This window comes from Hirundo rustica, chromosome W (genome assembly GCF_015227805.2).
Source record: "Hirundo rustica isolate bHirRus1 chromosome W, bHirRus1.pri.v3, whole genome shotgun sequence".
Lineage (NCBI taxonomy): Eukaryota > Metazoa > Chordata > Aves > Passeriformes > Hirundinidae > Hirundo > Hirundo rustica.
The window spans coordinates 6648721-6720580 of record NC_053487.1 but is presented as its reverse complement, the minus strand read 5'-3'; the positions used below and the strand labels follow the sequence as shown (position 1 = coordinate 6720580).

The 71860-nt window shown below is 45.5% G+C and overlaps 1 protein-coding gene across 2 annotated transcripts; it reads right to left on the bottom strand.

Annotated features, from left to right (window-relative positions):
* Positions 1–30777: 30777 nt before the first annotated feature.
* Positions 30778–71181, bottom strand: LOC120764925 (hypoxanthine-guanine phosphoribosyltransferase-like). 2 transcript variants are annotated; one of them, XR_009208593.1, is made up of 10 exons: positions 71068–71181; positions 69068–69174; positions 67416–67599; positions 53096–53161; positions 50998–51015; positions 48752–48834; positions 39647–39693; positions 36083–36159; positions 31265–35486; positions 30778–31081 (listed from the first exon to the last, which is right to left on the bottom strand). XR_009208593.1 is itself a non-coding variant. In XM_040089080.2 (9 exons), the coding sequence occupies exons 1-9, from the start codon at positions 71092–71094 to the stop codon at positions 35439–35441; spliced, it is 657 nt and encodes a 218-aa protein (XP_039945014.1). In that variant the 5' UTR covers positions 71095–71181; the 3' UTR covers positions 30778–35438. The 2 variants fall into 2 exon arrangements, 1 of the variants encoding a protein (XP_039945014.1); XM_040089080.2 differs by having other exon boundaries at positions 30778–35486.
* Between the last annotated feature and the right edge of the window lie 679 nt (positions 71182–71860).

Here is a 71860-nt window from a genome sequence, read left to right as displayed (position 1 = left end):
GGTGTCTGCCAGGGAAAGCTGGAGCTTCCCTTGGAATGGAGAGTGTAAACCCCCTCCCTCCAAATTATTATAATTTTGCAATTAGGGGCTTTCAGGCAAAGGTATGGGGATAGGAATACCAATTCTTTACTAGGAATGTTAAAAATACAAATGTAGTAGTAAAAAAAAACAAAACAAAAAAAACCCAAAAAAAAACAACATCAAAAAAACCTACAAAAAACCCCAAGCAAGCAATCAAACAAACAAAATCCTAGAAACCCTGACAGAGTCAGAATATGACCTGACACCTTGTTGGTCAGGGTGTTGGAAGTAGTCCAAATAAGTCCTGGAGTAACAGATGTGGTTCTGTTGGAGTAGAGATGGTCCTGTAGAAGGGTCCAGTGGTGGTGAGATGGGTCCCATCTTCCTCTGGGAAATCCAGTAGAAAAACAGGCTGTCCTGCTGGTCTGAATCTCAGCTTTTATCCAGCTAGGAATGCTTGGCTCCTCCCACTGGGCAGAGCATCTTACAATGGGGTGAGCCTTACTGAGCAGAAGATATCCCCCTAGAGGGAGGATGGGTTGTGAAAGAGATAATGAAACACTGCCCCACCTGGTTTTAACAGCTGGCCCATTAACACAGAAAGAGACCTGCCCACTCCCCCACGGAGTTAAAGAAAAAAACACCTCCCCAACCAGTTTCAACAGACTGGGAATAGAATACACCTTGCATTGCAAACCAAGACATACAGAAATGCCAGATGTCACAGGGAGAGACAGTGTAGCAAAGCCTATAAATATTTGAAATTATTTTTCTAGCATACATTTGTGATTCATAAAATGTGGAGCCATAATGAATGTCAAATGCCACATAAATATCCAAATACAAGATATTCCTCTGTGCTTTCATAATGCTTTAACAATATATGTCTGGGTCATATAAAGTTGGTGTTTAACTTGCAAAGGTGTGAGTAACCCCCAGTCTTTTAACCAAAATTAACAAATAAAAAGTAACAATTGCAGTTTCAACCTTTTTCAAGTGAGGATTTATCTTCCTGCTGTGCACACACAGCTGCTGTGAAAGGCTGCAGTAGATAGAACTATTCTAGCACAAGCAAGGGAAGGAGTAACCTTTTATCTAAACAATTTTCAGGCCAACAAAAGCTTTTGAATAAGGAATCTCCCTGTGGTAATGAACTTGATCTGACAAGTACCTATGTGAAGTGAAAAAACCTCTGTGTCTGTTTGTTGGGTTAGGTTTGGTTTTGGTTTCTTTTCCTGTAGAATTTTTCCCCCATAAGTTGCTAAGAGACTAAGTACTGATGCTTACAGGGTGCTTGACCCACACAAAAGAAGTGGCTGAGGGAGGGGGAAGATCACATAAGTTTAGGGGAGGGAAAAAGACAGTGCTGAAGGAGCTAAAGGTTCTTCCTGCTCTCGGCATCAGAAAGGACAGTCAGGCTGCTGCTTGTTGCGGGAGGAGTCCACTGTCAACAGAAAGTCCGGTCCTAGGAATTCTACCATCATCCATCATCTGCTCTTGTGCCCAAGAATTTGGAGCCCCCTTCACCTGCCCTGCTGGACCTGGGCCAGCCCTGTCCAGCCATCGTGGCTTCTTCAGTTCTGCTCACTTTGCCGGGACACCCCCCTTGCCTGCCAAGACATTCCCCCCGCCTGCTGGGGACACCCCGCTGTTCCAGCCACCAGCCCCAGAGTTTCCACCGTTCCAGCTTGGTGCTCTCGAGGTCCCAAAGGATCAGACTGTCTTGGGCTTTGTGAAACAAAGCCCCTCGAGGTTCCTGGTTCTGTTTATTATTAATGCTGTAGTTGTTGTTTGTTTGCCTTGTTATACTTACTAGTAACGGACTGTTATTCCTTTCTCCATAGCTATGCCTGAAAAACCTCTTTAATCTTCTAAATTATAATAACTTTGAGGGAAGGGATTGGAATTCCCCACTCCTAGAGAGGCCCCGCCCCTCCCTAGAAGATACCTGTCTTTCAAACAAAGACAGATTTTGGTGCCCAACATGGGGCGTTGAGAGAAAAAGGAATAACAGTTCTTGAGTGACCTAATTTCTTGTTTACTAGATACAGAAACCTCATTAAGTAGCATCATGTAGTCTAACTTACCCTAGTTTGGATAGCACGTGTTTGTAGCTGTATTTCTTCCATTTGCAGGCCCTTATCTAAACATGGGCCCTATAACTAAGGCTACTGTGGCTGTTATCAAGTTTGCTTTATAGGTTGATAAGGTGAGGAATTCATGGATCTTTAACTTCCTCTAGAAAGCGGGCACATAGATACATGGCTATCACACACTAAGTGCATGTTTCTGGGGTTACTTTAAGAATGGTACTTTCTGTGAGGAAATGACAGTAGGTAAAGTTTTTTCCCAGCCCTTCAACCAGTTCTTTATGCCTACTCCACCAGCTTTTGTAGAGTTTCAATTTCCTCTAGATACTAACCAAGTGTTACTGATAATCCTAGCCTATTTTGATTTCAGAGATAAGGTTAGGTTGACTTGGATGACTGCACAGACAGCTACCCCAGAGACTGGGAATACTGTCATGGAGCCTGACACTGCCCCAGAGAATAGGGATGCTGGCCTGAAGGTGATTTTTGAAAAGAAAGAAAAACAAAATGAAAACAAAAACAAAAACACGGGGAACAGCCATGGTCAAACACCTTCTTCACAGAAGTAGTGGTGAATGCTCCATTTATTGAGGGTACACAGGGTTCTTTTATACATATATCATTCTTGTGCACAAGCTGTTCACACGGCATTTTACTACTCGCTATTGGCTAGTGTTATCTGCATAAGCATTCCTTTGCAGTTACCTGTTTACATTTTGTTGAGGGAAAAAGCTGGTTCTCAGGCTCAGTGTCCTGGTTCTCAGGCTCATCGTCCTTGACAGTGCTAAAACAACAGAACTTTCCCAGCATTGTCAGGCCTCTCTGTGTCTGTCTCCAAAAATCCTGCTACACTGGCCCACAGCCTGACCCTGCCCTGCAGCCCACCTCAGAAATGAACCACCCAGATTGGGTGGGGGTTCTAGTAAAGGAGATGAGCCAGATGCTGAAGGAGCACATTTTCCCAGTGGTGGCCTCATTAGCCCCAGCTGGTGGGAAACCCTCCCCCTGCCCCTACTAAGGAGAGTCTGATGGTGCAGCAGCAGAACCCACAGACGTTACAACCGTCCAGGTTCCAGCTGAACCACAGGGGCGGCCACAGCCAGCAGCAGTTGCCCCTGTGGAAACAAAGAAATACAAGATGAAATCAGAGCACCCAGGTAACAAGGATAAGAAAGGAGGGCCCTCACTACCTGCAGGGGAGCCAGAGGTTGAGATCATCACTGAGTCCCTGTTGTATGAAAGTCTCTGTAATCTGCAAAACGATCTTGCAAAACGGAGACGTGAGGCTTATACAACCTGGTTACTTCGGGTCTGGGACCTTATAGGTACAGGCGTGCAACTAGATAGTGGTGAGGCAAGGAATTTGGGACCCTTGACCCAGGACTCAGGTGTGAATCAGGTATTCGTAAGGGAGCCAGGGCCCCTTTCTCTCTGGGAGAAGCTTTTAATGAGTGTATGGGAGAGGTTTGTCCACAGAGACAGAATGCAGGAGCACCATCATAGAATGCGCTGGAAGACCCTTGAGGAGGGGATCCAAAAGCTGAGAGAAATGGCAGTATTGGAGGTACTCTTTGGGAGGGGTGGACAGCATGATAATGACCCCAACAAAGTCAGATGCACAGGGCAAATGCTGTGGAATCTGGCAGCTCTAGGACCATCTCAATACGCCACATTCATTGCAACAATTCATCCTGATAACAACCGAGAGACAGTGGGTTGTGTCGCCAACAAGCTCAGAAATTACAAGAGTATGATCAGTGGTCCAATGCAGGCTCAGGTCTCTGCCGTGGTTAAGGAACTCAGAGAAGAGATGAGGGAGATGAAGGAGGAGATGAGGAGGAACAGTTCCCATGTGGCACCAGTGCAAGTTACCGGCCCCAGAGTCAGAGCTCAATGTCCCCCAGCTAGAGAGGGAGGGAACACCCCACCAGCTGACCTGTGGTTCTTTCTGTGTGACCATGGGGAAGACATGGGAAGGTGGGATGGGAAACCCACCTCTGCCCTGGCAGCACGGGTGCGTGGGCTCAAGGAGAGAAACACTAACCGAGGGAGTCCCACTAAGATGAAGGTAGCTTCAGCATCCCATGACCAAGCTGCTAAGTATTATAGAAGTGAGGATATGTCAGATCCCCTTGAAGGAACCTCAACCACGTATGCCCAGAAAGGGAATAATGACCAGTGCTAGAGGGGCCCTGCCTGTAGCCAGGAAGAGGCACGGGAAAACCGAGTCTTTTTGGATGGTGTGGATCCGATGGCCTTGACTTATTAAAGAAATATGTCTATTGATCTAGTATCGATACCCAACTGTGACGGACAAAAACTCTCTAACAGTTTAGAGTTAGAAAGTGTATGTTTATTACGGCCGGGCAGCACGCGGGATAGTTCCCTAATTCGCACTGCGAAATTCACAGGTAATTACAAAGCCTTTTATTTACAAAAGTGTTGAATATCCAAAATACAAATGCATATTCATACCCCTGTCACCTCCCATTCCTCGCTTCATATGCTAATTGACAAAAAGGCTATTAAGCATGCGTACTTTGTTTCTTAAAATGAGTCGGGGGTCTATTTTGGGGAGGGGTCACCTAAAATGAGGAAGTAAGATGAGTCTTCCTCGTCCTGACCTTTCTACCTTTTCAATGCATTCGTGACAAATGATTCCTTGGTAGAACTTACAGTTTCCTGTGTTCAATGGGTCCTTTAAGCAGGAAATCTGCAGCTATCTTACGTCCTATTTACCACATTTTGTTTTTCATTACAAGGACAACTACATAAACATAAACCTGACAAGAAATGAGTTACAAGATCCGGGGTAGCTTATCTAAGATCCGGCTTCTGTTAACTGCGAACAAAGCTTACCTATCTACTTCAGCTAATTCAGCAACTTATTATCTTAACTTTCCTAAAAAATCCTTAGTTCCTCAAAATTAACGTCTCATTCCCCACTTCTTCTTTGAAATGAGTAAATTCTTTTACTCAGTATACAGTCTTCCTCATCTATCCAAGCTGTACAGCTAGTGTCTCTCAAGACCAAGCCATATGCCTTTGACAGTGATGTTAAAGCTGCCACTCGTCGTAGCATCCTCCAATTCCAAACAAGTATTACAATGGATAACACTAAACTTATGCTGACCAAAATAAGCAACACAACTATAGGGTGGATTAAGGTATTCAATATTCTGGTTGCTGTTGGTGACTACTCAAAAAGCACATCCCACCAATGATGAGACAAATGTTCCTCAAGCCTTTTAAAAACGCCTTTGATGGTCTCTGTGTCATGGTGTATAGTCACAGCCTTTCTTGGCACTGGTGGAGTAATCTTGGTCTGGTTCTTATGGTCCTCAGTACATACCTGAGTGATGTTAAAGTCAATGTCATACCCACTTATCGCACACCCTTCTGTTTTGAGCCTAAACTCTAGACATTTACTCAAGCATTTATCACAGCATTCAGGACTAACCCTGATGAGTTTCATGGGTGGATGGTAAGCCTCGTGGAACCCATCCTGTACAAATGCATACTTACATCCCCAAACATTTCTTCCCTCCCACAAGCTTGCATTTGTGACTTTTAGTATCTTGTTTAAAGCCTTACGAGAGTAAGGATCATAGGCTCTTCCTTGGCACTGGTATATCCCAGTCACATTATACCTTTGTGGTATTGCATTGACTCCTGTTATGGATAAGGTAATTACTACAATAGTTACAACTTTCCACATAATGTCCAAAATAACTCTTAGTCCATTTATTCGTTGTTCCGAGTGGGCTTCAGCTTCAGTTCGTTATCGCCTGGTGTGGCTTTCTAAATTCCTTCTGGGGCTTTCTTCACTCGGGAGTGATGGATCCAGGCCTTCTGTTCTTTGATCTTGATTGCAGTGAAGGTAGTGAGGAGCACCTGGAATGGTCCTTCCCACTGTGGTTCTAAGATTTTTTCTGCAAAAGACTTAACATACACCTAATCCCCAGGTTGTACAATTATGTACTGGCCCATCCAGTTCTCTGTTTTGAGTTCCAGCCACATATTTCTCAATTTCTCTAAGTTGTTTATTTAGGGCCACCATATATCCATGTAGGGTTTCTTCCCCTACTTGAATGGATGCTGTTCCCTCTTGAACTGCATATGGCCTTCCATACAATATTTCAAAAGGGCTTAGTTTCTCTTTTGCTCTTGGTTTTGTCCGAATTCGCAACAAGGCCAATGGGAGAGCCTGAGGCCAGGGCAAATTTGCTTCTTGCCCCAATCTTACAATTTGTTGTTTAATCAAATGGTTCATCTTTTCCACCTGGCCGCTAGATTGAAGGTGGTATGGGGTGTGCAATTCCCAGTCTATTCCCAGGTGGTGACTTATTTACTGCACAATTTTCGAAATAAAGTGTGGTCCCCTATCTGAGGATATGGTGGCTGGAACTCCAAATCGTGGTATTATTTCTTGCAACAGCGCTTTGGTCACCTCTCGGACCTTAGCTGTCCTGGCAGGAAAGGCTTCTGGCCATCCTGAAAAGGTATCAGTTAACACCAATAGGTAACAGTATCCTCCCTTCCTGGGCAGTTCTGTAAAATCAATTTGCCATTGTTGCCCAGGTTCACAACCTTTCTTAATTTGTCCCACTTTAGGCTTTGGGGTATTTTTAGGGTTAGTTCGGAGGCAAAGACTACACTGATGAGTTACTTGTATCACTGTGCCCTGCAATTTCCTGGCCATGATTCTTTCTTTCAAATGGTTATACAGGGCATCTATTCCCCAGTGTGTTTTCTCATGTTCCCTCCGTACTAATGACCACAACAAATAGGAGGGTACTACAAGTTTCCCTTCTTCTGTTACAGCCCATCCCTCCTGATTATAACTTGCCTTTTCTACCTTGATAAGTTTTTTATCTTTCTTATTGTACACTGGCTTACCTTCAATAGAAACTTTTCCATCTGGAATCAATGCTGCCTCAACAGCCTTATCAGGTACCTCACCTTTTGCTGCTTCTTTTGCCTCTCTGTCCGCCAGCATATTCCCTTCTTCCAATTCAGAGCTCACTTTTTGGTGTGCCTTTATGTGCATTATGGCTACTCTCTCAGGTAGCTGTACGGCATCTAATAGCCTCAGTATCTCTTGTGCATGTTTGATACTCTTGCCTTGTGAATTCAGCAGTCCTCTTTCCTTCCAGATGGCTCCGTGAGCAAGAACCACTCCGAATGCATACCTTGAGTCCGTGTAGATGTTGATCTCTTTTCTTTTTGCCAGCTCTAGGGCTCGGATTAAGGCAATTATTTCAGCCTTCTGTGCAGATGTATTAGTTGGTAATGGCCCAGACTCTATTACCTCTCTGCTTGTGGTAACTGCATACCCAGCATGCCTTCTTCCACTGACGACATAGCTGCTTCCATCAGTAAACCAGGTGTCAGCATCCTCAAGCGGGGTGTCCTTCAGATCTGGGCGTCTGGAGTATGTGGCTTCAATGGTCTCCAGGCAGTCATGGATCACTGGTTCTCCTGTACTCCCGCTGAGGAAGGAAGCTGGATTCACAATGTTAGTTACCACAATTTCAACATCATCTTGTTCTACCAGTATGGCTTGGTACTTCAGAAATCTTTGTGGGGAGAGCCAATGTCCCCCTTTTGCCTCAAGGACTGCAGACATTGTGTGAGATACTAGCACAGTCATCTTCTGGCCTAGGGTGAATTTGCGTGCCTCTTGGATGTTTATTGCTACTGCTGCAACTGCTCTGAGGCACCCTGGCCATCCTTTAGCTGCTGTGTCCAGTTGCTTGGAAAGATAGGCCACTGCCCTCCGGTACGGGCCTAAGTTCTGTGCTAATATTCCCAAGGCAATCCCCTGCTTCTCATGAGAAAACAGGAAAAATGGTTTACTCACGTTTGGAAGTCCTAGGGCTGGAGCTGACATAAGGGCTTTCTTTAGTTGGTCAAAGGCTCGGGTTGCATCTTTTCTCCACTGAAGATCTCTGCTCCCTTCCGTGATCAAGGCATACAGAGGTTTAACAAGCAACCCATAGTTAGAAATCCACAGTCTGCACCACCCTGTCATGCCTAAAAAGGTTCTTAGTTCTTTCACTGTCTGAGGTTTTGGGGTCTGGCATATTGCTTCCTTGCGATCCTGCCCCAGAGTCCTTTGTCCAGCACTTACTTCGTAACCCAGGTAAATAACTGTTTGCCTCACCATTTGGGCTTTCTTCTGGGATACTCGATACCCTTGCAGGCGTAGAAAGTTTAGGAGGCTTACCGTCCAGTCCACGCATGTCTCCTGGGTCCGGGTAGCTATTAAGAGATCATCCACATACTGGAGTAACTGTCCTTCTCCTGGTGGAGGTTACCAGGACTCTAAATCCTTGGCAAGCTGTTCCCCAAATATAGTGGGGGAGTTCTTGTACCCCTGCGGTAACACACACCATGCGAGCTGAGTTTTTCTTCCAGTTTTAGGGCTTTCCCACTCAAATGCAAAAATTTTCTGTCTGGCTTCATGGAGAGGGAGGCAAAAGAAAGCATCCTTTAGATCTAGAACAGTAAACCAAGTTAGTTCAGGTGTTAAACGGGTTAACAAGGTGTAGGGATTGGCAACCACTGGATACAAGTCTTCAGTTACCTTGTTAACAGCCCTTAAATCTTGTACTAATCTGTATGACCCATCAGGTTTCTTTACTGGCAGAACAGGAGTATTAAAATCAGATTGACACTCTCTCAGTAGTCCTAGCTGCAGAAAGTTCTCAATAACTGGGCTAACCCCTTCTATATCTTCTTTCTTTAGGGGGTATCGTTTAACCCTTACTGGCTGTCCTCCTTCTTTAAGCCTGATTTGCACTGGGAGTGCATTCTTTGCTCTTCCTGGTATATTGGAGGCCCACACTCCTGGAAATACTTGATCCATTATTTTCCTAAAATTTTCCTTTTCACTTGCCACTTCAATTTCTTTGGTTATTAGCATTAAGCTTAACAGTTCTAAATATTGTTGATCCTTTACCTCCAAACTAATTTCCCCATTTTTGAATATTATTCTTGCTTCCAGCTGCTCTAGCAAATCTCTGCCCAAAAGTGCAGATGGAGCATTAGGCATGTATAAAAATCGATGGATGCCCCACTGTTTTCCCAATTTATACTTCAATGGTTTACAAAAATAAGCTCTTTCAGATTGGCCAGTTGCCCCCTTTACCATAACATAGTCATTGGTTACAGGTATTAGGGCCTTATTCAACACTGAAAATGTTGCCCCTGTGTCTATCAAAAATTTCACTTCTTTTTCTTTGTTCCCCAGTTTAACTATAACCAGAGGGTCCCCTAGGGTAGGGTCCCCTAGGGTAGGGCCCTCCGGTCCCCTTCAGTCTTCTTTTACATGAGCAACTACTTTTTCTCTTTTCTGATCACCTTTTCTATGTTCATTACCCTTTCTTAATTCTGGGCACTGGTTTTTCCAGTGACCAAATTTCTTACAAAATGCACATTGATCTTTTCCTAGTCGGAGTGGTCCTTGTTTTGGTGGACCTTGCCCATGTTTCCCTTTTTCTCCTTCTTTTACTACTGCTGCTAGTTTCTTCACCCCTTGTTTATACCCTTCTTCCCGGTTACTAAAAACTCTCCAGGCCTCATCTAATAAAGTTTCTAAATTCCAGCTGTTTGGGCCCCGGATCTTCTGGAGTTTCCGCCTGATATCTCCTGTGGATTGTCCTAAAAATAAATTTATTAATTGCTGCATTCCTTCATCAGATCCAGGATCCGGGCTGGTGTGTCGGCACATTGCGTCTCGCAGGTGATCTAGAAATTCAGAAGGTGTTTGAGAGGGGCCCTGTTTGATAGCATAATAAGGCTGACCAGTTTATGGTTTTGGGGATTGGTCTTTCTAGCCCTTTTACTATTAGTTCTTGGTATCTCTTTAACCGTCCTAACTCCTCATCATCATTAGGATCCCAACTTCGGTCTTGAAGGGGAAATACATCTTTAACATCCTCCTGTGTTGTCCTACAATCATCCTCAGCCAGATCTCCAGCCACTTTCAAAACTAATTGCTTCTCAGTTTCTGTTAAAGCATCAAGTCGCAGTTGCAGATCTGCCCAATCAGGTGAATGCTGCTTAATCATAAACTTCATTTTCTTAGCAACCCCTATAGAATCACTTCGATAGCCCTTAGCAATCCTTTCCCAAATTTCTAAATCAATTGCGGAAAAGGGAACCTTAATCAGTTTTGTTTCCCCATCAGAGGTTATTGCTTGTCTTAGAGGTGCTTGTACGACCTCTCTGGTTTGTTTTTGGGTCCTTGATGCTATAGGTCCTCGTGAGGGAATCTTAGGACCTGGTGGGAGGGGTTCAGGTTCATCCCACTCACTGTCACTGCTAGGCAGTGGTGGATCCCGGGGTTTAGGAGTGGGTGGAGAACCCCCTACCTCAATTGCTGTCCTCCCAAAGGAAGATGAAGCTAAAGATGAAGTGAGGGGGGTTGGAGTCAATGATGGTTCTGAATTTGCGTCCCCCACCACCCTCCTCCTTTCCTGCCTCCTAGGGGCTGGCTTAAGTATGTCTTCTGTCTCTTGTTCCAAAGCCTCTGCTTGGTATACTTTGTCAGGATGGGTGCACCTCTGATTTATCGAGCAGGTACTACAACAGCGTTTGGGCTTCCCTTTAGTAGCTTTATTATCCTTTTCAAGGGCTAATACTAAAGGATCAGATGGTGACCTCATTCCACAATCCCTTTGCCACTCGGGATGATTCCTGAGAGTGAAAAACGTATCAGCATAAGCTACTTCTTGCCACTTTTGTTCATGCCGAAGGAAAAGCATCAATTGTAATAATGTCTCATAGTCCAGTGTACCGTTTACTGGCCACTTCACACCTTCATCAAGTTTATATAATGGCCACCATTGTGTACAAAGCTTAGCAAGCTCCCTCTTAGTTTCGGTACCACCACAGCCCACCAGTTCTTTCCAGTGTGTTAAGATACATCCTAAAGGGCTTCCTCTGGGAATCTCTTTGCTCTCATTTGCCCCCATGTTTAGAATCCCTTTTGGTCCAAGATGTTACAAAACACAAAGTAGACTACTTCAATTGCGCTTCTCAGCACCAAAAATTTCTCCGCTATTTCTGCTAGCTCTGGGCATAAGTTCTGGGCTCTCTGCTTTCTGCACACAATCAAAGCCTTTTCTTAGAGAGACCCAACCCCAAACACCAACCGATTTAGGCTCACAAAGAAAATAGCCAGGGGTCCCTCACAACCCCAAACACACTCCACCAGAAGTTTCAACAAGGTCCCGCCGAAAAATCCTACGGATTTCGGCCGGGACACCACACACAAATCCCTCCGTGAGAAGGAGGTGGGGGGGTAACCCTGATCCCACGCTGCCTCTCCACTCCTCTGTGGTTAAGGACTACACTACCAGGACTTTAGAATATTGCCACACACACTCTAGCAACTGCAAGCCTCACAAACAAGCAAAACCTTTTTCCCTTTAACTAAAACACTCACTCGCCAAAAGAACTTCTTAGGGTTTTACAGGGAGTTTAGAGACGCGGCTCGAGGCTGCAGAGCCTGGATTCCCCCGCGGTTACCTGGTGTGGTGGTTTCAGGCAGATTTTGGGAGAAACCCTCCCACAGGGCCCCCCTCCCCTCCTCCAACTGGTTCGGGAAAAAAGATTTCCTCAGAGAGAAGTGGAAAAAACCTGTTTATTAAACAGGCAAAGCACTCCCAGCACAATACCCGATGACAAGAGCTTCGTGCCGCTTACGGAGGGATAACAAACTTAAAGAAAGTCTCCTCTGAGGGTCGTCACTGTGCTCCACCGCTCCGTCTCCTGCTGACGCTGGGAGAAAAGGAGATGTGCAGGGCTGGATCTTGGTGGGGTGGGTCCCCTGTGGAGGCCCCCGGTGCTTCCCCAGGTCCTTAGTCCGGAGAGGTTGGAACAGTTCCGAGGAGAGGACAAAAAAAAGCAAAAAGGAAGGAAAAAAGGACAAAAAAAGAAAAAGAAAAAAAAGCAAAAAAGCTTCAGCTATTCTACAGCGTCTAACTACGCTAGCACTAAACTAACTAACTGCCAGGGAAAAAACAACAGAGCTTCTTTCGTCTTGCCGTGTTCCAGCTCCCCCGCTTCAAGGTCACTCCGATGAGCAGAGTTTTCCTGGGGAAAAACAAACCGCGCTTGCCCTCCCCCCTGCACCCAACAGACGATTGGGGATACACAGTCACCCCAGGACATTTTCCACCCCTTATCCCCATATCGTCAACTTACAGACAGAACCAATACATATTCCACATAAAACTTCCATCCATTCTCCCCACAGAAAAAAAAAAAAAGAAAAAGAAAAATACAAGCAATACCCATCATGCTCCTGTCACGTTCCACACTGAGCCACTGAATCCAGGCCCCAGGCTGCAGGGCAGCAGGATTCCTCTCTAACTTACTCATACTTTCTATTTCATTCTGCGTGGTTTAATGTACAGACAATGGCAATTACATTCAGCAGACAGTGATGTTTGTAAATGATTCTCACCCAACAATCAGATCTCCCTGAGGTACACATCGTGTTGTTCCATCTTTCTGCATTATCCACCATGTGCAACCTGGTCCCTGAGCAAAGACAACCCCACAAATAGGTTTGTCTGTACTTGAGGCAGACTTGATCCACACTGTCTTCCCTAACAGACCTCTGGCATGCACCACTGGGACTTTATCTCCATCTATTGTATGCAGAGGCTCAGCCTGCGCAGGGCCTGCTCGGTTGGTGGAGCCTCGGGTGTTGACCAACCAGGTGGCCTTTGCTAAATGCTGCTCCCAATTCTTGAAAGATCCCCCACCCAATGCTTTCAACTGGGTTTTTAACAATGCATTGTGCCTCTCCACTTTGCCTGCAGCAGGTGCATGGTAGGGAATATGGTACACCCACTCAATGCCATGTTCCCTAGCCCAGGTGTTAATAAGGCTGTTCTTGAAATGAGTCCCGTTGTCTGACTCAATTCTCTCGGGGGTACCATGCCTCCACAGGACTTGCTTTTCAAGGCCCAGGATGGTGTTTCGGGCAGTAGCATGGGGTACAGGGTAGGTCTCCAGCCACCCCGTGGTGGCTTCCACCATTGTGAGCACGTAGCGCTTGCCTTGGCGGGTTTGGGGAAGGGTGATGTAGTCAACCTGCCAGGCTTCCCCATACTATACTTGGACCATCGCCCGCCATACCACAGGGGCTTCACCCTCTTGGCCTGCTTGATGGCAGCACACGTCTCACAGTCATGTATAACCTGAGAAATACTGTCCATGGTTAGATCCACCCCTCGGTCTCGGGCCCACTTATAGGTGGCATCTCTGCCCTGATGGCCTGAGGCATCATGGGCCCATCGAGCTAGAAACAACTCTCCCTTGTGTTCCCAATCTAAATCAATCTTTGAGACTTCTATTTTTGCTGCCCGATCTACCTGCTCGTTGTTTCGATGCTCCTCATTAGCTCTACTCTTGGGGATGTGGGCATCTACGTGGCGAACTTTCACAGGTAGTCTCTCTACCCTGGTAGCAATGTCTTTCCACTCCTTAGCAGCCCAAATTGGTTTCCCTCCACGCTGCCAATTAGCCTCTTTCCACCTCTTCAGCCATCCCCACAGAGCATTGGCTACCATCCATGAATCGGTATAGAGGTAGAGCCTCGGCCACCCCTCTCTTTCAGCAATATCCAAAGCCAATTGAACAGCCTTGAGTTCTGCAAGTTGACTTGATCCATCCTCGCCTTCAGTGGCCTCAGCAACCTGTCGTGTGGGGCTCCACACGGCTGCTTTCCACTTCCGGTTCATCCCTACAATACGACAGGAACCGTCAGTGAAAAGGGCATAATGCGTCTCCTCTGCTGGCAATTGGTTGTATGGTGGAGCCTCTTCAGCCCGTGTCACTTGCTCTTGTTCTTCATCTGTGAGGCCAAAGTTCTCACCCTCAGGCCAATTGGTAATTATTTCCAAAATCCCAGGGCGATTCAGTTTACCCATACGGGCGCGCTGTGTAATAAGAGCAATCCACTTGCTCCATGTGGCATCAGTGGCATGATGGGTGGAGGGAACCTCTGCTTTGAACATCCATCCCAGCACTGGTAGTCGAGGTGCCAGCAGGAGTTGTGTTTCAGTGCCTACTACTTCTGAGGCAGCTTGAACTCCTTCATAGGCGGCCAAGATTTCCTTTTCTGTTGGAGTGTAGTTGGCTTCGGACCCTCTGTAGCTTCGGCTCCAGAATCCCAGTGGTCGGCCCCGAGTCTCCCCAGGCACCTTCTGCCAAAGGCTCCAGGACAGGCCATTGTTCCCAGCTGCAGAGTAGAGCACGTTCTTCACATCTGGTCCCGTCCTGACTGGGCCAAGGGCTACTGCATGAGCGATCTCCTGCTTGATCTGGGCAAAGGCTTGTTGCTGTTCAGGGCCCCAGTGGAAATTGTTCTTCTTGCGGGTGACCAGGTAGAGAGGGCTCACAATCTGGCTGTACTCAGGAATGTGCATCCTCCAGAAACCTATGGCGCCTAGGAAAGCTTGTGTTTCCCTTTTGTTGGTTGGTGGACACATTGCTGTGATCTTGTTGATGACTTCAGTGGGAATCTGACGCCTTCCATCGTGCCACTTTACTTCCCTAGGAAACTGGATCTCATCGAGCATGGTCCCTTAACTTTGCTCTTCTTGATAGCGAAAGCCAGCCTTCCAGGAGGAATCTGGATGATCTTCTCTCCCTTCTCAAACACTTCCATTGCTGTGTTCCCCCACACAATGATATCATCGATGTACTGTAGATGTTCCGGAGCCTCACCCTTTTCCAGTGCAGCCTGGATCAGTCCATGGCAGATGGTGGGGCTGTGTTTCCACCCCTGCGGCAGTCGGTTCCAGGTGTACTGCACGCCCCTCCAGGTGAAAGCAAACTGAGGCCTGCATTCTGCAGCCAGAGGAATGGAGAAAAAGGCATTAGCAATGTCAATTGTGGCGTACCACTTTGTTGCCTTGGACTCCAACTCGTACTGGAGTTCCAGCATGTCCGGCACAGCAGCGCTCAACGGTGGAGTCACTTCGTTCAAGGCACGGTAGTCCACAGTCAATCTCCATTCTCCATCAGACTTGCGCACAGGCCAGATGGAGCTGTTGAAGGGTGAGTGGGTTTTGCTGACCACACCTTGGCTCTCCAGCTCACGGATCATCTTGTGGATGGGGATCACAGCATCTCGAGTTGTTCTGTACTGTCGGCGATGCACTATTGAAGTGGCAATTGGCACTTGTTGCTCTTCCACCTTCAGAAGACCTACAGCAGATGGGTTCTCTGATAGTCCAGGCAAGGTATTCAACTGCTTAACACCCCCTGTCTCTACAGCTGCTATCCTGAATGCCCACCTAAATCCCTTTGGGTCTTTGAAATACCCATTTCGGAGGAAGTCTATGCCCAAAATGCATGGAGCTTCTGGGCCAGTCACAATAGGGTGTCTCTTCCACTCATTTCCAGTCAGGCTCACATCAGCTTCCACCAAAGTAAAATCTTGTGAACCCCCTGTCACCCCAGCAATGGAAACAGATTCTTCCCCCACATGTCTTGATGGGAGTAATGTGCACTGTGCACCAGTGTCAACTAAGGCCTCGTATTTTTGTGGTTCTGATGTGCCAGGCCAACGAATCCACACAGTCCAAAATACACAGTTTTCCCTAGCCTCTACCTGGCTAGAGGCAGGGCCCCTCTAAGCCTGGTTATCCTTCTTTCCTTGAGCATATGTCTTAGAGGTTCCTTCAAGGGGGTCGGACATGTCATCGTCATACCTGGCAGTTCGGCTACGGGCAACTGGAGCCGCTTCCCTTTTGGTGGAGCTCCCTCTTTGAGTCTTGACTTCCTTCAATTCACGCACCCGTTGTGCCAGGGCAGCCGTAGATTTTCCATCCCATCTGTTCATATTTTCTCCGCAATCCCGCAGGAAGAACCACAGCTCAGCACGTGGAGTGTATCCTCTCTCCCTAGCCGGGGAGCGTCTACGTTGGGTACCAGAACCTCTGATCTGCACTGCTGAGATTTGGAGAAGGTCCTCTCTAATCTCCTCCCTGAGTTTCTTATGGTTCTCATCTATCTTATCCTCCAGTTTCTGTAGACGTGTTTCTACAGCTGCGATCCTGGCATGTGTTGGGCCATGCACAGCATCTGCATATGCTCGGAGCTTCTTTGCCGTATCAAGCACTGTTTCCTCCATGTCCTCCCGCTTCATTACTGCTAAAGCAGAAGCATATTCTAATGGCCCGAGTCGTATAAGTTTTCACCACATCACAGGTGTACATGATACCAAGTCTGGGTTCCTAGTGTTTATATCATCTGAGAAAACCATCTCTGCCACTGCCATTTCTCTCAAGCGTTGAATCCCTTGTTCTATGGTCTTCCATGGGGTTTGCTGCATATAGAGATCATCTGCACACAAGTATCTTTCTGCCACACTTCCTAGGACCCGTATCCAGAGACTGCAAGGACTAGCCTCTCTCATCATCTCCTGGTCGATGACTGGATCATGTGACAGGGATCCCAGATGCCTCGCTTCAGTGCCGTCCAGAATTGTAGCCTCACCTGCAGCATCCCAAAGACGGACTAACCAACTAATTATAGATTCATCAGGTTGTCGCCGGTAATCTTTTCTTAGGCCCCGAAGGTCCTTCAGGGAAAAGGAATCAATATTTGCTTCTGATCCTGTGCTAGAAGCTTTGGCTTCTGATTTTGGTGAAGGTCCTTCTCCTGGGTCATCATCGTCCACTGGTCGATCGGTTTTGACTGTGTGCTTCTTTGCTGGAGCAACTGCCAGGGGCTTAGGCTTACTGTCTGGTTTAGCTGCCAACTCAGGCTCAGGTTCTAGTTTAGCTGCTGGCTTCATAACTGGGGTGTTGACTGTAGCCTGAGTGACTGGGGTGGCTGTTGATTTGTATCCCTTCCCCCCTGCCTCTGTCTGCTGCCCTACAGTCTCTAGCAACGTGCGATAAGCATTTGCCAGGGCCCAGCTTACTGCAGCCATCTTTTCCCCCTCAGAGCCATCATGGTACCTCTCTTTCAGGTATTTCCCCAGCTCCACTGGATTCTGAATTTGTTCCCGTGGAAAATCCCAGACTACAGGGTCAGAGAATTCCTTGAGGAGTTGGCCCATATCCTCCCATTCTCCACACCACTCAGTATTTCCTCTGCCTGGGTCAGGGGTTTTATCAGCCTCTCTAGAAATCTCAGCCCATATTCCAGAGAAGCTGCAGACTTTATAGAGGAGGCTTACCAGATGACATACCAGAAAGATGGTCTCTTTAACACTCAGGGGAAACTCAACATTCTCCAGCAATGATTTAACCGATTCAGAGGAGAAGAAGGAAACGAAAGACTGCAACGCTTCATCCTCTGCTCCTCCTCCCACAAACAGGGTGAATAACCGTAACCATGACCCATACATAGTAGGAAAAGATCTCAGCACCTTTATAAACTTCCTACAAATTAATATGATTAAACCAAGGCCAATAGCTACTCTAATCCGTGTCCCTCTACTGTAAAAACTGCGTATTAGTGACAATATTGGGGCTATCTCTGGATATGCAAATAAACCTAAGGACCACAAAGGTATTAAGACCTCAAAGAAGCCTGAGGATCCAAAACACAGCAAGGCCCCCACCCCAAGAGACATGAGGTCAAACAGCATAATTACTGACTGCTAAATACTAATCAGTACAGGGTTTTTTCCACTCTCTCGAGCCCCACGTTGGGCACCAATAAGTTTGTGGTGGTTTCAGGCAGATTTTGGGAGAAACCCTCCCACAGGCCCCCCTCCCCTCCTCCAACCGGTTCGGGAAAAAAGATTTCCTCAGAGAGAAGTGGAAAAAACCTGTTTATTAAACAGGCAAAGCACTCCCAGCACAATACCCGATGACAAGAGCTTCGTGCCGCTTACGGAGGGATAACAAACTTAAAGAAAGTCTCCTCTTGAGGGTCGTCACTGTGCTCCACCGCTCCGTCTCCGCTGACGTTGGGAGAAAAGGAGATGTGCAGGGCTGGTCTTGGTGGGGTGGGTCCCCTGTGGAGGCCCCCCCGGTGCTTCCCCAGGTCCTTAGTCCGGAGAGGTTGGAACAGTTCCGAGGAGAGGACAAAAAAAGCAAAAAGGAAGGAAAAAAACCGGACAAAAAAAGAAAAAGAAAAAAAAGCAAAAAAGCTTCAGCTATTCTACAGCGTCTAACTACGCTAGCACTAAACTAACTAACTGCCAGGGAAAAAACAACAGAGCTTCTTTCGTCTTGCCGTGTTCCAGCTCCCCCGCTTCAAGGTCACTCCGATGAGCAGAGTTTTCCTGGGGAAAAACAAACCGCGCTTGCCCTCCCCCCTGCACCCAACAGACGATTGGGGATACACAGTCACCCCAGGACACCACGGCAGAGACCTGAGCCTGCATTGGGCCATTGATGATACTCTCATAATTTCTAAGCTTGTTGGCTACAGAACCCACTGTCTCTTGGTTGTTATCAGGATGAATTGTTGCAATGTATGTGGCGTATTGAGATGGTCCTAGAGTTGCCAGATTCCACAGCATTTGCCCTGTGCACCTGACTTTGTCGGGGTCATTATCATGCTGTCCACCCCTCCCAAAGAGTACCTCCAATACTGCCACTTCTCTCAGCTGTTGGATCCCTTCCTCAAGGGTCTTCCAGCGCATTCTATGATGGTGCTCCTGCATTCTGTCTCTGTGGACAAACCTCTCCCGTACACTCATTAAAAGCCGCTCCCAAAGGGAAAGGGGCCCTGGCTCCCTTACGAATACCTGATTCACACCTGAGTCCTGGGTCAAGGGTCCCAAATTCCTTGCCTCACTACTATCTAGTTGCACGCCTGTACCTATAAGGTCCCAGACCCGAAGTAACCAGGCTGTATAAGCCTCACGTCCCCGCCGTGCAAGATCTTTTTGCAGATTACGGAGACTTTCATATGTCAGGGACTCAGCGATGATCTCAACCTCTGACTCCTCCCCGGGTTGTGAGGGCCCTCCTTTCTTATCCTTGTTGCCTGGGTTCTCTGATTTCACCTTATACTTCTTTGTTTCCACAGGGGCCACTGCTGCTGGCTGTGGCTGCCCCTGTGGTTCAGCTGGAACCTGGACGGTTGTAACATCTGTGGGTTCTGCTGCTGCACCATCAGACTCTCCTTTGTTGGGGCAGGGGGAGGGTTTCCCAAGGTACTCCCTCAGCATCTGGCCCATCTCACGGATCTCCTTCACCCAATCTGGGTGGTTTATTCCTGAGGCAGGCTGTGGGACAGTGTCAGGTTGTGGGACAGGCTCAGGCTGTGGGGCAGGGTCAGGCTGTGGGGCAGGGTCAGGCTGTGGGACGGGCTCAGGCTGTGGGGCAGGGTCAGGCTGTGGGGCAGGGTCAGGCTGTGGGACGGGCTCAGGCTGTGGGGCAGTATCCTTATTCCCTAGGGTAGGTATCAGGGTGGTTATCCAGGTCAGTCTCCCCTTATCTCTAAATGCTAAACAGAACAGGCATACCAGCAACACCAGCCACTGTATGATGTCATTAACATTCAGAGATTTGAACCCTTCAAAGACTGGTGGGGTAGGCCCAAAGAGCTGGGTGAAGGGTTGTGAAAAAATTTCCCCCGGTGTCATTTCTTCACAGTAGGTACCGTTGTTAAAGTAACTCCAGAAACACACCGTTAGTGTATGATAGCCCTGAATCCATGTGCCTGCCTTCCAGAGGAAATTAAAAATCCATGATTTCCTCACTTCGTTAACCCATATAGCAAACTGGATGACAGCCACAGTAACCTTAGTTACAGGGCCCATGTTTAGAAAAGGGCCTGCAAATGGGAGAAATACGGCCACCACCACATGCCACCCAAACCAGGTTAAGCCAGACCACATGATATCCAGTGCACAGCAATGTAGGCACTTAAGAACTGTTATTCCTTTTTCTCTCAATGCCCCACGATATGGGTGCCAAATTCTGTCTTGGGTTTGAAAAGACAGGTGTCTGCTAAGGAGAGGCAGGCCTCTCTAGGAAATGAGGAATTTGAATCCTTCCCTCTGTGTTATTATAATTTGGATGATTAAAAATAAAACTTTTCAGTCAGAGCTATGGGGAAAAGGAATAACAGTCCTTTACTAGTAAATATAACAGGACAGACAAAAAAACAACAGCAATTATAACAATAGTAGAACAGAACCAAGAACCCCGAGGGCAAACGGTGGAAGCTCCGGCGCTGATGGCTGGAAGCCGGGCGCGGCGGACTGTCCTCCGCAGGCACGGGGTGTCCTCGGCAGGCAGAGGTGGCAGTGCCGGAGAAGCCGCAGCGGCGGGACCCGGGCTCACCCAAAATCCAGCAGGACAGCGAAGAAACTCCGAATTCCTGGATACTCCAACAGATGGTAGAATTCCCAGGACCAGACTCCTTCGTTAACCGTGGACTCCAGCAGCCAGCCGTGGCCCGATCGGTGCTCCCCCCCGGAAGAAGAAAGAAAAGCCGCGAGATCCCCCCACCCTCCGCTCTCTCCGGGAGCTTTTTTCCCTCCCCCAAAACTAAGTTATCAGTTCTTTTGTCCACGTTAAGCACTCAGCACTTAGTCTCCTAGCAACTTGGGAGGGGGGAAAAAATTCTACAGGAGACTTAAACCCCAACACACATTTTGTTTTTCATTACAAGGACAACTACATAAACATAAACCTGACAAGAAATGAGTTACAAGATCCGGGGTAGCTTATCTAAGATCCGGCTTCTGTTAACTGCGAACAAAGATTACCTATCTACTTCAGCTAATTCAGCAACTTATTATCTTAACTTTCCTAAAAAATCCTTAGTTCCTCAAAATTAACGTCTCAGCCTGGCACATCAGAGCCACAGAAATATGAAGCTTTGGTTAATACTGGTGCGCAGTGAACCCTGATGCCATCGGAACATGTGAGGACAGAACCTATTTCCATTGCTGGGGTGATGGGGGGATCACAGCAACTGACTTTTAGAAGCTGAGATGAGCCTAACTGAGAAAGAGTGGCAGAAACATCCGACTGTGACCAGCCCAGTGGCCCCGTGTATTCTAGGCATAGACTCCCTCTGGAACGGCTATTACAAAGACTCCAAAGGACTCAGGTGGGCTTTTGGAATAGCTGCTGTAGAGGGAGAAGGCATTAAGAAATTGAATACTGCTGTGTCTCTCTCTCTCCCAGAGCCCTGTCTCTGTTTTTGCCTTGGCTAGCTTGAGAGAGAAACCACAGCTGGAAGGATTTTTCCCTCAGGGTCCCAAAGATCCCAGAACAGCTGGAAACTTTTCCTTAAGAGAGAACAGGCATTCGTCGATGGCAAAAGGAAAGAGTCTGCCCTTCGTCCGGGGGGGAAATCACGGCTTTATTCAGTCTGTGGTCCTGCCCCCACAGGGTCAGGAGCCCAGTCCAGTCCCCGTCCCAAGAGCCAAGAGGTTTTGTCCACGTGGTCTCCTGGCTTTTATCCAGGGGGAAGGGGCTAGAGGCAGGGACAAGCCCCTACCCAATCAGGGATGAGGTGGGAGTGGAACAGAGTTGGATTACATTCCAGTGTGGGAGAATAGGTGGGGAAACAGAGCAGGGACAAACTTAGGGATGATACATTTTCTAAGGGAACAGGGGGTACAGAAGAAAAAATTACAAAACCCAATATAAAAATGAAATACAATATAAACCCAAATAATGCACAAAAACAGGATACCTTGCCTGAACTTTCAGAGAACCCATCTGCAGTAGGACTCCTAAAGTTAGAAGAGCAACAAGTTCCGGTTGCCACCCCGATAGTGCACCGCCAGCATTATATGACAAATTGATATGTCGTGATCCCCATCCACAAGATGATCCGTGAGCTAGAGACCCAAGGGGTGGTCAGCAAAACCCACTCACCCTTCAACAGCCCCATTTGGACTGCGCACAAGTCTGACAGAGAATAGAGACTGACTGTAGACTACCATGCCTTAAACAAAGTGACTCCACCATTGAGCGCTGCTGTGCAGGACATGCTGGAACTCCAGTACGAGCTGGAGTCCAAGGCAGCAAAGTGGTACGCCACTATTGACATTGCTAACGCATTTTTCTCCGTTCCTCTAGCAGCAAGAATGCAGGCTTCAGTTCACCTTCACATGGAGAGGAGTGCAGTACACCTGGAACCGATTGCCCCAGGGATGGAAACACAGCCCCACCATCTGCCATGGACTGATGCAGGCTGCACTGGAAAAGGGTGAGGCTCCAGAGCACCTACAGTACATAAATGGCATCACTGTATGGGGGAACACGGCAATGGAAGTGTTTGAGTGTGATCGCGACACACAAAGCAACCACACGGAGACGAGAGATTTGCAGGGCAGAGATGTTCCTCCGAGAGAGCCCAAGGCTGAGCCCAGGCCGAGAGCCCCTCTGCCTGTTTATTTCTTACTTTTTATACATTTGTGGGTCTGGCTGTGGATTGGCTTCTGGAGTTATCACCTCCCAGCCGAATGGCCATACCAACTGTCAGTTACAATTGATTTCAGGTTAGAAATATGCAAACAAAGGACAGAGAATGAAAAACAAAGGATTTGTTTATGTTACATGTGTCAGAAAAGGCAAAAACTGCTCCTAATATTGTACAGAAGCTAAAAAGTCTGATTCCATCTTATGAACAATCAAAAGGCTTTAAAAAACTCAGAAAAACCAGGGTGACATTTGAGAAAGAAAAGAAGATCATCCAGATTCTCCTGGAAGCTGGTTTTGCCATCAAGCAGAGCTAGGTCAAGGGACCTGCCCGAGAGATCCAGTTCCTGGGAGTAAAGTGGCAAGATGGACGGCGTCAGATTCCCACTGAGGTCATCAATAAGATCACCGCAATGTCCCCACCAACCAGCAAGAAAGAAACACAAGCTTTCCTAGGCGCCATAGGTTTCTGGAGGATGCACATTCCTGAGTACAGCCAGATTGTGAGCCCTCTCTACCTGGTCACCCGCAAGAAGAACGATTTCCACTGGGGCCCTGAACAGCAACAAGCCTTTGCCCAGATCAAGCAGGAGATCGCTCATGCAGTAGCCCGTGGCCCAGTGAGGACGGGACCAGATGGGAAGAACGTGCTCTACTCAGCAGCCGGGAACAATGGCCTGTCCTGGAGCCTTTGGCAGAAGGTGCCTGGGGAGACTCGGGGCCGACCACTGGGATTCTGGAGCCGAAGCTACAGAGGGTCCGAAGCCAACTACACTCCCACAGAGAAGGAAATCTTAGCCACCTATGAAGGAGTTCAAGCTGCCTCAGAGGTGATTGGCACAGAAGCACAACTCCTCCTGGCACCCCGACTACCGGTGCTGGGGTAGATGTTTAAAGGAAAGGTTCCCTCCACCCATCATGCCACTGACGCCACGTGGAGCAAATGGATTGCCCTCATCACTCAGCGCGCCTGCATTGGAAACCCAAATCGCCCTGGGATTTTGGAGATAATTACAAACTGGCCAGAAGGTGAGAACTTTGGTCTCACAGATGAAGAGGAGCAGGAACAAGTGACACGTGCCGAAGAGGGTCCACCATACATCCAACTGCCAGCAGAAGAAACACGCTATGCTCTTTTCACTGACGGTTCCTGCCGCATCGTAGGGATGAAACGGAAGTGGAAAGCAGCTGTATGGAGCCCCACACGACAGGTTGCACAAGCCACTGAAGGAGAAGGTGGGTCAAGCCAACTTGCTGAACTCAAAGCTGTTCAACTGGCCCTAGACATTGCTGAAAGAGAGAAGTGGCCAAAGCTCTACCTCTACACTGATTCGTGGATGGTGGCCAATGCTCTGTGGGGTTGGCTGGACAGGTGGAAAAAGGGCATCTGGCAGCGTAGGGGAAAGCCAATCTGGGCTGCAGATGAGTGGAAGGACATTGCCACTCGGGTAGAGAAGCTACCTGTCAAAGTCCGTCATGTAGATGCCCATGTCCCCAAGAGTCAGGCTAATGAGGAGCATCGAAGCAACAAGCAAGTAGATCAAGCTGCAAAGATAGAGGTGTCAAAGATAGACTTAGATTGGCAACACAAGGGAGAGTTGTTCCTAGCTCAATGGGCCCATGATGCCTCAGGTCATCAGGGCAGAGATGCCACCTATAAGTGGGCACGAGACCGAGGGGTGAATCTAACCATGGACAGTATTTCTCAGGTTATCCATAACTGTGAGGCGTGTGCTGCAATCAAGCATACCAAGCAGGTGAAGCCCCTATAGTATGGCAGGTGGTGGTCCACGTATAAGTATGGGGAAGCCTGGCAGATTGACTACATCACCCTTCCCCAAACCCACCAAGGCAAGCGCTATGTGCTGACCATAGTAGAAACCACCATTGGATGGTTGGAGACCTACCCTGTGCTGTTGTAATGCATTAATTGGGTTTATATTTAATCGGATTTGTAGTGTTTTTTCTATGTATCGGTCCTATGATCTGTCCTTGCCCCGCAGTGCCCATCCCCCTCACTGAAATGTAACCCAGCCCTGTTCCCCTCCCACTTCTCCCTTATTGGGTGGTGCCTCTGGGCCCTGCTTCTGGGCCCTGCCCCCTGGGGAAAAAGCCCCAACGGGGGAGAGCCGAGTTCTCTCTGGCTCGGAAAGCAATCGGGGAAGATCTCCAGCCAAAGCAGGGCAGGACTGGAAAATAAAAGCTGTAAAATCCCACCCGAAGTCAGAGAGCAGACTCTTTTTCTTTTGCCATCGGCGGTCATCTAGTCTCGTGGTGAGCTACCACACTGTGCCTCACACTACTGCCTGGAACACCATCCTAGGCCTTGAAAAGCAAGTCCTGTGGAGACATGGCACCCCTGAGAGGACTGAGTCCGACAGTGGGACTCTTTTTTGAATAGCCTTATAAGCACCTTTGGCTAGAGAACATAGCATTGAGTGAGTGTATCATATTCCTTATCATGTGCCAGCAGCCAAGAAAGTTGAACGGTGCAATAGCCTGCTTAAAATCACTTTGAAGGCAATGGGTGGGGGGACTTTCAAGAACTGGGAGATTAATTTAGCAAAAGCCACATGGTTAGTGAACACTCGAGGTTCCACCAACCGAGCAGGTCCTGCCCAATCTGAGCCATTGAGAACAAGAGATGGAGATAAGGTTCCAGTGGTACACATGAGAAGTATGCTAGGAAAAAACTGTTTAGATTAATTCTGCCTCCAGCAAAGACAATCCCACTTGTGGGGTTGTTTTTGCTCAGGGATCTGGTTGCACATGGTGGGTGATGCAAAAGAATGGAGAGACCCGATGCATACCTCAAAGGGACCTTGTTTTAGGGTGAACACTGTGACTGTGTCTGTATCCATATCCGCATGTATATATGTATATAATTTAAAGGTTTAAGTTTAATATAAAATGTTAGTATAGAAAAAAATTCGGGGTAGATAATGTTGGGGGTTAGGTTTTGTTTTGGTTTTTTTGTCCTATAGAGTTTTTCCCCCATAAGTTGCTAAGAGACTAAGTACTGATGCTTAGAAGGTGCTTGACCCACACAAAAGAAGTGGCCAAGGGAGGGGGAAGATCACATAAGTTTAAGGGCAGGAAAAAGACAGTGCTGAAGGAGCTAAGGGTTCTTCCTGCTCTTGGTATCAGAAAGGACAGTCAGGCCACTGCTTGTTGCGGGAGGAGTCCACTGTCAACAGAAAGTCCGGTCCTAGGAATTCTACCATCATCCATCATCTGCTCATGTGCCCAAGAATTCGGAGCCCCCTTTGCCTGCCCTGCTGGACCTGGGCCAGCCCTGTCCAGCCGTCGTGGCTTCTTCAGCACTGCTCGCTTTGCCAAGACACCCCCCTTGCTTGCCAAGACATTCCCCCCTGCCTGCTGGGGACACCCCACTGTTCCAGCCACCAGCCCCGGAGTCTCCACCATTCCAGCTTAGTGTTCTCGAGGTCTGTCGGAGTCCAGGGCATTCCTTTGGTTGCCCAGGAAGGTCGGAGACCTGGACAGGGGGGTCTGGGACCATGGCACGGAGCCCAGGAAGACACTGGCTTTGATCCCAGTCCATGGGAAAGGCTCCCTGCACTGCGGGATGAATTACAGGCCACAATCATGTGAAAGATAGTAGTTTAGCTTATCACAGGGTGAAAAACAGTGGTTTTGGGTGTTTAGTATGGAAGTAGATGGGAGCAAGATGGAAGATTTTGGGCGTTGTCCCTTGCTTCTTCTTTCTTCTTCCTTCACTCCATTTTCTGTAGTGACGGTGGCACAAAGTAGTTTAAGGAGATTGGGTCAAAGTAGAGATGACCTGTTTAGTATAAGTGATAGGTATTGGCAAATAATGATAAATAAAGTGTATGTAACAATTAGTATAAGAGGCAGCAACAGCTCAGTGTGGGGGGAGTCATCAGATGCCCGAGCAGCTGCACAGATCTTAGTTGGGCACTGAGAGAATTGTAAGATAAGAAACAATAAACAGAGCATGCAACCTTGAAAATCAGAACCTGAAGACTCTGTCTCTTTCTTGCGTCCAGCTCAGGGCTTTGCAGGAGGCAAAAAGACTCTAAAACCACCTGAATCTCGGGGGAAAAATCCAAGAGAGGTCTCAAAGGATCAGACTGCCCCGCGCTTTGTGAAACAAAGCCCCTCGAGGTTCCTAGTTCTATTTATTATTAATGCTGTTGTTGTTGTTTGTTTGCCTTGTTATACTTACTAGTAACGGACTGTTATTCCTTTCCCCATAGCTCTGCCTGAAAAACCTCTTTAATCTTCTAAATTATAATAACTTAAAGGGAAGGGATTGAAATTCCCCACTCCTAGAGAGGCCCTGCCCCTCCCTAGCAGATACCTGTCTTTCAAACAAAGACACTGTTCCACAGCACCTGAAATGTGGGAACATTTAGTAAGATTTTAAGTATAGACCCTTTCCATCAGAGGTGCTGTGGTAGAAGATAGACCTGCGCTGCTGCAGCATCACTCATGGGGCCAGTGTGGTTCAACAGCATCTTCCCAAACATCTCCTGTGACCACACAGTGTAGAAATTACTTCCTCCTGCTGCTGAGGACTCCAGGACAGTGTAGATAAATGTAGATGAGAGATCTCTGAAGTTAGGTTTTAGAAGATGAGGTTTATTGTAAGGGATGTGAGGCCTTGCTCTGAGCTGCCAGGCTGCAGCTCGTGGCAAGGCCTAGGAAGGTGGAGGAAGGGAGCGGTAGGGAGAGGAAATTCCAAGAGAGGAAAGTCCTTGGGAAAGGGTGCAAGCAAAGAGCAAAGAGAACGTCCAGCCCCCTTGGGACCCCTTATCAGGGGTCTTCAAGGTGGGCTGGAACAAGGCTTGGGCCAATGGGGTTACAGATACCCGATACTTCAGGGGAGGGTTACAGGTGTGGGATGAACCATACATTGAGGGGTGAGACAGAACATTCCATTTGACCTCTGGGTCTGGCTGCAGGTAACCTTCAGATGGTCACATAACTGTTTTCCCAGACATTCAGTATCTAATATATCTCAAACATCAAAACTTACTTTCAATTCTATCTCACCTACAGGTTTCTCATTCTCAGAATATAGGCAATCATATTTATAGGGTTTTTTGGCTTCCTCCTCCCCAACATCTCCCCCGTTCTTATTAACAACTAAAACTCTAGACACTGTCTTACTCATTACTTTTTTCACACACTGAAATATGCAGGGAACCGCTACTAAAACTACAATTACTACTATTAGGATGATCAAACCTATCTTACAAAGTTCCTTTAGCCAAGGTGCAAAGCTCAAACCATCAAACAAATTGTCTAGCCAAGATGGGTCATCTATTGTAATTTGGCTAGCTAAATCTCTCAATTCTTGCAATTGTTTATGAATGGAAACAGAGTGATTGGATAAATTCATGCAGCACAAACCTTCAAAATCTTTTGGAAAAGTTACTCTAACTAAACAGGTTTTTCAGGGCTTCTGTCAGATAGACAGATGGCATCAGAGCCTACAGACTTGGCTAAAACAACTCAGACATTCATCTTTGGTTGACTTAGGTAAAGCTTCACTACAAGAACTAAAACAAAAGAACAAAAGTAACATGCAAACAATAAAACTCCAGTCTTTTCTTGGGCTGTTCTTGGCAGATCATCTTCTCCTGGTGATTCTGCGTAGCTCAGGTCTGGGTGCTTGCTTCTTGGTTTGCAGCAGTACTGGCTGATGTGGGCATGTCAGCGGGCTTAGATGTGTGGTACAGCTTCATGTTCTTTGCTGGGACCCACTTGAGTACTCTGTAGGCACATGCAAACCTTTTCCCCCATGTTATAGGATTATATGGTCCTTCTAACTGTCTTGATTCTAAATTTTTAATTAAAACGGGGGGGGGGGGGTGTTCTTTCAGTTTTACCTTTTTATTGTTCAAGAAATGTCTATAAATGTGGGGATCAGGCTCCTTTGCAGAGCTGTTCAGAAAATTATAAACATACTGAGCTTTCTTCAATCTCTTTTGAGGTGTAGCTTGGGCTTTCCCCCTTTTCACTTGACTTAAAATGCGTTTTAGGGTTTGGTGTGTTCTTTCTAAGGTATTTTTCAGCAGTTGTTTAAAATATAAAGAGCAGATGCCACTGTCCTTTATCACTTTTCGCAATTCTTTCACGTCCTGAGATGGGATAGCTGTCCATGTTCTGGGACCTCCGGCTTGCTGGCTGAATATCACAGGCATGGCTAGAGGATTTAGATTTTCTTCTTTGCAAATTTCTCGTGTGACTTCATGCCAGTCTGTCAGTTGAAGGTCATCAGAACATTTCTGGGGACCTTCCAAAATCAGGATTGGTGGTGGTGGATCCTCTGATTTGAGACGGCTGGCATCTGCAAGGGCAAAGCAGTTCTCTGTCTGTCCTGTATTTGTTAAAGTGGCTGTCACATTCTATCCTCCCCCTTCTCGTTGCATGGTTTGTGTGCCAAGCTGTGGTTCTGTCATGCTTGGGCACGATGCAGGAGGCAGAGGCAGGGATGCAGGAGGCAGAGGCAGGAACGCAGAAGGCAGAGAGCCTGTCAGTGAAGACATCTGAGAACTTGAAGCCGTGGGAGGAGTCGTCAGGCATGAAGCTGTTACTGTAGCATGTAGGTCCCGTGGTGGAACAGACGCGGAAGGATACATATAAGTCGCTGTAGAATCGTGTTGCTGTTGTGCTGTGTGCAGGGTCGTGGACGGGGGAAGGGCTGCTGGAGGCTGTGGTTGTGCAGAAACTGCTGACGGCTGTAGCGTCGGGGGGCTGTGCAGCACGCGCGGCAGTGTGGACTATTTGCGATGGCACTGTAACAAGATCCGGCTGAGCGTAGGTTTCTGCATGGGGCGTGCGGGAACTGAGAGGCTGTATCACAGGAGGTGATGCGGTTGGGCGCGTTGGCGCGAACTGCGCATGCGCGGGGTGCACAGGGTCGGTGTAGGGAGGCATGGCGGCGGGCTGCATGGGGCGCACGGGACGTGGCGGAGGCGCAGGGATCGCAGCAGGAACCGTGGGAGGGATCTCTAAGAAGTCTGCGGGCACAGGACACGCCGGGGCCATGGCTGGGGGCTCCGGAGAGTCACCGTGCAATGGGGACACGTTGGCAGGGGGTCGTGCCACGAACCTGGCGGCGGCCGTGGCTTCTGCCGCAGCCGCAGCAGGAACGGGAAGGCGGGCTGGGGCACACTGCGGAGCCGGGACGGGGACGGGCCGGAGCATCCGCCGCGGTGCGGGACTAGGGCACTGTGCACGCGCCTGAATACGCGGGGGAGTGGTGGGCATCTCCGCGTTAGTGTGCGCAAGGGGAACTGCAGGCACCGCCGCCTCATTGAAAGGCAGTGGCGGCGAGGCAGCGGCGGACACGGGTGAGAGCGGCGGCGCCGCCAGCGCCGCGTCGGCTGCTGCGAGGGAGGCTTGTGCCGCTTGCAAGACTGTGGCCGCTTGGCTGTGGAGGAGACCGGCAACGGCGGCGACGACAGCTGTAAAAGCCGTGGCCGGCGGAGCGGCGGGACCCGCGGGGGGGAGGGGGGGTAGAGCCAGGGCCGCGTGGTATGGAGGGGGGAGGGCTGCCGCCGTGCCGGCAGCGAGAAGCACCGCAGGGATGCTGTCAGTGGGCGGGCTCGCAGGGGCAGAGGCGGGGACGGGGCTCGGCACACTGGAGCGAGGGGAGGGAGCCCCAGTAACAGGAATTCCAGCCGTGAATGGGACCGAGGGCGCGGTGGGAGCGGCCGCAGGGTCCGGTGGGGGCGGGGGGCTGAGGGGACGGGTGCCGCAACCACGAGGGTGGGGGATGGGGCCGCGGAGCTCAGTGGGGCCGTGGAAGCCGAAACCACGTGGCGCAGGGGGGGGAGGGAGAGGGGCGGGCTCCGCTGCAGACCCGCGGCCGCGTGGAGGAGATCTCCGGGAACAGCGTGACCAGGTGCCGCGGCTGTAGCAGCATTTTTTGTAGCAAAGAGCTCAACGAGTGCTCTACAAGCTGGAATAAGCTCAACAACAGCAAAATTCTTTCGTGAAATATCATTAAAGAATCTATTTCCAACTGAGTCCCAAAAGTCTCTGGTAAAGACTGCTGAGCGGTCAGCATTGGGAAAGTTAACTAGAGTCCATTCTAAAAGGTCTTTTAGCTCTTGCTTATGTAAAGTACTGTGATTGCAGCATAAAAGATGCTTAATTTGTTTATAGAGATCTCGATCAAGGCTAGAGTGGTGTGATAAACGCCAATCACTTGTTTTAAAATTTTAAAAGTTTAATAGTAAATAAGATGGTTATAAAAATAGAATTAGAGTAAAAAATTTAACAGTTTTAGAGTTAGGACAATACAAGACAATAAAAACAAAGTTACAGACGTCTGGGTGCCTCTCCTGAGCCACAAGCTCTGAAGAAGGACCCCTGTTAACAAAGAATTATCTCTTAAAAGCAATAGTCTGTTGAATATTCATATAATTTATACATAATGCATAAATTCCATTCTAACTAAGAATTGTCTCTGGTTAGTATCACTTTTTTCCTTTAATCTCTATGGCGTCCACCAGGCTGAGAGAAGCAGGAGGAGCTGGTCTCTTCTGATAAGAAAGCAGTAAATTCTTTCTTCTTTGAAAGATTTACATTTCCCTGTGGTTGGTACATAAAAACTACATTTTAACTACAAAACTACATTTACTATACTATCAAAATATTAATACCACATTAACAATTAGCACAACATAACACATATAGTAAATATCTTGCGTAGAGCCATATAATATGCACTTTTCACAAGTGGGAATGTCCCATTTTTACACCAGTGCAGCTCACCTCGATGTCGCAGAAGCAGGTCCTCACTCGAGATCTGATGTGGGGGTTGGCCAGACACTCCAGTCGGCTCTCAGGACTCTGCACGGGGTCCCCCTCAGAGCTCCGGCTTCAGGCGTTACTCAGGAACAGCTTTTCCGTGCTCGGGGACTCCAACCTCTCCACTCAGCGCTTCAGTGCGGGCAGTGCAAAGCAGTGCCCACGTGCGCTCAATGCACGTGGCAATTACCATGGCAAAGGTCCCTCCGTGAGCTCCAGTGGCCGCCGCTCAGCAGCAGCTGTCTGTGCTAGAGGGATGCCAGACAAAACCTCCTCAGAGCTCCGAGTGTTCGCTACTTAGTAACGATCCTCGTGCTCAAGGTTTTGCCCTCGGCAACTTTAAAGAGCTCCAGCCTCACGCTGCCCAGCAGCGATATGCTGTGCTCGCGACACCAATTAGGGTACAACTGGTAATTTAGTTACCGTCCATGGAGAAGTCTCTCACAGCTTGAAAGGCTGGGTCAGGCGTTTTCCACGTTGCGTGCCAATTGTAGAAATTGCTTCCTCCTGCTGCTGAGGACTCCAGGATGGTGTAGATAAATGTAGACGAGAGATCTCTGAAGTTAGGTTTTAGAAGATGAGGTTTATTGTAATGATGTGCGGAGAGAAGACTCTATCACTCACAGAGTGGTTATGAGAGTAGGTATGAATTTATTCAGCGCTGAGGTGCATGGGGATAACTCCTCAAAGACATGCACACCTGGGAGCTTTGTTTCTCCCTTTTTATCTCTACAAACTAGGGTTATATGATACGCCTAATACATATTTATTTCCTAACCCCGCCTGTCCCCGCTTCGTATTAAAATTAGTTCCACGCCTATTTGAGGCTGCGCACTGCTCCTTATTGATCACTCCGGTGGTCGTCGGGGGTCTTTGGGGATGAAGCACATAGTCATCCTCTGAGTTGAACTTTTCAACTTGTCTCCTTGCGCATGCTCTGTTGTTCCTTTGGCCATCTCCTATATCATGTTTCCGTTTTGGGGCCCAAAGAATGCGTAGATAATCAGTACCAGGTGGGCATAACGGTGACCCGAGCCCTAAAGGAGGAATTTAGAGGTCCACTGGGGCCAGAGAGAAGATTGATCTGCTGGGGGACTTGAAACTAATATGTGACAGACTGGTGCTTTTTAAAGAAGAGTTCTCTGTTAATATCGTGTGCTCTTGCCAGGCACCCTTGCTTTATTTTCTCTGTCTCAGTAAGGGATGTGAGGCCTTGCTCTGAGCTGCCAGACTGCAGCTCGTAGCAAGGCCTAGGAAGGTGGGGGAAGGGAGAGGTAGGGAGAGGAAATTCCAAGAGAGGAAAATCCTCGGGAAAGGGTGCAAGCAAAGAGCAAAGAGAACGTCCAGCCCCCTTGGGACCCCTTATCAGGGGTCTTCAAGGTGGGCTGGAACAAGGCTTGGGCCAATGGGGTTACAGATACCTGATACTTCAGGGGAGGGGTACAGGTGTGGGATGAACCATACATTGAGGGGTGAGACAGAACATTCCATTTGACCTGGGTCTGGCTGCAGGTAACCTTCAGATGGTCACATAACTGTTTTTCCAGACATTCAGTATCTAATATATCTCAAACATCAAAACTTACTTTCAATTCTATCTCACCTACAGGTTTCTCATTCTCAGAATATAGGCAATCATATTTATAGGGTTTTTTGGCTTCCTCCTCCCCAACAACACAGTCCATGCAATTCCAACCCCTGCCCCCAAGAGACTGGGAATTACCCAGTCCAGCTACAGTTTGAAAGATAAACCCCTTGTTATGACTAACTCAACCCCTCCTCTCTTTACCAAATCACATCATGTGAGTAATTGTCTTAACCATGACTGGAAAACCTCGAGAGAGAGTATTCCCTTTTCTTGGAGATGCACTGCATATTTTTGCAACAAGTCACCGGTTCTTGAACAGGCAGGTACACAAAGGTGATTTAGGACAAATCCAGAAATACAATCAGACTTTGTAGAGCATTGGAAGAAAAGCTCTTTGAAAGAATAACCTACAGTATAATTATGATCAGTGTTCTAATATTTGTTAAAGAGAATTCCAATTTACAAATAGATCTCCCAAAATGTGGTCATGTGATGTGAATTACATTGTGTGAATTCATATTTTAGGTCTGCTATTAACATCATTAATATTAGGTCAGCTGTAACTGCGCATGCCATGGATGGGCAGAAGCGTGCAGTTCTTGGAAAAGTGCAGACTCAAACTTCAAAACCACAGAAAAATCTTTCAAAACAGAATCCTTCAAAAACTCCATTGTGTATTAGGCACTGAGCAGCATTAAATCCAAGGATGTGGTGGGAGAATCCACATGCAGAAGTACAGGAACCAAAAAGCACAGCACAAACAGGTGTGAACTGGGCTACCATGTTCAGAACTGGACTCCACATGAACAGAAGTGCTAATGAAACAAACCAAAATGATTGCTTGTAGAAATTGCTTCACTGCTGCTGCTGTGGACTCCAGGACAGTGTGTATGAATGTAGACGAGAGATCTCTGAAGTTGGGTTTTAGAAGATGAGGTTTATTGTAAGGGATATGAGGCCTTGCTCTGAGCTGCCAGACTGCAGCTCGTGGCAAGGCCTAGGAAGGTGGGGGAAGGGAGAGATAGGGAGAGGAAATTCCAAGAGCAGAGAGGCAAGGGGAGAGGGCAAAGAGGAAGAGGGCCAAGAGACCGGCCCACCCTTGAAGCCCCCTGATAAGGGGTCTCAAGGTGGGCTGGAACAGGACTTGTGCCAATGGGGTTACAGATACTTGATACTTCAGGGGAGGGTTACATGTGTGGGATGGACCATACATTGGGGGTTGAGACAGAACATTCCATTTGACCTTTGGGTCTGGCTGCAGGTAACCTTTAGCTGGTCACGTAACTGTTTTCCCAGACATCCAGTAGCTAGGACATCTCAAACATCAAAACTTACTTTCAATTCTATCTCACTTACAGGTTTCACATTCTCAGAATCTAAGCAATCATATTTATAGGGCTTTCTGGCTTCATCCTCCCCAACAATTGCTTACAAAATGGTTGTGGTTTTTTGTGTTGTTTTTTTGTCAAGACAGAACAAAGGACTGTTGCTTCAACTGTTCTCTCTGGAATTTGGTTTGGTTAGAGAATATGCAATTGTTTCAATATCTTCCCATAGCACTTTTATCATCTGTCTCTTAGACAGGATTACATTAACCAAAAGCTCTACAAAGGTAACAAATGTAGTCTGCCTTCACTGTCACAAGCACTTACAAAAGTATTATTGAGAAGAAAATTTCAAGAGCACTTTATTATACAGAATGAGTAGCATAGATGTGTGGGGCTTATTTTAAAGAGACAGCCTTTATTTAAAGTACTTTGCTTTGTAGATCTTATAAAGTAAACATTAAAATACTTTTTTTCCCCAAAAAATATATTAAAATTGTTTAAATTTAAAAGGCAATTCCACAGACTGATGAATATTAAAAAAAAAAAAATCTAACAGAAATAGGCAGCTCAACTAAAACTAGATTTTAAACATTCTGTTTTGTCATTCCATCTTTAAAAAAAAAGAAAAAAACCACTTTTCACCCAGACTTTTTTACAGTAATAAGGCAACTCCAGGAGATTTGGATGAGCCCCTTGGAGATTACAGATACTGTAACTAGCTGCTCCTCATGCTTTGTAACACCCAAAGGTGCAACTAACCATTATTCACAATCACATGTGTGCATTAAAATATAAAACTTAAATTACAGATTTTAAAAATAGTACTAATAGACTTCCCTATCGTAAAATCATAAAATGTTTTACATTTACAGTACTTGAACTATTTCAGTTCTGGGTTGATGAGGTTTAAGCAATTTACAACTGCAGGAGTTAGACTGGAGCTCACAAACAGCACAACCCAACCAGGGGCAGCGATAGTCGGTAGAGTCATAGTGCAAATCAAAATAAGGAGTGCAGAACTGCACTAATTGTTTACATTTCTAAAATATAAATGAACAAGATGAGCTCTTATATTGTACATGCAATAAATTACAGTAAGCATATGGCAATGGGTCTGGGGCAGTCTACAAGTGTGGCTGGTGTACCAGAGCTGAAGCCTGTGAGAGATAGGACTCAGTAAACAAAACATTTCAAAGCTCTGTTGTCACTTGGAACTCTGCTTTCATGCTTTGTACTTCTGCTTCCCTGTCTCGCTGATCACACAGATATGCTGAAACAAAATAAAATTAAAAGCTCCTGTTAGGAAAGTAACCAAGGTTTGACATCATTAACAAGTTTCTGAAAGCAACACAAATGTGCCATACACACTTCAGGAGGAAGAATCTTCTGACACTGTTTATGCAGAAAAACTTAGGCTTTTTTTTTTGTCCAAAAATCTCCACATTGCCTTCTTTTCTCCTCTCCTAATTGTCCTACCAAGGGTCTGCTGGGTTTGGTGAGACCCAGATGAAGAGTTAATGATAAAAATAATAAAATGTGAGCCCTTCTTATCTTCTTCCCAGGTCTCTCTTCTTTAACTCTGACATAACTTAGCAAATGCACTTATTTGTTGCAGACATCTGGTGAGACAAGAAACTTCACATTATTTCAAAGCTGACAGCTGTGCAGCCTCCACTCTGCATGCAGCAAAATAAATTTTTTAGATTCATTAGAGCTCCAAATGCTGCCCTGCTGCTCTCAGGCTTGTTTTCATCACTGGAACATGAGGCATGATTTACAGAGCAGGGAGAATGATGTAAGGTGATTTCCCTTCCTTCCTCCTCCCTCATTTTAAATGGAGAAAAACATACAGGAAAAAATACTTACGTTCAAATCTCTAAAGTATTCATTGTAATCTAGGGCATATCCCACAACAAATTTGTCTGGCACTTCAAATCCAACAACTGAAAAAGACCATAAGTCACCAGTGTGTTAGAAAAAGAACTTCCTAGAGTTCACTAGATCTTTTTTACAGAGACAATATGGAATTTTATAGATATAGATTGTAACTCATTTTATTTCGTCCACTCAAGTTCCCTCAGATTAATATTTCAGCTATTTTACCATTTTAACTTACTGTCATGGGTTAACACAGTTTGTTTTTTAGTGAAAGAAGACTATAGAATATTGCCCTGTCAGGACCTTGGAATTGTTTTGGAAAGGACAGGAACCTATCAGAAGCTAATTTTAGGTATTGACATCTGCTTTGACCACTGAGAATGTTGGATGTGACTTTGGAAAGTACCCATATAAATCCTGATTTTGTTCGAATCAGCCATTTTTCCTCCTGGCCAGTTGAACAGGTAACATCAAGTTGGGACGTCCTGTTGGCTTATTGGCTGGCTGGGCCCACTGCTCCACTCCCCCCTTGGGGGGTGCCAGCCTGAGGCCTAGCTGAGCTCCATCAGCTCCCAGCAGGGGAGAAGAAGTTGCAGCTTAACATCAACTACTTTTAAAAGCTCCTCAGAGCCCTGGAGCAGGGAGGAATCTCCACTGGGCCCCTGATAACAGCTATGGGTCTGGTTGGGTTGAGGCCACCCTGATTGTCACTGAGGGGTGGGGCAGAGCTTCCCCCCCCCCTCTGGTGATTCCCAGGCGGAGAAGAAAAGAGTGAAAGAGGAGAAACCTGGCCAATCTCTCAGATCTGAGATGCATTGGGGGAGAGACTGCTGCCCAGCAGAGATCACATGGCCACTGCAGGCCTGGGTAGATTTAACCCTTTCCTGGCAAAATGAAGCTTCCAGGGCCTAACCCTTCCTTGAGAGAAAGAAGAAAGAGACAGAGTGGATGTAGAAAAGACACTGCATGAAGTCAGTAGAGCAAGAGTAAAAGAACTGTTAAAGATTATTAGAAGGAGGGATTGAGGAAGTGGACATTTTTAGCTGGACTTCTCTGGTGTAAACTATGGAGAAATTGACTGTTTCTTGTAATATCTTAATGTTGTTTGGGGGAATGCTAGTTCTAGTCAAACATTGGGGATTTATGTATTTGAGATTTAAGTGAGAATCTCAAAGCCCCTCGCTCCTAAGGTAAAAAGAGGGCTCAGCCTTTGAGACGAAGATGATTTTAAAGAGAAAGTGATTTGAAGCTTTCGGTTCCTGGGGTAAAAGGAGGTCTCTATTTCTTTTGAGATAGAGACAATTTTAGAGATAGAAGAAGAGAATCCTTGTTTTGTACTAGAAGAAGCATTCTTAAACAGTACCCCAAATACACTGAGAAGCCCATGAGTAGCCAGGGGAAAGGCTGCTAATGGGTGGGACTGCACAATCTGCAAAAATTCCAGGCGGTTGCAGATTTGTGACATTGGGAGCCACAAGACTGTTTTTGTCTTGTGGCGAATGTCTCCATAGGACTCTAGAGAGACTCCTCTCCCAAAGTGATGAAAGATTATGTTTAAATGGTGAAACTGACTGACAATCACAGGTTGAGTCTCTCTATGTTGTAAGAAAGTTAACAGTTTGTAAAGGGAGGGAAGAGTGTTTTGAAGTTTCTTTTTTTTTTCCAACTTTTTTTCTTTTCCCTTCTTTTAGTGTGTGTTAATAAAACTATTTGTTTATTTTTTAAGCTTAAGCCTGCTTTACTTTTCCTAATCCTCTCCCTCCCACAAAGGAAAACAAGACAGTAAACACTAAGACCACTACACTAAATTTGACAAACGGAATTTGGCGAACGTAAAACCACTATACTTACTTTGTTGATTTATCAACTAAAGGAAATTAAATAGATGTATTTATTGGTTCCCACACAGCTGCCTGGTACTAGTTTGCAAGAAATGAATGGAAGCTCTTAAATTTACTGACAGGTTATTATAGGAATGTAAAATTCCTTGAAAATGTCCTCTGACTTTGCAAATATGTACAAAAGTGCCAATCTTTCCTGGCACTTCCTAGATGCCTGGCATGCCAGTGCAGCAGCAGTGGACTTGTGAGCACAACACAAGTCCCCCTCATAGCATGATTCCAGAGACAGCACCGCTGGGAGCTGGACCTGCACTCCAGACAGGGCTGCAGGAAGGGTCATTTGCAGGTTTCAGAAACAGGTGTGGGTTAGCTGCTTTGGGTTTGCTTTTGGCTTTGGTTTGTTGGTGTTTTCTGTGTTTGGTTGTGATTTTTATCTCCAAAAAAATCTGCCTAAAAAGAGGACATCAGCCATTCCAGACTGTCTGAACAGCTCCAGCAGGACACTTTGTCAGGCAGTACCAGTCTACCCTGTCTACACACACTATAAAATGACAAAAAAAAAAAGTTAAATTATCTAAAATATAAAATTTCCAAAGGGCCTTTCCCCCTTGTGCTAAAATGAAAGACTCCTGAGCAGGAAAGTTGTGTCTTTTTTCTCTCCCTGGCTACAATGAGGAAAATAGTGAGATAAACTGTGCAATTCAAATAAAAGGCTGTGGGCACTTTTGGAAAAACTAAGGTGATGTTTAGCACTTACTGGGCCTCACAATACAGGGATACAACGGAGGCCCAGCCATTGCTGCCTTGTTGTCTCTTTCAGATCTCACATGTCCTGTTCTGGGCAGGTTTTCTCTGGGGACAGATGGCAAAACAAGTCATCTGCTGCAAGATGCTCTGAAGGCACCATTAGCCCAGCTAAGCCTCTAATGAGATCTCAGGAATGAGGGGCATCCTTGAATGAGGGGAACACCGCAATGAAGCCTCGAGGTATCGAAAAGCTTCACTTACAGAGCATTGTACAACCTTGGAAAGGAGGAGGAAAAGGATGTGATTCTGCTGCTCCATTCACTTCACTTCCATAATGAAAGTAACAGGAATTTAGCCTCTAGAACACAGTTAAAACACACAGCCCTGCCCAAGGCAGGAGGAGCTGTCACTCTTACCACTGTCTACTGTGGATGCTGTTCCTTCACTAACAGTCTTGGGACAGACAGGAGAGGACAAGAAGGGAATAATTCAGATGCCCAGACATAATCAGTGCCAATTTAGGCATTTTATCACTGTAAACTTTTATCAGACCTGCTACCTCATGTGGTCCTCCCACATTTTTGGGGACAGCCAAATGGCAGGAGGTGGCTAGGCTAAGGCACACAAATCATTCCCAAAAGTGTCAAAAGGTGAATCCAGTGAATTCCACTGACTGAAACATTTGACTATATGCAAGGTGAGAGAATTTGCACATGACAAAGGTGTAACCTAGACCAAAATATCAAAGTTTGATTTTCAATATAATAAAATGTTGCAAATGTTACAAATCATGATTAACTGTCTCAAAATACATTCCAAATATTTAAATTATATAAATATGAGCAAACTTTATCAAGAATAATTAGTGAAAACATATTTGGAACATCCTTGGACTTTGAGAAAAAGGTACACAATTCACAGACAAACTTATAATAATGAAGAATGGTCATCAAAAGTCACTTACAATCCGGCCAATATCCCACACTTCGAGGAGTTCTTTTCACCAACAAACTGTCAAATAAAATAATGTACAACTGAAACATGGAAAATCACCATGTACTAATATATGAGACTGTTTTGATGACAGAGAAGCTGAGTTAGGCCTAAGTGTGCATAATTGACAGCATAATTACACATATTTTAAACCATTACTTTGAGGTACAAAAGAGCATAATGACAAAATCAAAACTCCCTAGAATCGTGAATGGTTCACAGCCTAAAGGCTAACTAACAGGTGTGCAAGGAAAAGGCTGGGAGACACTGATCTGGATGGATCTTCACGGTGAAGTCACTTAGTGGGATTTTATATATGATAGGAACTTCAGGTGCAATTTACCTTGTAGGTAAAGAGGCAACAATCCTGGATGTGGCCCAAGAAAAAAGCCCAACAAAAGCCTAAGTTTTATGAAGCAAAAGTTCAGCAGCTTGAATGTAACCTCAGTTGCACTTCCTCAACTTGTCCTTAACTGGTTTTCACTGGAAGTACTAATTACCCCCATAAAGAAAATGTAATTGATTCTGATGATCAGGGGATACTAGAATTAATGGTCAGAGGGGTAAAAAGCATGGAGATACAAAGCTGGGGGTACTGTGGTAGAGACAAATGCCCTGCTAGCTTAGTTTGATTTGCTCATTATTCAGTTGAGCACTTCTACCTCTTATAAGACAATCCCACAGGCCCAACATTTGTCTGTCTGGGAAACAGAGCCTTAGGGAGGAAAAGAAAAGGTGGTTGATGGCTGAATGCAAACAGGACCAGCATAACTCTGTACACCAAGCACAGACCCCCTTCCCTTCTGGATCACTCCAGATGTGGCTTCATTTGCCACAGTCACAGTTTTGATTTTAGTTTCTGAAACTTCTAATTGGGAGACTTAATTTTTGAGAATTGGTGTAGGATTTGATCAAAGAAACTCCAAAATAGTATTAGCATTAGTTGACATCTCCCTACTACAACAACTTAATTGTCTGAAGGAAAATAAATAGAAAACTAAAAAAAAACCCAAACCAAACCAAACAAAACAAAACAAAAAAAAAAAAATCAAAACCTCCAACCCAATCAACAACTGCAACAACAAAAGCACCACCAAAAACTTAACAAAGAAGAAAATAAATAGAAGAAAGAGAAGTGAAGCAACTAAGGCCGTAAGACTATCTAGAATGATCATGTTTCCCTGGTCAGGTCTTTCCCTGGGCAGACCCAAATTACTGCAACAGGTTTAAAATACAGGAAATTGGTCTTTGCACATTTATATTATATATTATATTATATTATATTATATAGTAGCGTAGTGTAGCGTATCGTTATTGTATCGTATTATCTAATTGTCCTAGGGTAACTTTATGATGCTTGTATCCCCAATCGTCTGTTCTGTTTGTGCTGTATATTGAGTTCTGTGCCTTTAAGACTGGTTCTAAGAGCAAGGAGAAGCACCGAGTTTGTTTTGAGAAAACTGCCTGACTCCTCCACATTCTTCTGCAGACGGGGTGTTCGGCGGAGGCTTGGAGAGACTGCAGGACAGATCTTGTTTTGCTTTTAGTTAGTTTCAGCTAGCTAGGGCAGAGAAGTTCCCTGGACTGTTTTTTTTCCTTTTTCTTGGAACTGTTTAAACCTGCTCTGGACTGAAAACCCAGGGGAGCACTGGGGGCTGCACCTGTGGCCCACCGGGGCCTGGACCTGGGCATTTTCCAGCAGCGCCGGAGAGACTGGGACTGAGGAGAGGCACTGAGAGAGAGAGCCGAGCTCCACCCACGGCAAGGACTTTCTCAATTTGCCATCTCACTTCAGAAGGAGAGGTTTTATTGTTTCATATTATTCATTCTTTATACTTGTATGCACTTCATTTGTTTAGTAAAATAGTTTTTTCCACTTTCCTCCAAAGGGGTTTGTTTTTTTGTTTTTTTTTCTGGACCGGTTGGAGGGAGGGGCCACTTGGGTTTGCTTCCTTAGAGGGATCCTATACAGGGGTTTTCTCCCAAATTTGTCCCAAACCAGGACATACTTCTAACTGGCGCCCACTGCGGGGCACGAGAGAGTGGAAAAAACTTGTATTGATTATTATTAACTGCATTTTTTGGTTGTCCTTTGGGTGGGGATTAAACAGTCAGTGGCCATGTTGCTTCTTGAATTCCTAATGTCTCTTAGAATGGAGTCTTTTCTGCATTTCTGTTCCCTAGGCTTTTTTGAGGTCTTAATACCTTTCTGGTCCCTAGGTTTGTTTTCTTACCCAGAAATAGCTCCAATATTGTCCCTAACATACAGCTTTTACATTAGGGATGCACAAATTAGAATAGCTATTTTGCTGGGTTCGGTGATTATGGTTTACAAGAAGCTTATAAAGATACTGGAGTTTGTTCTGGGTATGTTCAGTTTATGGTTTTTTCATCCTACCCTGCGTCCTAGTTCCAGCAGCATGTTTTGGGGATTTATCAACAATTGCACCCAGTTTGTTAGAGGAGGAGTAGGGGATGAGGCTCTTCAGCCTCTTCTTTCCTTCTTCTCTTTTGAGTCAGTTACATCACTTTTGGAGAATGTTCAGCGTCTCCTGAATGTTAAAGACCCCACCTCCCTGGTATTTCACCTGGTGACTTTCCTCTATATGGTTTATAGCTTTTCTAGAATAAGTCACACACTGCTAAACCCTGTAGGGCAGCAGACAGAGGCAAGGGAGCAGGGAGATAAATCAGTCATTCAGGCTGCAGCTAAACCAGACAGTGAGGCTAAGACACCGGCAGTTGCTGCAGTAAAGAAGGGAAAGAAGCACACGGACAAAACCGATCGACCAGTAGACGATGATTCAGGTGAAGGATCCTCAATGCCTCCTGACACCCAGTCAGGAGTCAAACCACCTGACACACAATCAGAAGCTGAAGCAACTGATGATACATAGTCAGAAACCAAACCAACTGATAGAAAATCGGAAGCCCAACCAGCTGCTACAACATCAGGAGCCCGACCAACTGCTACAAGATCAGGAGCCCGACCAACTGCTGCAAGAGCAGGAGATACTATTGAGTCCTTTTCCCTGAAGGACCTTCGTGGCCTAAGAAAGGATTATACTCGACGACCTGATGAATCCATAATTAGTTGGTTAGTCCGCCTCTGGGATGCTGCAGGCGAGGCTACAATACTGGATGGCACTGAAGCGAGACATCTTGGGTCCCTATCACATGATCCAGTTATTGACCAAGAAACGATGAGGGAGGCTAGTCCTTGCAGTCTCTGGGAACGGGTCCTGGGAAGTGTGGCACAAAGATATCTGTGTGCCGACGATCTCTATATGCAGCAAACCCAGTGGAAAACCATTGAACAAGGGATCCAGCGCTTGAGGGAAATGGCAGTGGCGGAGATTGTCTTTTCAGATGACATAAACACTAGGAACCCCGACTTGGGACCATGTACACCTGTGATGTGGCGAAAACTTGTACGACTTGGGCCACAAGAATACTCCTCTGCTTTAGCAATAATGAAGCGGGATGAGACAGAGGAGACCGTACTTGATATGGCGAAGAAGCTCCGAACATATGCAGATGCCGTGCATGGTCCAACACATGCAAGAATTGCAGCTCTGGAAACGCGTATGAGGAAATTAGAAGACAAGATAGAGGAGAATCACAAAGAACTCAAGCAGGACATTCTCCAGATCTCTGCAGTACAAGTTAGGGGCTCTGGCACCACACGCAAACGTTCCCTAGATAGAGAGGGAAAAGGCATCCCACGGGCTAAGCTGTGGTCCTTCCTGCGTGATTGTGGAGAAAACATGAAAAGATGGGATGGAGAATCTACTGATGCTATGACGCAACGGCTGCATGAATTGTTGGATGGCAAGACTGTGAGAGGAAATTCTAGCAAGAAGGAAGCAGCTCCGGTTACCCAGGGAAATAAGGATAATCAGGCTTAGAGGGGCCCTGCCTCTAGCCAGGTAGAGGCTAGGGAAAACTGTGTTTTTTGGACTGTGTGGATTCGTTGGCCTGGCACGTCAGAACCACAAAAATATGAGGCCTTAGTTGACACTGGTGCACAGTGCACATTACTCCCATCAAGACATGTGGGGGAAGAATCTGTTTCCATTGCTGGGGTGACAGGGGGTTCACAAGATTTTACTTTGGTGGAAGCTGATGTGAGCCTGACTGGAAATGAGTGGAAGAGACACCCTATTGTGACTGGCCCAGAAGCTCCATGCATTTTGGGCATAGACTTCCTCCGAAATGGGTATTTCAAAGACCCAAAGGGATTTAGGTGGGCATTCGGGATAGCAGCTGTGGAGACAGAGGGTGTTAAGCAGTTGAATAGCTTGCCTGGACTATCAGAGAACCCATCTGCTGTAGGTCTTCTGAAGGTGGAAGAGCAACAAGTGCCAATTGCCACTTCAATAGTGCATCGCCGACAGTACAGAACAACTCGAGATGCTGTGATCCCCCTCCACGAGATGATCCGTGAGCTGGAGAGCCAAGGGGTGGTCAGCAAAACCCACTCACCTTTCAACAGCCCCATCTGGCCTGTGCGCAAGTCTGACGGAGGATGGAGATTGACTGTGGACTACCGTGCCTTGAACGAAGTGACTCCACCGTTGAGCGCTGCTGTGCCGGACATGCTGGAACTCCAGTACGAGCTGGAGTCCAAGGCAGCAAAGTGGTACGCCACAATTGACATTGCTAAGGCATTTTTCTCCATTCCTCTGGCAGCAGAATGCAGGCCTCAGTTTGCTTTCACCTGGAAGGGTGTGCAGTACACCTGGAACCGACTGCCCCAGGGATGGAAACACAGCCCCACCATCTGCCATGGACTGATCCAGGCTGCACTGGAAAAGGGTGAGGCTCCGGAACATTTACAGTACATCGATGACACCATTGTGTGGGGAAACACAGCAATGGAAGTGTTTGAGAAGGGAGAGAAGATGATCCAGATTCTCCTGAAGGCTGGCTTTGCTATCAAGAAGAGCAAAGTTAAGGGACCTGCTCGAGAGATCCAGTTTCTGGGAGTAAAGTGGCACGATGGAAGGCGTCAGATTCCCACTGAAGTCATCAACAAGATCACAGCAATGTGTCCACCAACCAACAAAAGGGAAACACAAGCTTTCCTAGGCGCCATAGGTTTCTGGAGGATGCACATTCCTGAGTACAGCCAGATTGTGAGCCCTCTCTACCTGGTCACCGGCAAGAAGAACGATTTCCACTGGGGCCCTGAACAGCAACAAGCCTTTGCCCAGATCAAGCAGGAGATCGCTCATGCAGTAGCCCTTGGCCCAGTCAGGACGGGACCAGATGTGAAGAACGTGCTCTACTCAGCAGCCGGGAACAATGGCCTGTCCTGGAGCCTTTGGCAGAAGGTGCCTGGGGAGACTTGGGGCCGACCACTGGGATTCTGGAGCCGAAGCTACAGAGGGTCCGAAGCCAACTACACTCCAACAGAAAAGGAAATCTTGGCCGCCTATGAAGGAGTTCAAGCCGCCTCAGAAGTAGTAGGCACTGAAACACAACTCCTGCTGGCACCCCGACTACCAGTGCTGGGATGGATGTTCAAAGCAGAAGTTCCCTCTACCCACCATGCCACCAATGCCACATGGAGCAAATGGATTGCCCTCATCACTCAGCGCGCCCGCATTGGAAACCCAAATCGCCCTGGGATTTTGGAAATAATTAGAAATTGGTCGGAAGGTGAAAACTTTGATCTCATGGATGAAGAGCAGGAACAAGTGACACGTGCTGAAGAAGCTCCACCATACAACCAACTGCCAGCAGAAGAAACACGCTATGCTCTTTTCACTGATGGTTCCTGCCACGTCGTAGGGATGAACCGGAAGTGGAAAGCAGCCGTATGGAGCCCGACACGACAGGTTGCACAAGCCACTGAAGGAGAAGGTGGGTCAAGCCAACTCGCTGAGCTCAAAGCTGTTCAACTGGCCCTGGACATTGCTGAAAGAGAGAAGTGGCCAAAGCTCTACCTCTACACTGATTCGTGGATGGTAGCCAATGCTCTGTGGGGATGGCTGGAGAAGTGGAAAAAGGGCATCTGGCAGCGTAGGGGAAAACCAATCTGGGCTGCAGATGAGTAGAAGGACATTGCCACTCAGGTAGAGAAGCTACCTGTCAAAGTCCGTCATGTAGATGCCCATGTCCCCAAGAGTCGGGCTAATGAGGAGCACCGAAACAACGAGCAGGTAGATCAAGCTGCCAAGATAGAGGTGTCAAAGATAGACTTAGACTGGCAACACAAAGGAGAGTTGTTCCTAGCTCGATGGGCCCATGATGCCTCAGGCCATCAGGGCAGAGATGCCACCTATAAGTGGGCACGAGACCGAGGGGTGGATCTAACTATGGACAGTATTTCTCAGGTTATCCATGACTGTGAGACGTGTGCTGCCTTCAAGCAGGCCAAGCGGGTGAAGCCCCTATGGTATGGCAGGCGATGGTCCAAGTATAAGTACGGGGAAGCCTGGCAGATTGACTACATCACTCTTCCCCAAACCCGCCAAGGCAAGCGCTACGTGCTCACAATGGTAGAGGCCACCACAGGATGGCTGGAGACCTACCCTGTGCCTCACGCTACGGCCCGTAACACCATTCTAGGCCTTGAAAAACAAGTTCTTTGGAGGCATGGTACCCCTGAGAGGATTGAGTCCGACAATGGAACTCATTTCAAGAACAGCCTCATCAACAACTGGGCTAGGGAACATGGCATTGAGGTGGTGTACCATATCCCCTATCATGCACCAGCTTCAGGGAAAATAGAAAGATACAATGGGCTGCTAAAAACCACCCTGAAAGCACTGGGTGGGGGATCATTCAAAAACTGGGAGCAGCATCTAGCAAAGGCCACCTGGTTAGTTAACACCCGAGGTTCCACCAACAGAGCAGGCCCTGCCCAATCTGAGTCCCTACATACAGTAGATGGAGAGAAAGTCCCAGTAGTACATGTAAGAGGTTTATTAGGGAAGACAGTTTGGATCAATTCTGCTTCAAGTACAGAGGACCCCATCCGTGGGATTGTCTTTGCTCAGGGGCCAGGCTGCACATGGTGGGTAATGCAGAAAGATGGAACCACACGATGTGTACCCCAGGGAGATTTGATTGTTGGGTGAGAACTGTGTGTAATTATCGCTGTGTGCTGAATGGTACTGCCACTGTATGTAACTGTATATTGCATATTGTTTTTTATATAGATGTATGTGTATGTAGAGCTGGAGTATATATTAGTTTTAGTAAATTGACGATATGGGGATAAGGGGTGGAATGTCCTAGGGTAACTTTATGATGCTTGTATCCCCAATCGTCTGTTCTGTTTGTGCTGTATATTGAGTCCTGTGCCTTTAAGACTGGTTCTAAGAGCAAGGAGAAGCGCGGAGTTTGTTTTGAGAAAACTGCCTGACTCCTCCACATTCTGCTGCGGACAGTGTGTTCGGCGGAGGCTTGGAGAGACTGCAGGACAGAGATCTTGTTTTGCTTTTAGTTAGTTTCAGCTAGCTAGGGCAGAGAAGTTCCCTGGACTGTTTTTTTCCTTTTCCTTGGAACTGTTTAAACCTGCTCTGGACTGAAAACCCAGGGGAGCACTGGGGGCTGCACCTGCGGCCCACTGGGGCCTGGACCTGGGCATTTTCCAGCAGCGCCGGAGAGACTGGGACTGAGGAGACGCTGAGAGAGAGAGCCGAGCTCCACCCATGGCAAGGACTTTCTCAATTTGCCATCTCACTTCAGAAGGAGAGGTTTTATTGTTTCATATTATTCATTCTTTATACTTGTATGCACTTCATTTGTTTAGTAAAATAGTTTTTTCCACTTTCCTCCAAAGGGGTTTGTTTTTTTGGTTTTTTTTGTTTGTTTTTTTTTCTGGACCAGTTGGAGGGAGGGGCCACTTGGGTTTGCTTCCTTAGAGGGATCCTATACAGGGGTTTTCTCCCAAATTTGTCCCAAACCATTATAGATTTACACTGTAGTGTTACAACACTTTTCAGTGACACATTTAAAAACTGTCCATGGAGAAATCCACAATGGCCTCACCTTCAGCAGGTCACTGCCAGATTATCAGCAAGAAGAGCTGTTCTGGTAAATCTAACAAGTACTTTGACATTGTTATAGCAACACAAGTGATTAGTTATTACACCCAGCTCTGCTTTATCTCTAATCCCCAGAAATCATTATGCTTTTATTAAAAAAATTCACAACCACAGCATAGCAGCACAACAGAGGCAATTTAAAAAGAAGTAGGAGGAATGTTGATATTGGTTAATAATACAATATAATCTTCAATATTTCTTGTAGGTTGCAAGTTATTTAATTATGAAATGTTTTGAAACTAACTGATTAAAGGTGTAACTAAGTAGAAAAGTCTGGAAGAGCATATGGCTGGGTAACTCTCACAGAATGACCTCTAAAGCTCAGCTGCAGTATGCGCACTACACACTCACTCATGTTAGTGTGCAAATTAATTAAATTCCGCAATTAAAGGAGGAAAAGTAGAAAAAAATATCTCCATTGCACAGGTTCACTACTGCAGTATAGTGAAGTTGCAGATAGTGCCAGCAGAAACAAACATCTCTGGAGAGACACTACATACAGGTAAGTGACAACCACTAATTTTTCTTATTCCCCCTTCTAGTTAAAGTCTACATTTATGAGCTAAATTTGTGTTGAAAATACCTCTATTAACTTGAGAGGGTATTTCTTTTAAGACCAAAAGATTTAAATTCTTCTAGATACTTCTAAACTTGGACCTCAGTGGTAAAAGCCCACAAACCTTACCATAATATGATAGGCAACAAGTGTTCCAGGCATGCACAAGCTATGCCTTTCTGAAGCACAGGAATTCTTCCAGCAATAAGACTGGAAAAAACAGTGTTTCCAATATCCTTAACATATATATGTGCTTATAACATGCAAAAGTGCTTTAGGAGTTTAAACAAGTAGTGACTTCAACAGATCACATCGCATATGACTCCTGCAGAAATGTTCCCTCCTGCTTCTCTTCCATGGAAATGTGTTCTATGTTTGTTTTTACTTGTTGGTTTGAGGTTTGTTTTTTTTTTAACCTTCTTAAGGTGAAAACCAGCACAAATACTCATCAAACATTTACCTGGCTACTTTCACCATCTTTGGATTGTACTGTTTAAGTAGAGACAGCAACGTTTTCATTGTTTTACCAGTATCAATTATGTCCTGAAAATAAAAACACTCATGTAAGACAGAATATTAAACATGTAGCACTTTCAGGTTTCTACCACCAAAACTGCTCATCCACAGCAGCATGAAAATATGGCAAACTACAGCCTGTAAAAATGCTCACAACCAAATACAGGTGACACGAAACACAGCACTGAGCTTACACAACCATGATGGGTAAAGTGATCACACACATTAACAAGAGTGCTTAACTGTTGTGGATAACCACGACTTTAGAAACAGTTGCTGAACAAGCAGTTACTGCAATGACCTTGGCTCCTTCTGGATATTTTATGGCTTGTGCTCCTTGCAGCAATGAGATAATGTTTAATTTGAGTATGATAAGAGTAATGTTAGTTTCGCTGTTGAGCTCAGTTACAGAGTATTCAATAAGAAGAAAAGCAAGAAGGGAAAACAGGCAGTTAAAGGAAAATGAGTACAATTTACTTTACAGAGCCAAGAAATACCTGAAGAAATTCCACAGGGAAGTCTGAGTGCAGTTCTGAAGTCTAAAACACACTAAAATAAATTTTGACATGGCATTTTAATCCCATTCACTGCACATATAAACAGAAAATAAAAAGAGAATATATGGCTTGAAACTGAAGCATCAGAAATGGCCTCCTCATTTGGACTCAAACAATCACACCATCTTTACAGGGACAGTCCTTGCCCTGGCCTAAAATCAAATCCATTTGAAGTGAAGGAGGCAGACAGCAAATAAGCAGCAATATCCTGGTTTCAGCTGATTTTCCCATGACTCACAATTAAAATAAAAATCAAACAACAAACTCAACAGAGCACCTGTCAGCATTACCATTAACACTCAATGCTTTTAATCATTAAACTCCACAGAAGTTGAAGATGTACAGGTATATAGATAAAAATCAAAGGTGGTAAATACACAGCTACTTCCATGCTCTAAGAGAAAAGCAGAACCTGTTACTGATTTTCTGTTGTATGATGAGCTGTTTATAGGAGATAAATCTCCATTTTGTACAGATTTTTTTTGGACATTAAAGGGATGCAGTAAAGAAAAGTCTATCGCTCAAGACATTAAATTTACAATAGATGTGCATTTTATCATTTGACAGTAAAAATGGTGATCAGTAAGTGTTCATATTTGAGTGTAAGATGAGTCACTGGACAAATAAGAAACTAACCTAATCTGGGGATTACATTCATCTGAAATGGAGCAGATACATAAGTAAACACATCTGTCTATCTGAAGCAAAATATACTTCAAAGGACGCCACTGATCACACAATGACTGCTGTATACATACTATTTTGGTAGGAGTTTTGGAACTGCATGTGCTTCCTGTGGAATAATATAATCTTCTCAAATCAGGAAAATAATACATAGAAACACATTTTATGAGAGGGAACATCCTTTCCTTTGGCTGATGAATTAGTTGCACATCTGCCTTTCCTGTCTACTGCTGCTGCTTCCCTATCCTGAAATTGTCAATTGTACTCAAGGAAAGTGACATTGTCTGCACATTAGCAATGGTGTTCATCAAGATAGAGGTATGAAAGCAAGAATTAAGCAACAGCACCTACCAGATAATCAAACTGAGCTGTACTGAACCTGGTATCACCCAGAGAACCATGACAAGACAGAGGAATGGGAATTTAGCATTTGCAAAATGCCAATTAAGAATAAGCATTCTCTATGTCACTATTCTCTAAACAAACTACACACAGGGACACTAGGCTTAAATCTGTTTTTCACGTATTTTAGGATACTCATACCAGGAACCTCTTTCTACCTCTGCAGTTTAATTTCCTAGCTTGCTGTGATGAACCCAGAACAATAACATCCCTAGTATCACTTTTTTCAGGCTACATTTTCAAACAAAAAAAAAAAAAGGAAAGAAAATATTGACATTTTAGAATTGACAAAATCTCAGAAAATGGAAAGAAAATACAAACCATTTTAGATGGATGTTTTCCTGGTTAAATATAGCAACTGAATGTAATTTGAGAATTCAAAACACAGCTTAGTTCAAATTCAGAGACCACTTGCAAAATTCAGGCCTGAAAACAGAAGCTGGAAGCCTTGAAACCAGAAACTGTAGGTTTTCTGGCTTAGGAACAACTTCTATTAGAACTCTTATCTGTCACACATTAGAACTTCCAAGTGAAACATAGTACTTACTTCTACAATCAAAACATTCTGGTAGGAAGAAAAAGAAAAACAAATCAATTAGTATCTCAACAACATACAATTTCTTATTTATCTTCATAACTCATTTTCAGTGCAGTTAAATATTTGTACCACCATTTATGTATGTTTACATGTGTAACAGCAACTGCTTTGTAGTTTAAAATTTCTGATGCTCTAATAACAATTAGCTGAGATTCTTCTCAACAGCTCATGTTAAGTAGTCTTTGAATTATTCAGACTGAAAATTCTAGACATATGCAAAAGAGATCAAAACAGAGTCTATACAATTGCCATTCTTCTAGAGAAGCGTCCTACTGCAGAGATGTACAATTCCGTCATACCTACATCCTTTACACTGACATACTGTCATGGGTGGCACAGTTTGGTTTTTAGTTATGGAGGAATGTCAAGTGTTTTTCCCTGCCAGGACCTGGGAATTGCTTTAGAAAGGACAGAGACCTATCAGAAGGCTAGTTGGGATATTGGGATCTGTTTTGACCACTGAGAATGTCAAATGTGACTTTGTGCAGTACCCATATATAAACCCTGACTTCCTGCAGGTCAGTATCTTTCTTGATGGTCAGCTCAACAGGTAACATCAAGTTGGGGCCTGCTGCTTCCCCCCTCCGCTTTGGGGGAGGGAAGCTGGCCCCAAGGCCTGGCCGGGCTCCATCAGCTCCTAGCGGGGAAGGAGAGGTTGCAGCTTAACATCAATTACTTTTTTCAACATCCCCGGAGCCACTGAGCAGGGGGCCTTGATAACAGCTATGGGCCCCCGATTGTCACCGCTTCCCCCCTCCCCTCCTCCGTGATTCCAGAGGGAGAAAGCAGAGGCCACATGACCACCTCAGGCCTGGGCAGATGTAACCCTTTCCTGGCAACATGAAACTTCCAAGGCCTAACCCTGCCCTGAGAGAGAAAAGAAAGGGACAGAGTTAACATAGAGAAAAAACAGCATGAAGTCAGTGCAGCGAGAGTGAAAGGACTATTGGGACAAGGAATTGAGTTTGCCATTCCATTTTAGGCTGGACTTCTTATTGAACCATGGAAATGAACTCTATATGTAGATTATCCCTTTAAATCATGGGAAAGATATGCATTTGGGGAGATGATTGTTTAGATTTGTGTGTGGATTTGAGCAAAGGTGTTTGTGATGGACTAAGTGATATTAATCCCATAAGATGCTTGAACAGAGATAGGGATGAGAAGCCCTCTGCACCAGTGAAGAAGTGTGAAGATATCTCTGTTCCTTGAGATGAAGAATCCTTTGCCTTTGGAGTTATTCATCTTTAAAAGCTGACACCCCAGTATGCAGGAGTCTAAGACCTATGACCCATGAGCAGCTTGGGAAACTGCTAATGGGAGGGGTCATGAAAGCAGGTTTCCCCAGGCAGCTGTTTTTGTGACAGTTAAAACCCACAAGAGAACTGTTCTAGGTTGTCAGTGGGATCCATGACTCTGAGACTCCTCTCCTAAAGACTGGTGAAAAACTATTTTCAAATGGTGAAACTGACTGAAAATCACAGGTTTTGCCTCTTTATGTTGTTTTGTAGGAAAGTGAACAGTTTGTAAGGGGAGGGAAGAGTGTTTTTGGAGTTTCATTCTGTTTTGTTTTAGTTTTTTTCCCAACTTTCTTTTTCCATTCTTTTAGTGTGTGTTAATAAAACTATTTGTTTATTTTTAAGCTTGAGCCTGCTTTGCTTTTCTCCTAATCTTTCTCCCACAAAAAGAGAATAAACACTAGGACCACCACATTAAATTTGGCAACCAGAATTTGGCGAACGTGAAACCACTACACATACATGTCTTAAAAATCATCTATGTGTGAGGAGAAAGGGAAAGTGATGTGTTCTGACAGAGCAGGAGCAGTGGTGTTTTACCCCCTGACATCTGGGTCAACGATCTCCATAGAATCACTGGAGAAAAGCAGATTCACAATTTACATTCTCCTATTTCCTCCTCTTGTCACTGCCTATCATGGGGACCTGTGTTCCTGGTGTGGGCTGCACCTTACACATCTCAGCAGTATGAATTCCCACCACTCCTTCAGTGGAACACCAACACAGACACACAACACAGAGAGCTGTACCTTTCCAGTCAAGGTTGAAAGGTCATCTCCCCCAATGACTTTGATATCTCCAGTTGACTGATCATTCTAAGAAAGAGGAGGGTGAACATTAGCATGACAAGAATTAAACTGATTTTCTTCTTGCAGTAAATATCAGAACTGTGAAGTACACAACTAGTAAATGCTAAAGCTTTCAGAAGCACGGCAGCAACAGCATGTCTCTATGAACAAAGAAATTACAAGTAATCAACTTCAAAGATGGTATTTCAGATTAAAGACTGTTTGGCAAGAGATTTGCATCAACATAGGCATCATCTCTCATCTGTGACCATTATATATGCATATGTATCTAAAAAGCAAGGACTTACTATGCATTCTCTACAGATATAGAAACAGGACAAAAAGCACTTCTGGTTTCCAAGCTACAGGATGCTATATAGCTGGTAATTTACATTTTAATTTTATTGCTTTAGAAAGTCTTACTCTGAATAAGAATAGTCAACCACAAGAATAGCCAGCAAACAAGGCACTGATTGCTATTTAGAACGATGGGCTACAAAAATAGCCAGAAAAGCTTATGTTTGGTTTACAGCCAATCTTGGTAATAAATCAAATTAGTTCTTATACAATTGAACAGTAACACAGATACACCATCACTACACTGCACTTTGCTTCAGTAATTCTAAACTGTGATAAAAATGTAAATGAACTGTTATATAGGAAAGTTAAAAACAGCTGCCAGGAGTACCTCACTGTTGCCACATTCTGTGAGTTTTGTGAGATGTTTATAGTTCTGTAGCTGAGTTCTCATGTCTGTACCATAAACAATCATTGTTTTCTACATTCCTTTCTGATGAAAGTCATCTGATTGACTTCTAGCCTGGCCAGTGGGATGGAGAGGTGGTAACCTTGTTCTCCAATCCCTGGTCATTGTTCAGAATCTATATAAGCGAGGTCTTGGTAAACAATAAAGTTATTTTCTTCAGTCTTCTTGGAGTCAGATTCTGTGAGTATCCATTTGTGTCCTCTAGCGACACCTCACAAATCTTTGCAGTTTACTAAACTCACTCAACTGACTTTAAACCTTGACAGTGTCTCACAGTTCCTATCAGATGTCATATGCAGGTGCTACATTCCTAAGTAATGAAAGGGTGTTGCTGTGTGTAATTTTGTGTTTTAATACCCTATGGTTTATTCTTTCCCCCCCCCCCCCCGGGGTGGTAGTTTAGCCTGGGTTGTCTGTCTTCTCTAATACCTACCCCTATTCCCGAATGTTCCCTGTCAATCCTTCCTGGTGCCAGCCCCTGTCTGAACTGCCCATTGGGGAGTCCCCTATACCTTGAGGCTCCATTGGTCTGCTTATATAAATCTCATCACATTAGCCTTCCCACTGGGTTTATGTTTTGTAAACTTCACTTTGTGTCCCTCCTTGGTCTTCTCCCTATTGGCCCCTTGATCCCCAAACTCCACCCTGCTTCTGTCCCTTAAAACCCATGGTCCAGGTTTGTCCCCAGTCTTCACCTCTGCACTGTATTTGAGTTATGTAACGTTAATAAAGGAATCTCGGACTGCATGTGAAGCCCACCTTCGCTCCTTTTTACACTGACCAGCAGCAACCACTTAGGACTCTAGGACCCCGGGGGTTGTGTCGTGCCTTCGCAAAGTGCCTTATCACCAGACACGAGACAACAAAAGGGTGAAAAAACAGTTAAAGATTTCTGACATTGGTTGTAACCAGATTTCCACAGGCAAGAACTTTGTTTAATCATTAAGCAATGTTTTAATTATCTTCAGAAGCCTTATTTCTGTGTTCAGTACTGGTAAGGCTTTCATGCTTCATGGTTTAACACATAAGAGTTTTACTGTTTAAATCTGTTGTCACTGCTGAAAAACAATAATGTTTTACAGGATTGTAACTCCTGACTTAAGTGACTCCAAGATCACCTTTTAATGTGGTATTTTAAGTTCCTTACAGTATCTGCTGTAAGGTTTGGTTAGCAGAAACCTTTCAGAATACTGCTGTGACCAGCCTAACCAGAGTTTACCATGTACTCCACTGAAAATCCCTATTTTCACCAGTGACAGTGCAACACATCCACTGTCTTTTGGCTGCCCTTCATGACTATACAAACAACATTTGCTAATTTCCATGCTTAAATGCAGGAGACTGGTGTGTGGTAATGCATTAATTTGGTTTAAATTGTGTTTTATCAGATTTGTAATCTGTATCGTGATTTTTCCTTACTTATCTGTAACCTAATTCTCTTCCACTGCCACTTCTCCCTGATTGGATGGTGTCTTGTCCCTGCCTCTGGGCCCTGCCCCCTGGGGAAAAAGCCCCCGGATGGGCGGGGCCGAGGTCTCTTTGGCACCGGCGAGCTATTGGGAAGATCTCTAGCCAAGCAGGGCAGGACTGGAAAATAAAGCAATATTTCCCCCTGGACAAAGAGCAGGCTCTTTCTTTTTGCCATCGGCGGTCGTCTAGTCTCGTGGAGAAATACCACAACCGGCGCCTTACGTGCGGTTCGAAGCCACAAAAGGTTCCCAAAAACCTGGAAGAACCACTCAGGGAGCACGTGGCCAAGGAATCCCACAAAGAGACAGACCCGTCAAGCTTGGCGTTCGCTGTGGAGTCTCCGAAACACAGGATTCAACAGGCCAGGGCTGCAGTTTTCTCCTTTGGACTCAAAAAACCCATTGGAGTGCTGCAAAGAAGCCCCCTGAACGGCAGGCTGCTCCCAGAGAAAGTGATCGCATGTTCGTGGAAAACTAACCCTGGGAACCGAGACTGGAAGCTCTTTTTGCACCAAAAAGGGTCAGTCTCAGGCAAAAGGAGTGATTGGGAAAGAAGGGAAAGGAACGCTGGATTTTCAGTGAGTACCACTTTTGGTTTTCTAAGGGAAAATCTTTTTAAGGGGCATTAAACCTCAGAGAAAAGAGTTTCTCCTTTTGTGGAAGGTTTTTGCTTTCAGAGTAAAAAACCTTCAAAGTGCTTTCTTTCGGCAGCCTGGGGGTGGGGGGAAAAGGAAACTGCATCCCCTTTTGGGTTTTTTTTTTTTTTTTTTCTCTCTAGCGAGTTTTTTTTTCCTTTTGGTTTCTCAGTCACAGTTAAAAAGGGGACATAGAAACTTAAAATCTGAGCCAAAAATGGGTTCTAAGCTATCTGTGTCTCAACAAAGAGCCTATTATCAGATTTTAAGTGTCTCAGATGATGGAAAAACCCATTTTTCCAAGAAGCAATTAAAAAATTTCCTTCAGTGGTTATTTGCTCAATTTCCAGATGTATCATCTGAGCAAATAAGCTCCCCAGAATTTTGGGAAACTGTTGTAAAAAAATTTTCTCAATCAAGCTCCCCTAATGATAAAGAAAAAGCAAATTTTGCTCTTTGGAGCTTGCAGATTTTATTTGCAATGCAAAAACAAAATGAAAAAAAATAAAAGCTGGTTCCTTGTGGACTTTCCCCAGTTTCCTCAGTTTCTCCCTATCCTGACCCCAAAATCCCTTCCCCATAATCGGATATTCCTCAAGAAACCCCTAAACTTTCCCCAAAACTCCCTTCTTCCTCTGTTGGTAAACCCCGGGTTCGGTTTGCTTTTACAGGCAGTCCGAGTACACAAAACCCCCATCTTAGTGAATCCCAAACTAGTCTTAGTTCGGAAGGGGGGGGTCACAAGATGGAGGGGACTCCTTTGTTCCCCAAAATGGCCGAAACCATGTGCTCTCGACTCATGAGAAGCCTCTCTCTTTGTTTGTCCCTCCTTCCCACAATCCCTTTTGCAATCCTTTCCTCTCCCCAGACCCTTCCTTCCCTTCAGTGCTGCCCCCGGCACTGCCCTCTCCTCTGACTCCGCCCCCTACCCTCAAACCTCCACCCTCCAACTCCACCTCTTGTGACTCAAGCCTCCAGCCCCTCCCTGCCCCTGGTTCCCATGGTTTCCCCGCCCACAGTCCCAGTCCCCACGCCCCGGGGGAAGGGGGCGGGGGGGTGGGGGGGAGCCGGGAACCCAGAAGCAGGAAATTATCCTGGCTTCTCTGCCACCCCTGTCACATACCGACGGTCAAAAAGAGGGGGTGCTGTCCACAGTAATTGGGACCCCTTCCCCCAACAAGCGATTCAGGATTTGTGCAAAGCTCAGGCCAAATTTGGACACGAAAGTGAATAGTTTTGCAGCCTTTTAAAAGCAAATTTAGCAGGGAATCCTATTGTTCCCTTTGACCTCCGGCAGCTTTTTTCTGCCCTCCTTTCATCCACACAGTTTAGGCTTTGGGACTCCACATGGAAAAAAAGATTAAGAGATTTACTTCCGGAGCTTTGGCAAAATCCTGAAACGGCTGTTGATAATAATAATTTGCCAATTCGATTAGAACATCTATGTGGTGATGGTGAATGGGTCGCAGCACTCAAGCAAGCTCAAGAAATTCCTTTAGCTGTTTCAGAATGCATTAAAGAGACTGCTTTAAAAGCATTCTTTTCAATCCAGCCCGATGGGTCCTTCCAACCTTACAGTAAAATAAAGCAGCTTCCATCAGAACCTTTAGTAATGTTTGTGGAGTGATTAACCCGAGCTATCGAGTTACAGGTTAAGAATGAAGGAGCCCAGGAACAGGTCCTGGAGGAGATGGCACTGACCAATGCAAACGAACAGTGCAAGGCGGCCATCCTCAGCCTGCCCATGGAACCGGCTCCAACCTTAGATGACATGCTGCACGTATGCACTCAGAAGGTCCCTTTCATGACAGCACACCTTAATCACAGTTCCAGAGATGCATTCAGACCACCGCAAAGAGCTGCTGCAGCAGACGCCATGCCCCCTGTGCCTGTGCCACAGCCACCACCTAAGAGAAGAACAACATGTCTCCTGTGTGATCAGGCTGGACATTGGGCATCTCAATGCCCTTTAAAGAAGCAATTTCTGGACTTTCAGGACAATGGGGGTGGGAGGTCTCAAGAGTTCAAAGGGAATTTTTCAAAAAACTAAAATGTCAGCGCTTACTTGCCCAGTGTGCCGACATAAAAAGGGCAAATCTGAGGAGGGGGGAGAAAAAACTAAAAAATGCAAATGTTAAATAATCCTGTTATAATCAGTTCTACCTTTCAGCAGAAGTCACCAGATATGACCCTTCCAGATCATGACGTGAGCAGACCCTGTCTAACCACAGAATGTCTCCAAAAGCCTTTTGGGTTACAACTGACAGAATCCTTGCACCTAAGTGACACAGACTGGCATTTAGGTTCATTGGATCTACAAGTGCTAGGCTCCTGGCAACATGTTGGCAGTAAGTATGTCATCCTTGGGGACACCAAGTACACACCGAGAGAGATCGAGATCCTTCCTGGTCTCGTCTCATCAAACCCTAAACAACTAGTTCTCTGGCTGCGCTGTGTCCGCCCACCTTTGTTTCTGCCTAAGGGGCAGATAATAGCTCAGGCAATTCCAGCACCTGACCCATTCCCTGAAAAAAACAGCACAAGGAACAAACACCTTGATGTTTGCCCCACATGAGTTATTGGGAGGGGCAAACTCAGAGTGTGAGGTCCATCACAGTGGGGAAGTAATAAACCTCAAAGGGGTTTTGGACACAGGCGCGAATATAACGATTGTACCAGAAAGGATGTGGCACTCACATTGGGAACTGCAAAATGTGGCCGGGCACGTAGAAGGTATAGGGGGAATGAAATGGGCAAAACAATCAAAAAGTGTTGTGCAAATTAAGGGGCCAAACGGACAATTGGCTACACTGCGTCCATTTGTTTTAGATTATTCAGAGCCCTTGTGGGGGAGAGACCTGATGGCCCAGTGGGGGGTCACGATTGGCATTCCAGATGCCCTCCCAGTTTTTCAGGCTGTGGCCACTGAAGAGCACCCTACTCAGAAACTCAATTGGAAAACTGATTCACCAGTCTGGGTAGAGCAGTGGCTGCTCAGTAAAGAAAAATTGAAGGCGCTTCAGGAGCTAGTGGATGAACAGCTAGCTAAAGGCCTCATTGTGGAAACCTATTACCGTGATTCGCAAAGCAGTCACACGGAGAAAGATTTTCCAGCGCAGAGCTTCCTCCGATCCGGCTCAAGGCTGAGTCCAGGCCGAGAGAGAGCCTCTTTGTTTATTTCTTACTTTTTATACATTTGTGGGTCTGGCTGAAGATTGGCTTCTGGGGTTTTTTACTTTTCAGCCAAGTGGCTAAACCAACTGTCAGTTACAACTGTTTTCAGGTTAGAAATATGCAAACAAAGGACAGAGAATGAAAAACAAAGGATTTGTTTATGTTACATATGTGGGAAAAAGGTAGAACTGCTTCTAATATTGTACAGTAACTAAAAGATCTGACTCCATTTTATGAAAATTCAAAAGGCTATAAAAAACTCAGAAAAAACAGGGTAACAGAAACCACATCTCCGTGGAATTCCCCAGTCTTTTGTTGGGGAGGATGAAACCAGAAAGCCCTATAAATATGACTGCTTAGACTCTGAGAATGTGAAACCTGTAAGTGAGATAGAATTGAAAGCAAGTTTTGATGTTTGAGAGCTACTGGATATCTGGGAAAACAGTTATGTGACCAGCTGAAGGTCACCTGCAGCTAGACCCAGAGGTCAAATGGAATGTTCTGTCTCACCCCCAATGTATGGTTCATCCCACACCTGTAACCCTCCCCTGAAGTATCAGGTATCTGTAACCCCATTGGCCCAAGTTCTGTTCCAGCCCACCTTGAAGCACCCTGATAAGGGGTCCCGAGGGAGCTGGACGCCCTCTTTGCCTGGCACCCTTCTCCGAGGACTTTCCTCTCTTGGAATTTCCTCTCCCTACCTCTCCCTTCCTCCACCTCCTAGGCCTTGCCACGAGCTGCAGTCTGGCAGCTCAGAGCAAGGCCTCATATCCTTTACAATAAACCTCATCTTCTACCCAACTTCAGAGATCTCTTGTCTACATTCATCCACACCGTCCTGGAGTCAGCAGCAAATCAATTTCTACAGTCTTTGTTATAAAAAAGGCAAACAAAGGCAAGTGGTGGCTCCTCCATGATCTCCGTCAAATTAATAATGTCATTGAGGACATGGGTTTTTTCCAACCAGGGATGCCATCCCCAGTAATGCTCCCCCAAAATTGGAATTTGGCAATTATTGATATCAAAGATTGTTTTTTCCAGATCCCTCTGCACCTTGACGATGCCCCATGTTTCGCCTTCTCGGTCCCAATCCTCAACCGAGAAGCCCTGAGGAAAAGATACCACTGGAAATACCTTCCCCAAGGGATGAAAAACTCGCCATCTATTTGTCAGTGGTACCTCTCTTCCCTGCTGTCCCCAGTGCATGCAACTGTAGGAGAAGCCATCATCCTGCACTACATGGATGATGTGCTCGTGTGTGCCCCCAATGATGACTTACTGTCCCATGCACTTGACCTGACAATCGATTCATTGGTTGCTGCAGGGTTCGAGCTTCAGGAGGAAAAGATTCAAAGGATGCCACCTTGGAAGTACCTGGGTCTGGAGATTGGTAAGCGGACCATTGTGCCGCAAAAATTGGTTGTCAAAAATAACATCAGGACCTTAGCAGATGTCCAGCAGTTGTGTGGGGCCTTAAATTGGGTAAGACTTTGGCAAGGTCTGACCACTGAAGACCTAGACCCCCTTTTTAATCTTTTAAAAGGGGGAGAGGAGCTAAGTTCTCTGAGGACCCTCACCCAAGAGGCAAGAGCAGCCCTAGAAAAGGTACAGGACTGTGCGGCCACCAGACAGGCCAACAGGTACAAATCAGACTTGCCATTCAAATTCATCATTTTAGGCAAATTGCCACACTTACATGGGATGATTTTTCAGTGGGAAAGAGTGGGAAAATCAAAAAAGGACAAAGACTGTAAGGATCCCCTCTTAATCACAGAGTGGGTTTTCTGCAGTCACCGCCAGTCCAAAAGAATGACCAGGCCACAGGAACCGGTAGCAGAATTGATCCGGAAAGCCAGGACCCGGATCAGGGAGTTGGCAGGATGTGATTTTGAGTGTATTCACATCCCAAATGAGATAAACTTGGGCCAAATCACAAAAGCAATGTTAGAGCACCTGATTCATGAAAATGAAGCTTTGCAGTTTGCTCTGGATAGCTACACAGGTCAAATTTCAATTCATCGGCCTGCTCACAAATTATTTAGAGAACAAATTCAGTTCAAATTGTCATTAAAAAGTGTTCAGAGCAGGAGGCCTTTAAAGGCTTTAACCATTTTTACAGATGCATCTGGAACATCTCATAAATCAGTAATAACATGGAAAAATCCTCAAACTCAGCAGTGGGAAAAAGATATTGTCGAGGTAGAAGGATCACCTCAGGTAGCTGAGTTGGCTGCAGTTGTTAGAGCTTTTGAAAAGTTTCCTGAACCATTCAATTTGGTCACAGATTCAGCCTATGTAGCAGGTGTAGTATACAGAGCTGAACAAGCTGTACTGAGTGAGGTCTCCAATTCTGCACTTTTCAACTTGCTCTCAAAACTAGTAAATCTGGTCTCCCACCAAGAGCAACAATTTTATGTGATGCACATCAGATCCCACACCGATTTACCAGGATTCATAGCCAAGGGCAACAGAAGGGCTGATGCTCTTGCTGCGCCTGCGGAGATGGCCCCACTCCCAGATATCTTTGGACAAGCCAAAATCAGCCATCAGCTTTTTCACCAGAATGCACCAGGCCTAGTTCGCCAGTTCCACCTAACTCAGGAACAGGCTCGGGCAATTGTGTCCCTCATGCCAGCAACACGCGCTCCCAGTCCTAAGTGCAGGAACAAACCCCAGGGGATTGAACAGCTGTGAGGTATGGCAGACAGACGTGACACACATCATGTCCTTTGGTAGGCAAAGGTATGTTCATGTATCTGTGGACACCTTTTCTGGAGCTGTCTGTGCCTCTGCTCACACAGGGGAGAAGTCTAGTGATGCCATGAAACACCTAATACAGGCTTTCTCCTTCCTGGGCATCCCCAAATCAATAAAAACTGATAATGGACCCACGTACACATCCAAGGAGTTCAGAAGCTTCCTGCAGCAATGGGGAGTAGAGCACAAAACAGGCATCCCCTACTCCCCGACAGGTCAGGCCATTGTGGAAAGGACCCACCAAAATCTCAAAAGGGTCCTCAGCCAACAACATCAGTCTCTAAAAATAGAAACACCCCAAATCCAGTTGTCCAAAGCCTTGTTCACTCTGAACTTTTTAAATTGCACATTTGAAAATCTTAACCCACCAACTGTGTGCCATTTCAGAGAGAACTGCCAACTGCAGCTGAAAGCAAAGCCTCCGGTAATGGTAAAGGATCCAGCAACCAGGGAAACAGAGGGTCCTCATGATCTGATCACTTGGGGTCATGGGTATGCCTACGTGTCCACTCCCTCAGGTCCCAAGTGGGTGCCTGCCAAGTGGGTGAAACCTTTCATCCCTAAAACTGCAAAGCCACCTGCAGAGGCCCCACAAGTGGCCAGTGCTGCCTGGAGGAGGAGAAAGCACCAAACCTTCTCCTTCTAATTATCATTATTCCTTAACAGTGTTTTTCTAAACGGTTTGTTTGCACTAAAGATCATTTTTCTTCTGCAACTTTAAAGGTACTCAAGGTCTGAACTTTGAGCATCTCCCATGAACCGAGCCTTCCTTCTTCTTAATTTAATAAGGGGAAATGTTGTAATGCATTAATTGGGTTTATATTGTGTTTTACCGGATTTGTAATCTGTATCATGTGATTTTTCCTTACTTATCTGTAACCTAATTCTCTTCCACTGCCACTTCTCCCTGATTGGATGGTGTCTTGTCCCTGCCTCTGGGCCCTACCCCCTGGGGGAAAAGCCCCCGGATGGGTGGGGCCGAGGTCTCTTTGGCACCGGCAAGCTATTGGGAAGATCTCTAGCCAAGCAGGGCAGGACTGGAAAATAAAGCAATATTTTCCCCCCGGACAAAGAGCAGGCTCTTTCTTTTTGCCATTGGCGGTCTTCTAGTCTCGTGGAGAAATACCACACTGGTGAAAAGCCATTCTTCTTGTAACACAAACAGAATAAACTCTTTGTCAAGAATACTGAGAGCCATATCCGATCACAAATGCTATCTTTCTATTTCTTAACAGCCTGCCAGATCATTAAAATTCATCTGTAAGGACTTGGAAAACTGGAGTTACAAGTAAAGTTTAATCATAGCTTGATCATGTCAGTATTCTTAGAGAATTATTTTGGGTGCTGTACAGTATGAACTTTGCATTGCAACACAAAAAAAACCCCAAAACATATGCTTGTAAATATTAAATGATCAGTCTGAAACAAGAATAGAATTTCAATTACATCAATTACAGAACCATTACAAAAGTTCATCTGCTTCATTTATGTGACTAAGATATTTTTAACATCTTTTATCCAGTCTGTAAAGGCAGGCAGCATGATCCAGTAATCACATCCAGAGACAGCAAGAATAGAGTTGAAAGCTCCACTTTCAGCTGTCCATTACAGTTTTTGATGATTTTCACACCACTGAACACAGATGCCTTCCTGTAGCAAAGCACAGATCAAAACTACAGAGTAGATTTAGCACTCTGACACTGTTACTGATGGAAGACCCAGTCAAGCTGTTACATACATGTCCATGATAGGATAATATTATCCAGTCTATCAAGTTATGCAATCTAAAGGACTTAAATTTGGATATTAATAACCACCTAAGAGAGTCTACAGAAAAAAAATGCTCATGAATAGTGTAGTGGAGGCATCACATAACAGCAGCTCCTCACTCATCCAGAACAAGAAAAAATTATTTTATAGAACTGGCTGACAAAATCAAAAACCCTCAAGCCAACATCTCAAGGAAAATGTTTGGCTTCAACAGCTTTCTGTCTACATTTCTCTGCTTTTCTCCTCATCCACTTGTTTCTATAGTAAAAACAGGATTGTAATCTCCATAAAACTTACTTTGCTGCTCACTCCCCTATTAATATCAAGGCACTGTAGTTCTGAGGGGGAATAAACAAAACCAGCTATAGTAAAGAAATTAACCAAAACAAACCTGGGACACCAATAAAAAGTCAGCCTTGCTTTTTAGCAGACTTTTTTCAGGTGTTTCAAACTATTTCTCCAGTATTTTTTTCTGAGTTAGTGTCATGGGTTAGTACAGTTTGGTTTTTTAGCTATAGAAGAATGTAGAATAATTCTCCAGGTCAGGACCTGGGAATTGCTTTAGAAAAGACAGGGACCTATCAGAGGGTTAGTTGGAATATTGGCATCTGTTCTAACCACTGAAAATTACTAGCTGCGACTTTGGGAAGTACCATATAAAACCCCTTGATTTCCTGTAGGTGGGTCCTTTTTCTTCTTTTCTTTGGCTAGAGAGAGACAGGTAACATCGAGCTGGGCCTGCTGCTCCCCCCTTTTTGGGGGGGAGCTGTCCTGAGGCCTGGATGGATTCCATCGGCTCCCGGGTGAAGGGGGGGAAGAAGAGGTTGCTGTTTTGCAACAGCTACTTTCTCCAAACTTCCCTGGAGCAGGGAGAGATCTCTGCTGAGCCCCTGATAAGAGCTATGGGCACCATTTGGGCCAAAGCCACCCCAATTTACCAAGGGGTGGGCTGAGAAAGCATTTATGATCCTGCCTGTTTTTTTGTGATTCTGGACTGCCCAAGTGCTCCGAACTCTGATGTTTCTGCGAGTTCTTCCTCCCTCACCAGCGTGGCCTTGAACATCTAACACCACGAGCTACAGAGAGAGAGACAAAGACTCTGAGCAGATTTAACCCTTTCCTGGCAACATGAAGCTTCCAGAGTTTAGCCCTTCTCTGAGAGAGTAAGAAAGGACAGAGTGAACATAAAGAAAAACAGCATGAAGTCAGTAGAGCAAGAGTGAAAAGACTATTGGGACAGAGGGTTGAAGAGTTGGTTGTTCCCTTCTTACTTGAGCCATGGAAATGAGCTCTATATTTAGAAGATTCCTTTAAATCATGGGAAAGATATGCATTTGGGGAGATGACTGTTTTGTGTGTGGATTTAAGCAAAGGTGTTTGTGATAGACTAAGTGATATTAATCCTATAAGATGCTTGAACAGAGATAAAGATGAGAAGCTCTCTGCACCAGTGAAGAAGTGAGAAGATATCTCTGTACCTTAAGGTGAAGAATCCTTTGCTTTGGAGTTATTCATCTTTAAACGGTGACACCCCAGTATGCAAAAGTCTAAGACCCATGACCCATAAGCAGCTTGGGAAACTGCTCCTGGGAGAGGTCACAAAGGCAGGTTTCTCCGGGCAGTTGTTTTTGTGACAGTTTAAAACCCACAAGAGAACTGTTCTAAGTTGTCAGTGGGATCCATGACTCTAAGAGAGACTCTTCCCCTAAAGAATTGATGAAAGACTATTGTCAGATAGTGAAACTGACTGAAAATTACAAGTTTTGTCTCTTTATGTTGTTTTGTAAGAAAGGGAACAGTTTGTAAGGGGAGGGAAGAGTGTTTTTGAAGTTTCATTCTGTTTTAGTTTTTTTCCAACTTTCTTTTTCCTATTTTTTTAGTGTATGTTAATAAACTATTTGTTAATTTTAAGGTTGAGCCTGCTTTGTTCTTCTCCTAGTCTCTCTCCCACAGAAAGAGTAAGTACTAAGACCAGAATTTAGTGAACGTGAAACCACTACATTAATTGGTGTTTCTGCCCAGTTTTGAAATTAAAACTATGACTGTTAGAAAGTAGAGAGCATGAAGGGTGTAGATTTTGTACTGATTTTTTAAACAAGGTAAGTTATTGGAAGTGTTGCTAAGTGGAGAAAGCAGAAGATACACAATTTTCTCTCCAAGAAAAAACAGGTAGAAGTCTTCATTTCCTATTCTTTAACCTACTATTCTGTAATAGAGACATTCAGTTTTCTGCAGCTTTTACAGGCAGAATATACAAGCATGTGGGGGCTTTGGGGTGAAGTGGACTGGAGGCAGGAGCCTCCCATTTTGGGAGGCACAGAAGAAAAGCGGCTCAGACTGTTCTCCCTCACTGATTTTAACACAGTGCACAAGCACAAAGAGCCTTGTGAGATACAACCAAAGGCTGACACGAGCCCTTCTGTCCAGCCTTGCACTCTCATTAAAGCACATAATTAAATTAGTGCCTCGTGCTCTGCAAACCTGAGTGTGGTCTCCAGGAAATCCCTGGACAGGCAGCTGTGTGTGCACCTCAGGCAGCCAGGGCTGCTTGTCCTGCAAAAGGACTGGACCAAAGCCCCATGCAGCTCTTGGCTTTGTCATGACCTGTTAACGGAGAGCTTGATAGCAATCATGGATTTATCAAGTTCTACATCAGTCCAGACTAAGTCTGTAAATAATTCTATCTCAGGTTTCACAGCTTAATAAAACAAAGGATGAGAGTGATTTTTTCATTTCAGTTATTTGTATTTTTCTGCTGGAATAGGGACTGGCCTACAGCTGTAACAAGTAACCCTGACTTCAATGCAAAGCTGCTGATATACAACAAACAGCATAACATTGTGAAACAATGTATTCAAACACTCAAAACTGAAACAAAAAAACCCTCATTATTTCCATCTTATAGATGGTCTTAGGGAAAAAAAAAATAATTCTGAAATTCCAAAAACATGAGACTTGGCTGTCAGTAAACTGGAAATCATACAGTGCTGACAAACACCTTCTTCCCCTGACCTGCACAACATAACCTTATGCTTTCTTCTGTAAAACCTGTTAGCTCGTGTTACAGAATGTTCTGTTTCCCTATAAAGTTGAATACCTGTGTTCAGAATCAAAAGAAACTCTTTCCCTAAAAATCTAAACCCATGGCAACCTATGCCTTGTCTTGAAAAGGTAATGCCATATTCAGAGGCTATTAATCACAAATCTAGGTTTATGTACCTAGTGTTTCTTCATGGCCAAATACAACTCATTTTGTTCATTGTTTGGTTCATCCAAACAAAAAATTAGATACGGAACTATTTCTGCAGCTTTCAAGTAATCCTGTCCAAGAATGATGTTTGGGCCATATAAAAACTCCCAGACTTAAATTTTTGTAATAATAGTTGCAGAAGAATTCTCCATACCAGTCTAGAGCCACAGCTTTAGAGATGGGGCAGAAGGCAGAGAGGAAATTGCTGAACTAGTAAAGGACATGTAAAGGGTCTCTCTCCTCAGCATAACAATTTTACTGGGGTGAGGAGATATCAAGGTCTAAAAGAAAACACATAATATAATAAGGTAGAGAAAGAGTAAATTGGCTTGTGACTCTTAATTCCCTTAATTATTTGTTTAATATCAGCATATTAGGGCAGTAACAATATTAAACCACCTCTGTCAATAATTTGTAGTCAACTTAGCTTAAAATTGCACAGTACTGCATATATACTTACACAGTAACTCTTCAACCTAATGAAGTCGACTGTCATGGGGATTGATTTGTCACTGTTTCTGTTCAGGGCTTTGATGTAGTCTAATAAATCGGCAAAAAATTTATAGCCACCCTTGAGTACACAGAGTGCCACAATGTGGTGTCCTCCCATGCCTTTCATAATTTCTCGTGCCAGTCTCTCTGTCCTAAACAAAACCAAGGAAGAGTGAGCTGTCATAACATTTAATTTGTTCATCATAGCAGCAGTATTTGATACTCCTAGCAGCAGCAAACACACAGAGAAAACTTGGAAACACATTTTGCTTGGAAATATTTGCCCACCACTTTGGTCACTTTTACATGTTACTGGTCAACAAAGTTTTGCTTTTCAGACATCCAACAGTAGTGCTGCCAAATGCACTTGTTTTCCTATGCCACAGGCAGCCAAAGCAAACCTTAACACCCTGAAACTGTTTCACTGTCAGATATGAGACATGAAGGTGTGTTTTCTCCTTCCAAAGACAGGTTCAGCTTCCATGCAAAGAGCAATGTAAGCTAACAACCCCAAGGGCAGTAGCTCTCACCAGCTGACGAGCAAGAAAACTCTCAAATTGTAAACTGAAGAGTTTATGTTTATTTGCCAAATCAGAATGCCAGAAACTTGTCCTGAAAGCAGAATACAATACTAGCAAGGCAGAGCAAGAGAACACTGCACCGTTTTTCTGCAATAATTGTTTCTAAATTTATTTTGCCATTAATTTTAGAAAGCATGGTCTGCATTTATTGTGTGCCAGCTGACAGCAGGTTTCTCAGAGAAAGCCAACCATTATAAACTTTACATCAATTCCTTAATGACCTGTACTTTGTCCAATTTTTTCCTCTATATGGACTTCCAGTGTAAAGTTTTAATATTTAAAAAGAAACTTTTTTAATAGGGATGTTCATTGTATCTAGTCAAACAGAACCATGCAAAATATAAATGCATTCCTAGTCACAAGATCCCCTGGAAGACCCATCCAGCACCGCTCATAAAAGGCTTAAATTCACTGAATTTGTTGTTCATTCTCATAAAGGAAATTAGCAACTTGCAAATACAAAGTAAAACACAAATGTCTTGTAGGCTTATGAACACATTTCTGATCACACAAGATAAAACTTGCACAGCACATCACAGATTTCAGCAACCACAGAAGTGACAGATTGATATTTGCAGAGGATAACATCTTTCTTGGAAGGCAGGACAAAGTTGGGCATTATTTATCTACCACATCAGCATGAGAGTCTAAAATTATGTGACTAATAGTTTACTTTTATTAATATCTTATGGAAATTCAAGAGACTAAATTTTCAGACTGAACTGACACAACAAAATGTCTTCTAGTTAGATTTTAAGAAGGTAAAACATCAAAGAAACACTGGAAAGAAAGTCCTAAGTTGCTATATACTACAAAATTTCGCTTGAGAATTATGACTAATTTTCAAAAAATAGCATGACTGCAAATGAACAAACTCTTAGAAGCAAAAAAAAAAAAAAAAAAGAAAATAGATTAATTGTACAGTTGAGTCTCTAATTAAATGCAATCTATTTAGACAGTCTCCAAGCAGCAAAATTATCACTGGAAGATGTTTATTCCAGTTTCATGAAATCAGTGTACTGTCTGAGGTCAAACAAACCTGTCCATGATGAGCCCATGAGGAATATAGACTTTTTCCAAATCATCTGCATAGTGTTTAGGTATGCAGAACAAATCCAGGTCGTAACCTTGTTCATCATCGCCAATCTGAAAAGGAAATAAGGTGAGATTTTTATGAAGCCTTATAGAAAGTCTGTGCTGAGAAACTTCAAGTTCTTTGCTTTATTCAGTAAAAACTATCAAACCCATGAGTAAAACCTATCAAACTCACAATGCTCATCAGAACCACCTTACTTTCCCCCTCTAAAAACATGTCACACTGAACAGAGTAATCTAAGAGTTCACAAGGGTTACCTGAAATATTGTGAGTTTTTATGCAATGCGTGAAATACAAGGTTCTCCTCCAGTAGAGAGCAGGAAAGTGAAGTTACTACACCTCAGTGAAACTATATTCCATTACAAAAATAAGCTTTTTAACCCTTTTGATTTTCCTAGTGTAATGCAAAACCTGCATCTGCAATTAAGCAAGCAGAGGTTCTGACATGGACATCTTCCAAATCTCCACAACACTCAATCACAACAAAACACATGAACCAGCTTGCAGGACAAGACGAGAGCTACATGAGCATGACAAGTTATGCTGCTGTGAAGCAACTCTGCTCTGACCACCGTTTCCAAAACGGGGAGGTTCAAGATCATTCAGAATCTGAAATTAAAGCTTTCAGCAATCTGTTCCACATAGGCAAACTTCCTGTATGAAACAGTCTGAAACACTGGCAAGTGCATATTAATTAGGACAAAGGATTAGCATACACACAATAATGATACCGAACGCTGCTGAGGTTCAGGGCACACTGTCACATCAGTCTTCCTTGAACCCTAACCCTGCTGCAGCTTGAACATGATGTGTTTTTTTAATTACTTCCCTCTCTGGTTATGTAGCTGAACACTACTATGTGAAAAAGAATTTCAGAGGGAAAGCAGAAGGTTAGTGCTGACAGTTCACCAGGGCAGGCATTTTAAGTGTCCATTTTGGCTACAAGTACCCTTGCAGGACTCAAATCTTATTTCAGTGTCTGTGGAAACACTTACCTGGCCAGTGGTCAGACAACTGTTTACATGGGGTTTTGGTGATTAATCTTTAATGAGCATTTCATCTGGGGAATTTCATTATTATTTCACCCTCCCTACCAAAACTGATCCTGTGTGAGCTACACACACACAGCTCGAGCTCATGGTCCCTGCAGTCCACAGGGACTTATTTTAAGAAATAAGGCAGGTCCTTCCCAAAACTCATAGGGTTTTTCTTTGGTCAGACCCATCGTTATATCCAGCGCGTCTACTAAACCTTCCGTTCTGCATCTGACAGGGAATGGGCCCTTCCTACAGGTTTTATCAGTTTTTTTATGGACTGCAGGGATTTACTGTCGCAGCCTCGCGGCCGTCACAGCTCTCGGCCATCAGACACCGCACGCACTTCATCAGCATTGGCACTTGCTTAAAAACGATAAATAAAAATGAGCATTAGCTCATTAAACGCCTTAGCAGATGCGGCAATTACGCAAAAATATAAAGGATGCTGCTTCTGCAGAACCAGACCCATCTCACACATGTGGGGTTCTCCGGACCAGAGCCTCCGGCACGCCGCGAACAGCAACAGGAATAGGAAGTTGTGACGCTGGGGGAAGTTCTTCCACCTTCGCTCCGGAGGCGCCAACGCCGGCTTTGCCCATCGCCCTCGGGCTCCGGATCCCCCCTGATCCCACCCCGAGGGACCCGCGGCCGCTCCGGGAAGGGACGCGCCCGGCCGGAGCAGGGACGGGCAGCCCCGGGCGGCCGGGGCTGCCCTCAAGGTGACTCCGCGGGCCGGCGGCTCCCAGCGCCCAGGGACACGACACGACACAACATACGATACGACACGCCACGCCATGCCACCCCCCGCGTTCCCTCACAGATCACCGTATTCCGGGGGGCAGGTGGGGGACAGCGGCCCCGGCGCCCAGCATCCCCCGTCCCGCGGGCGGCAGCTCCCGCACTCACCACGATGCAGGGGCTGGGGTTCGCCATGGAGCGCGGCCCCGCAAGCGTCGGCTGCGGGCGGCTCACAGCGGCGGGAGCGGGCGCTGGGAGCGACAGGAGCGGCGGCGGCAGCGGGCGGTGGGAGCCGGAGGCGCCGCGCCCGCAGCGGCCCCGTCACCGCCTCCGCGCCCTCCGCGCTCCCCGCCCTCAACATGGCCGCGGCGGAGCTGCCCTCAGCACTGCCGTGCAGCGGCCCCGGGTGCGGGGAACAGTCCGAACTCGGGATGGGGGAGAGGGGACACATTACCGGAGCTGTTCTCTCGGTGGGGCTGTCCCCATCCCAGCAGGGTGCAGGTATCCCCGCGCTGTCCCACGTCCCCACTCCTGGTCTTGAGAGTTGACCTCCTCCCACAGCACAATGTGCGTTCCCCGTCCCTTCAGGATGACATGGGAAGGTGACAGTGCTGTGTCCAGTTCTGGGCCCCTCAATTTAGGAAGGACATTGAGGTGCTGGAACGAGTCCAGAGAAGGGCAACGGAGCTGGGGAAGGGTCTGGAGCACAAGTCTGATGAGGAGCTCTCGAGGGAGCTGAGGGTGTTTGGCCTGGAGAAAAGGACGCTCAGGGAGGACCTTATTGCTCTGTACAACTCCCCGACAGGAGGCTGTAGCCAGGTGGGTGTCAGGCTCTTCTCCCGGGAAACCAGTGACAGGATAAGAGGACACAGTCTTAAGAACGGGTTTAGGTTGGGCATTAGGAGGAATTTCTTCACAGAAAGGGTGATTAGACATTGGATCAGGCTGCCCAGGGAGGTGG

What these genes read in the sequence shown, in the direction of transcription:
- LOC120764925 (XM_040089080.2), bottom strand. Translation starts at nt 71,094, where the DNA reads ATGGCGAACCCCAGCCCCTGCATCGTG. An exon ending in TTAGGTTGAAGAGTTACTGT is followed by an intron (nt 53,162 to 67,415) that starts GTAAGTATATAT and finishes CCTCTTTCTTAG; the next exon opens with AATGATCAGTCAACTGGAGA. An exon ending in AATACTTTAGAGATTTGAAC is followed by an intron (nt 35,487 to 36,082) that starts GTAAGTATTTTT and finishes ATTTTGTTTCAG; the next exon opens with CATATCTGTGTGATCAGCGA.